We start from the raw sequence: 61,492 nt of genomic DNA, 5'->3' as shown, positions 1-61,492 counted from the left end.
AATTAATTGTGTGTACAGCTGACAACCAAGCAAGCAGTTCGTCTAGAATACCGTGACATTGTGAAATTTATAATGCGAATTTGATTGCTTGTATCACGGACCTATAATAGGTCCATGCTTGTATGCAGCTCGATTTACCAATGAAAACGAAGGACACGGAGAGCGGCAATCTTTTGATTGCCAGTGATGCAGAGTGCAGTGTTATGACAAAGTCCTATTGTTTATCTAAATAATAAAATTGCACCTAGTTTTAATATGATATGTTAGTAAACTTTGTTCAGTTCTTTGCATTTAATCCTTATCAGTGAGAACTTCGAACTTCTTACCATTGCAAATTTTATATGTTAAATGTTCATATATCTTGTATTAAAGATGGTAAGTTTATGAGTATGTCCTTGTATTTGCTGCCTCCCAAGGATACATGTATACTGATATGTAAAGAAGTAGGAAATCGCACAACTATGAAGACAAAAAGTGTGTTGAAATGACTTTATTTGCTGGAAAACTCGTCCATTGTAATCATCCTGACTTGTCTGAATCTGGCCCTGTATTGAACATTATTTTATATGAAGCGGGTCATATTTCAATCTTTTAAATTGTGACAACATAGTTGTCAAAAAATATGCTCGCGACGTCAACGAAATATGATGTCGAACACATAATTATGTTTGTTGTAAATGAACACTACTGAATGTAAATAATTAAAAGGATAAGACGTTTTACTATAATAATCGAAACATAATTTCATGAATGTTGCATAACTGTCTACGATTATGAAAGAATAACAATTGTTCTTTGAAGACAGTATATATATATATATATATATATATATATATATATATATATATATATATATATATATATATATATATATAAAACTTCATTGTCAACTACTGTACATAAAGTCCGCTGTAATAAAATAAAACCTCAATTATCGCCCTTGTTCAATCTTCCGCTGGTCCACATCATCTCAAAATGATTGCAGATGTTCATCCTTTGATACAAACTTTTCTGGGAACTTTATTTACATGGGGCCTTACTGCACTTGGCTCTTCACTCGTATTTGTTTTTAACAGCGGGCAGGTAAAATCAGACTCGAACCAATCTTTTCAATACCACACTGGTATAATTGAATTTCGGATAATCTATTTTCGGATAAAAAGTAAACATTACCTGGATCTTCCAGCGCTTTGTTCGGTTTAGGCAAACAGTGGCTCACATCAGCAAACGATTTCGTTTTGTTTAACTGTTATATGAAAGTGAATACTGTACATGGCAAGCGGGGTACCACCTTGCTCACGTTAGAATTTAAAAGTAACGTTAGCTACTGTGAGCGAAAACACAAACCCAAATTGTTTATGGATGTTTTATTTTAAGATTTATTTTATGGCAAATCCTTCACATTTATTTTTTGTCACCATTTAGGTCCATTCAATCCGATTGGGATTTGTAGATGATAATATTACGTCAATGAATTATCATAAAAACCAGCTATATTACCATTTTATGTTATTTCACAATTTTGTAACAATTATGTGTTTAAGCTTTATCTTACTATCAAAATACAACTGTATATATACAGGAAGTGCATGTGCTTTTTACTTATGCAAAAGATTTGTTAGCCTTAATTTGATATAACAGGTAAAGCCTGTTTTTTAATGCATTTAATTTTTGTTTGTGCTGTAACGGTCCACTTGTAGTCGGCGGATGTGCGTTATACATGGACGTACGTTCAAAACGGATGTTAACTTGGTTGGTAAGTGGAGTGGACCCCTTCAGGGTCGAGCATGCTTTTCCCTGAAGGGATCTGTTGGTGTTTGTTTCATTACACCAGAAAGCTTGGCTATCTGGTGTTTGTTTGTTTCATGGTCGCACGTTACAAATGGTGGCAGCAGTGGGATAATGACAACTGCCAGAACAGAGTTGCCTTACCTATAAGATTCCCAGTCTAAGACTCGGGACGAGTCTTCTCGGAGGGGAAAGTAATGTAACGGTCCGCTTGTAGGCGGCGGATGTGCGTTATAAACGGAAGTACGTTCAAAACGGATGTTAACTTGGTTGGTAATATGCAAATTAGCAAAGCCCGGGCTCTGTGTTAATAGAGAATTTGTGTATATAAATACGAGTGGACCCCTTCGGGGTTGAGCATGCATTTCCCTGAAGGGATCTGTTGGTGTTTGTTTCGTTACGCCAGAAAGCTCGGCTATCTGGTGTTTGTTTGTTTCACGGTCGCACGTTACAGTGCAAATTAAATACTTTTACAGTTTATGAGTTACATTGCAAATCATGAATATATAACATTTTATGATCTATTTCAAGCATCAGATATTTCTCTAAATACAATTACAATGTTTTTCAAAATACTCCCTATTTTTTCACCAACCCGTTTAGATGTTTAGGTATTAGAAGAATCTTGTTTTGAACATCTATTACTATCGGGAGCGACTGTTAAGTTTAACTGAAATTGGGGCTGGTTCTTGAGGGAAACAATTGGGACAAAGTGTTCCTTTAGATTTTCATTGCAATGTTCAATTATACAAGTTATTATTGTTTTTGCCTTCAAATTTATATTCCTGGTAAAATCTTGAAGGTCCATGCTGATCAGACTAACTGTCTGATTGAAATTTGGACAAAAACATGATTTGGTTTTCCATCAGTATTTTTAAAAAAACTTCCATAATTCCTAAATCTAATTTTGTACACTCTTGAGCCGAAAAGTACAATGTTTTTTTGGTTATCTTGCGTATATACATCATATTACACGGCATCCGGGCAGTGGGACATTGCATTGTATGATGCTCAACCGTAAAAAAGACATTGCAACTTGCCAATTTAACAGAAACTGAAGCGGAAATACACGACATTCAGATTGTTCCCATCTGTGTGGTCAAAATGAATGTTCGAATGCCGGGCCAAATATAATTGGACATCTCGAAGGTCATTTTCTGGTACATGGTTAAATAACAAAAACAACATGTTTATTATTATTCACTTATTCAATATTACATACATAGGAATACATATTGAACTTTTTAAATGCATTATTATGAATTATATACTGCGAAGAACAGTTAGAACATGGAGACTTGTTATTTTTTTAAATAGCAGCTCTATTAACCATATAATGATAGGTCTGACAACTCTGTCAGGTCTGACTGAAATTTTAGGTTTGAAGGTGTCTGCTTTCATTGTCATCACCAAAGAGGACGTTGCTTCAATCCCCACCAGGGTAACGTTCTCAGAATTGATACCAATCTCCAGTTTGTTATAAAATATATTTCAGTGTATTTCAAGTATGAAGTAGTCTGTTTACTAAGACACCAATTATGTGTTGCATTGTGGAAATCACTCATATGTTCAAAGGCTGTCGTTTACTATATGTATACTAGTCATAAAATGTAAAATAAATATCAATAAATCGATTTTTTTTTACAAAATGGCCATATTGCAAAGCAAAGTGACAAAAAGAAATTCTTTTCAGAGATTCCGATGTTGGATCTATATGGTAGTGTCTATTCATATTTTTATTACTCATTTACATTTCTCACAATTAACTTCTCGTCATTTACTTCTCATAGTTTTCTTCTAAAATGCCCATATCAACTAATATCGGTCATGTATTAACAATGTTAAACGGTTTTTCACACCTTATCAATTGCCTTTCAACTGTCACTGCAATTTTTACAACTTGAGAAAATTTTAATACCTAGCAATTGTTTGTTTATTTTGGAACACGCGTTAGGGAAAAAGTGTGAAATTATTACCTCGAGGGAGCCATAAGGTTTTGTGCATGATTTGTGTACTTGGGACCGAGAATATTGCTTGACTCTTCGACATAATTAGGTTTCGATGCAGCGTAGGTATATTTTATATGAAAATAGAAGCAAAAAAATTCGGGACCAAGCTCCGACCCCTTAGAACATTTTGCAACCTACACTTTTTTGTTTTCTTAAGTCTGCTCAATAAATGTGATGTTATTGTTTGAATTTTTCTTATTTACTTTATTTTCAGCGAAAAATTCTTGATGGCAGCTTGGGATTTGCAGCAGGGGTAAGTTACTTACTGTGGATACCAAATTTCTGAAATGAGAAATTGTGTGTGTGTGTTTGTCACAAAGTACATCGAATTAGAAAAGGAATGCTATTAAATCAAAGAAAATTCAATGCAAACTGATTTTCAATAGGACAACATGCTTGTAGATAGATACTATTTTCATCGTGGTAATTTTTTATCATGAATTCAGGTAAAGTTATCGGTAATTTGTAGTACTTATGTATATATATATATATATATTTTGCAGGTAATGATGGCAGCCTCCTATTGGTCACTGTTGGCCCCAGCTATAGAGATGGCAGAGAGATCAGGGAGTTATGGTGCCGAAGGTCAATGGGCGTTTATTCCTGTTGCCATTGGTTTCACCCTTGGGGCTGTGTTTGTGTATGGTGCTGATTTCTTCATGCCCTTACTGGTAATAGTTACTTTTGTGCTCCAAATTGTCTGTGTCATGTGAAAATTCTACTACTATAATGTATCTATAGGAAGAAAAGTGCCATACTCAAAACTGACAACTGACCTGAAAATTATTATGATGCAATTTGCCACAATGATCTAACAGAAGTTGGGAATGACATCCACACACTTGTACTTATTTTATGTTTTCTATTTGTGAACATGGAGTGGCAGTGTATTTCCAACAGGAAAACAAAGGTAAGAAAAGTCAAGATGTAATGACTTGTGAAAACATATATTTATAACCTCGACAAACAAAGGGGATGTATTTGAGTCACCCTGTGGATGGACGGTCAGTCAGTCCATAGCAATATACCGGAGGATAACTTGAAAATTAATGGATATAATTTAATTAAACTTCGTACGATGATAGAATGTTATGTGAGGAAGTGTAGTGAAAAGAACCATAACTCTATTTTAGATAATTACAGAGTTATTGCCCTTTGTTACTTTTTCTTGATAAGAGCAAACCTGTAAACTCAGAGATGGAACTTCATACAATGGTTATGCACATTGAGAGAAAGTGCAGTGTACAAGAAAAGACATATAAGGCATAATTTTATTTCAGCTAATTACATAGTTATTGCCCTATGTAACCTTTTCTTTTCAGCAGCATATCATTGAAATTACTCAATTTATTTTAATAATTCAACATACTTTGGTCAAGCATGATAAGTAGAAATGCAGTGTACAACAGCCTCTTTTCAAAAAAAAAAGTTTGCCATTCCTGTGCATTCAGGGGTATTCGTCATTCCTGTGACAAGAGTTATTTTGTTGTAAGGTGCTACACTTACAATATCGGGCAAACTTGAAGTTTGAAAATTAAATTCAAAATAATTAAACCATTCAATGCTAGTGTAAGAGGAATGCTATGGTGTAATTTATTTCCAAACAGCAATAAACATGCATTTGTGTTGTGTCACTTTCAGGGTGCTGACAGCACTACGAGCCTAGCTCTGTCCCTCGACTCGAACCAGAAACAGTACAAGGATGGACACACGCTAGACTCCACCATACAGATACCAGAACACCAGTATGAGGATGGTAGGAATGCTAACTTAACTTTCTCTGTTTAATTTCGGTATTTAATCTTCATTTTACAAAATAAATATTATTTTATCATAATTGTCTTGTCAACCAGCTTCCTTCAAAGAATATAACAGAATAATTAGACAGTGAGGCCCATAGCTTTACAAAAATATAGTTGTGCTTAGCTCCATGCTTTTATAAAAGACTTGAAATTGTTTAAAAAAATGGGGGGCTGTAGTAATATCAGTTCACTGATGTCATTACTTATAAAAGGAATGCAATTTGAGGCGATATATTAATGTTTGCACCAGATATTAAGGTTCTTGAATTTTATAAATTTTAGATTTACTTGTTCAACTTATAACTTGACCTGCCCCTCAGGTTACAAGTCATCAGGGGGTCTTCAGCGACGGCGGGGCGGTGACCAGCCTGTATCCCCATCCCTGGGCGACCAGTCCATGCCAGGCAATACACCTTCAGTGAGCTGGAGGAGAATACTCCTCCTCATCATCGCCATCACAATACATAACATCCCTGGTATTTCAGCACTTCCGGCATTTATATCTTGTTATCAATTTTAAAATTTTATGCTTTAACTGAAACTACTAAGTGTTATTATATAATAAACCAGGTTTTCAGAAAGTAAAACCTGGTTTTTAGAAAAAGGTACCACATTGTTTGGGTGAAAGGGCATCTTTAAGCTTACTTATGGCATTGGTAAATTTATTTAAGTTTGAAATATAGCGACCAAACTTGGTAAATAGAGAGAGTTTATGGAGATCTTTCATAGGGTTGCATTTTGGGCTACTAGAGTCAAGAGCAAGGTCACTGTTACTAAAATAGAAAAATGGTTGGTACTGAATAGGTTGACATATTGCGACCAAACTTGGTTTATAGAAAGAGTTTATGGCGACCTTTCATGGGATCGCATTTGGGGCCCCTAGGGTCAAAGTCAAGGTCACTGTTACTAAAAAAGGGAAAACAGCTTAAACTGAAAAACTTTCGTTAGATTTGACATATTGTGTCCAAACATGGTATGTAGGAAGAGTTAATGGAGGTGTTTTAATGGTCACTGTTATTAAAAAAAATAGAGCTGAAACTGAATCTCTCAACGAAGGCTGAAGTTCTTCAGTTTATTGAAAACCTATATATATAAAAACAATTATTTGCATTATTAACGTTTGTTGAATATTTCAAGGACAGTGCATAATTTCATATAACTTCAGAGGGCCTGGCAGTAGGGGTGGGGTTTGGTGCTATTGGGAAATCTCCCGCAGCCACTTTTGAAAATGCAAGGTAAGAAATGCACATTTCTTTGTGGGAGATAACCAGCCCAATTTCACACAGCGTTCTAAAAATTGCTTGTTGCTCTTTGCATACCACATGATGTATAAAAAATGTTTTATAGTCATTTATTGAAAATACTATGAGCTTAATGATATATGGCGAGAGGTTTTGACCGGGTAACTAAAATTTTTGCTGTCTATTCAAAACTTCTGTGCTTGACAGTACTTAGATTCAGTAAAATTATTATAGAATATGACCTTGATTTGAGAAAATCGAATAACAGAGTAATTAATTTTCTTATTTATAAAAAAGCATCAAAAACTAAACTTGAAGGAAATGTTATGTAAACAACTGACAAAAGATTTTTTGGTGACTTTTAGTGTTATTTATATGAAGCTATGTTGTAATGTACAGCAGTATAAAATCAGTGGATTGGTATTTTGTGGTATTTTCATGTTCAAATAAATTAGCCATATTTTTGGTCTTTTCATTGTTTGCTCGAAAGAAACATTTCCAGTCGAAAACATTGATCCATGAGGTTTTATTTCTGGTCATGCAAGCATTGTCAGTTATTGGTCATTGCATGTAACAAACCGTTCAACAAAATGGAACTGAATGCAAATAACATGGCCACAGAAAAATCACATATCAGAAAACAACAACAATGAATCTGATATGTGAACATTTTAGACAAAAGCATGACTTGAAAACATAACAAAATGATGAAACCATTGATGTCTGCAGAAAATGCAACACTGATGCAAAAATTGAAAAAAATAATGTGAAACCTCAGATCAATTTCAGCATTATAGTCATTTACATTCCTGTATTTGAGTGTTTTCATTGAGTCTTAAAACCCCTCTTCACAAAGCAGAATGAGGGCTATATAGGAATCACATGCATTGCCATTTACGTTCATCTGGGCAAAATGAGGGAGGGGGTGGGGGGGGGGGGTCCATTTGAGTTTGGACACCTTATTTGGTCATGTTTTTCTATTGAAAACATCACATAAAAATACACTTTTAAATTTATTCTTTAGCCACATGAACAAGAAATGTTGGTACATCAGTTCATTGGTCAGTCAGTCTGCCCTGTTTTTGTCAGGTCCACATATTTCTCATTCCTGGTTGGATTTTAAAATTATTTGGCAGAAGTGATCACCATAGCATTCGGATGTATCACACTCAAGACCCGTGTCCTTACCTTCCAGGTCAAGTTCACAGCAACCATCTGAACTTAGTATGTGTAAGTCGGTCGGTCCTGTTTTTGACTGGTCCATATCTTTTTCATTCATGGTTCGCTTTCAAAAGTATTTTGCAGAAGTGACCACCTTAGTATGAGGATGTGTTGCGCACCAGACCTGTGTCTCTACTTTCAAGGTGAAGGTCACAGCAACATTCTGAACTTAGTTTGTTTTACTATATAAGTCTTACTGATAATAGTTTGTGCCGGGTCCATATCTTTCTCATTCATGTTAGGTTTTTTTAAATGTATTTAGCAGAGTAATGACAATAGTATGACGATTTGTTGCCCTTATGGACCTTTGTCCCTACCTTCAAGGTCAAGTTCACTGTAGCCTTCTGGATTCAGTATGTTTTGCTATATAAGCTTTTTCTGATAACAGTCTGTGTCCTGTCCATATCTTTGATGTGTTGGATTTTAGAATTATTTGTCAGATGTGACCATCATAGTATGACACAAGAACCATGTCCCCACTTCGAGATCAAGGTCGAAGCAAACTTCTGAACTTAGAATGCTTTGCTTTGTAAGCATTTCAAATGATAGTTTGTGTCTGGTACATATCTTTGTCATACAAGGTCAGATTCTGGCATCCTAACACCTGTTTGTGTGGGGCTATAATTAATCACATTCTGTTAAAACTATAGTTTACATTCCTATATTTGAGTCATTTCTGTTACTTCATTTGAGTGTTTTCACTGTTTACTTTTTGTTGTTTCTAGTCCTGTTTTTAGTCAAAACTGATCTGTCTTATTTTGATATTTGTTCTGTTACAGCAGTTTGCATTTAAATAAAAGTGCCAAAAAATCATATTTCATTATATTACCGTACTTTTAAAGAAGCAATATACTGTGGTATGTATGGCGGTACCTGAGTTGCTCTGTATTGCAGTATACTGTGGTACACTCTTGGGGTATCGTGGGTCCTCCAATGACTAATATCATTTCAATACTGACTTTCATTGATGCGAATAACTCATTAGGTAATAGCAAATGTCCATTTTGTGTCTAATATGATTACAGTAGTTCAAAAGAACTTGATTGAACCTCATGTACATAACATTTCCTTTTTCTAGAGATGCAAACGAATGGCAAAATTGATATTCGGTAATTCTTTCAATCATATATTCGAATATTCGATAACAAAAACAAATCTTTTGGATGTTGCAGTAAACCATTTTATCCTCTTTAGTAATATCCAGGGCCTTTTTACCCGTCTTTGTTGTGCCCTGTTCCCGCGACGATCCCTGATTTCACCTTTGAAACCAAACGTTTGATCAAATATTCGAATATTCGTTTGCATCCCTACACTTTTCATACAATAAGTTATATTTGCTGTCTGATCATCAGCAGTAAATATACCGGTAGGTACATAATAAGGATTAAAGTTTTGCTTAAATATGGATTACTTAAGGATGAGTATTTGTGTCGATGCTCCAAACAATATGAAACCATATGACCATTGTTTGATAACTTGGTCATATTGTTAGTAAGATGTGTTAAAAGGGCCTAGCTGTCTTGTACACAGGCCACTGCATGAAGCCTTTAATCAATATTTTTCATTATTTTTCAAAGAAAAAAACCAAAAGTGACAATCTGTATTGATTTCATTTAAACATAAGTACATTAATAATGTTTAATAGTTTAAGTTTGTTCTAGATTAAGAAGAATGTACAGTTTGTTAATCAATGTAGGTGTCTAACATTGTCACAGTGTAGCCAGCATTATATCAATTTAGCTGCCTATCATTGTCAGAGTGAAGCCAGAATGTTTTTCAATGTTGGTGCCTATCATTTTTATAGTGTAGCCAGCATTTAATCAAAGTATATGCCTACCATTGTCAGAGTCTAGCCACCGTTATATCAAAGTAGGTGGCCATCAATGTCAGATGTACCCAGCATTATGTCAATGTAGTTGCCTATCATTGTCAGACTATATTCAGCATTTTGTAGGTGCCTCTCATTGTCAGAGTGTAGTCAGCATTATATAAAGTAGGTGCCTGTCATCGTCAGAGTGTAGCCAGCATCATATTAATGTAAGTGCATATCATTGTCAGACTATATGCAGCATTTTGTAGGTGCCTCTCATTGTCAAGAGTGTAGCCAGCATTATATCAATGTAGGTGCTTATCATTGTCAGAGTGTAGCCAGCATTATATCAACATTGGTGCCAATCATTGCCAGAGTCTAGCCAGCATGTGTATCAACGTTCTTGCCCATCATTGTCAGAGTCTAGCCAGCATGTGTATTAACGTTCTTGCCCATCATTGTCAGAGTCTAGCCAGCATGTGTATCAACGTTCTTGCCCATCATTGTCAGAGTCTAGCCAGCATGTGTATTAACGTTCTTGCCCATCGTTGTCAGAGTCTAGCCAGCATGTGTATTAACGTTCTTGCCCATCATTGTCAGAGTCTAGCCAGCATGTGTATTAACGTTCTTGCCCATCATTGTCAGAGTCTAGCCAGTATGTGTATCAACGTTCTTGCCCATCATTGTCAGAGTCTAGCCAGCATGTGTATCAACGTTCTTGCCCATCATTGTCAGAGTCTAGCCAGCATGTGTATCAACGTTCTTGCCCATCATTGTCAGAGTCTAGCCAGCATGTGTATCAACATTTCTTGCCCATCATTGTCAGAGTCTAGCCAGCATGTGTATCAACGTTCTTGCCCATCATTGTCAGAGTTTAGCCAGTATGTTTATCAACATAGGTGCCTATCATTGTCAAAGTGTTGCCAGCATTATATCAATGTAGGTTCTTATCATTGTCAATATGTAGCCGGCATTATATCAACATAGGTGCCCGTCCTTGTCAGAGTTTGTCAACATGGGCTTGTCAGTATGTAGCCAGCATTGAAAACAATGTAGGTGCCTATCATTGTCAGAGTGTAGCCAGCATTATATCAATGTAGGTGCCCATCCTTGACAGAGTTTGTCAACATGGGCTTGTCAGAATGTAGCCAGCATTGAAAACAATGTAGGTGCCTATCATTGTCAGAGTGTAGCCAGCATTATATCAATGTAGGTGCCCATCTTTGACAGAGTTTGTCAACATGGGCTTGTCAGAATGTAGCCAGCATTGAAAACAATGTAGGTGCCTATCATTGTCAGAGTGTAGCCAGCATTATATCAATGTAGGTGCCCATCCTTGACAGAGTTTGTCAACATGGGCTTGTCAGAATGTAGCCAGAATTATATCAATGTAGGTGCACATCATTGTCAGAGTGCAGCCAGCATTATATCAATGTAGGTGCACATCATTGTCAGAGTTTATCAATATAGGTGCCTATTATTGTCAGACTACCCAGCATGATATCAACATAGGTGCCGTAATTGTCAGAGTGAAGCTAGCATTATATCAATGTATGTGTTATCATTGTCAGAGTTTATCAATTAAGGTGCCTATTATTGTCAGACTACCCAGCATGATATCAACATTGGTGCCGTAATTGTCAGAGTGACGCTAGCATTATATCAATGTAGGTGTTATCATTGTCAGAGTGTAGCCAGCATTATATCAACATAGAAGCCCATCATTGTCAGAGTGAAGCTAGTATAATATCAATGTAGGTGTCTTATCATTGTCAGAATGTAGCCAGCATTATATCAAAAAAGGTGTTCATCATTGTCATAGTGTACCAATCATGTTTATCAATGTAGGTACCTATTATTGTCAAGAGTATATCAATGTTGGTGCCTATCATTGTCAAAGTGAAGCCAGCATTATATCAAAGTATGTGCCTATCATTGTCAAAGTGAAGCCAGCATTATTTTGTTTATGAAATGCTGAAAATTCAGTTCCATCAGAGGCATAGCAGTATCTGTAGTGAAAGCCATATTGATTATCTGATATTTCTTTGGCAAGTAGCCTTTTGCAGCGGCATGCAGTGCCGAGGACGTGGCTCTTCATATTTGGTAAATATTCAAATAGTGGTTGATAGACACTCTAATGCATATGGACAAGATACACTTTTGTAGGAACATTATTAATTGCTGTCTGAGAACTAATGTAGAAAACCTTTGTTTATTTCAGGAATTTGGCAATCGGCATCGGTATACAGAATTTCCCTGAAGGGCTTGCTGTGAGCTTACCACTAAAGGGATCGGGCATGTCAACATTTAAATGCTTCTGGTTAGTGTTGCAACCACGGCAGCACTCTGGAGAGAGTACCCTAATTCATTTTGTAACACTTTATGCTAAAACTCTCGTTTGAGTAATGAAGTGAGTTGTTGATTTGGCTTTTATATTCACCAGACGATATCAGTATTAGAAAGCGCTTTATCTGTTAGTAATTTTCTCAGTAATTTTGAAAGATTCTTAAAGACCTTATTAATAGAATATGAGTTGAAAAAATATTTCAGGTTAGATATTTGTATGTTTGATTGAAAGTCACATACAGTAAGGCATTTTAAAAGCAATATTCAAGATAAGTTATAAATTTACTAAAAAGCTAAAAAGATATGTTAAAGGGTAAAATTTAGTGAGGTAGATTGAGAAAAACAAAGACTGTGACATTTTTAGCGCATACTTTTATATGCTAGTATATAGGAGTGAGCTTGTTGGTCAGTCAGTAGATTGGTTTGTCCACATGATGACTTGCATTACTCATGAAAGGTTCAACAGATTTTAATTATATGTCACCTTAGTGCAAGAACTCAACATCTGCTATTTCTATATTCAGTTATTGAGTTATTGCACTAGGGTATCAAATTATATTTTATGCACATGACTGTTTAAATATGCAATAAAGGTCTAGTTTGACTTTGGTAACAAACTGTCAACTTTTAACAAAGTTATTGCCCTACGTATTTGTATACAAACTACTCATTTATGACAGAGTTATGGCCCTTTCTAACTTGTTATTTGCCAAATTTTGTGTCCAGATGATAACTTATGACAGGAACGATAGATTTAAATACTTTTTGGTACATGTGTTTGACACTATAAAATACAGTAACTACTAGTTTAACTTGACGGGAGTTATATTTTGACAAAGTTCTTGCTCCTTTTTATAGAAAATAGTTGACCATTTATGTGTCCAGGTGGCGTGTGTGTGTATGTGTCACTCCTGTGTCCAGGTGGCGTGTGTGTGTGTGTATGTGTCATTCCTGTGTCCAGGTGGCGTGTGTGTTTATGTGTCACTCCTGTCATTCCTTTGATAGCTCTACTACAGCTGTTGTATGTTTCATGGCAGGTATGGTCAGCTGAGTGGTATAGTGGAACCAATAGCTGGTCTGTTTGGAGCAGTTGCTGTGGTGATAGCGGAACCCATCCTGCCATATGCCCTCGCATTCGCTGCTGGGGCCATGATCTACGTAGTTGTTGATGACATCATACCCGAAGCTCAAACATGGTACGCTACACTAGATAGTTTTTGTGCAGAAGAGAACGCCATTAACAATATGCTAAAATGACATTATAATTAAATTATTTATGAACAAACTATTGTGATGACATATCGTATATAAAATCAAATATTCTGTATGGGTCATAATTTGTTGGCATGTTAAATTGTAGCAATTTAACTAAGCAATTCAACTTTATTTTGATACTTAGTATGTAGAAGGGTCGTTAAAATCAACAAAGAATGTATTGTAGGATGAATTGTGATAGAAAAGTTTGTTAATATTCTGATTTAGGTTCAGTCGATGTCGTCAGAACCGGAAATACTCAAAATAAAAAAAATATTACACCAAACCCAACACATTTACATCCAAAAACTTCTCCCTGATATTTACATCGGCCATTCACCATTCTTGTAATAGTTTTCTGTCGTGAAAACAGCAAACTTATTTTTGAAAATAAACATTGAATTTCTTTGATTCAATTTTATAACATTTACGTTTATTGATAACACTAAAACCAATATCAGACAAGCACATACATGATATAATGAAGATCGAATTAGCACATTAACGATTATGGTACATTAAAAAAATACATTCAAGCTATTTACGCGTACAATGGTTTAAAATGGGCTGTAATTTTGAATTTATACTGGGCCCTTCTCTGATAGACCAGAGCAGTGTGGTACTCACATCTATAAAATTTCCATATTCTAAAAATAAAAATGAAATCACTCTTTCCTGACTCGTCCCTGAGAAATAAATGTCTGTTCATTAATTGTATAAATAAATATAACTTTAATTATTGGCACTTACCAATTGTTCAGGAAGGAAGAAATTTTGGACTAGGAAAGAAGTTTGACATAACCAGAAAATCAAGGTAATCGAGTATGACGTAACAGCTTTTAAATTAGTTTGATTTTGTCTTTTTGAAATGTTTATATGTTAGTTTTCGGAATAAAACTCTGTTCCTAGTATTGTCAGATTGACAAACAAATCTTTTTAAAAATATATTTTTTTATTTCAATGAAAGATTTTCTTCTTTCACTTTGAACACAGGTAAATTTAGCACAGGAAAATTTATCGTTTGTTCATATCCCTAAGAATAATATCATGTTACTTTCAATAGCATTTATCTTTATAGGGGAAATACCTCTCTATCTCATCTATATCTATACTAACAGGTTTTCTGATTTTTCCTTCTTGTGGTTGTCTCCCTTGGGTATATTTCACTGGAACACTGTGTCACCAGTGCACAAAATCTTAACATTAGTGTTGTATAGCCGTGAAAGTGGGTCACATTCCAGCTGAATTCCTTATTCAGGTATCCCCAGGTGAAGTGTTTTATCTGCTTACTGAATGTAGAGTGCATGTATGGCTGGCTCAGCCTGGCACTTCAAAGTCACTTTGAAATCTGACAGTCATTTGAAACACTAGGCTATTTACATGATGAATGTATACTATATCAGTGTATGCCCTGTTTTGAATTTTAATCATTGTTACTACTACATTATCTTGCATATAAATTTTGTGATACATGATAAATGCTTTAAACTAAAATTTACAGGAATAATTTTTCACCTTATATTTTTCATAAGTCAGGGCTTTTCCTGCCCAATTTAGTAAAAAGAATAGACATTTTGGGAAGATTTGCGTCGTGAAATATGACGAAATAGGGAAATTTTACAGTTGAAAGCATAACCCTTTTTAGTGTTCTTCAAAGGAGGGAAGATATAATGTGTCTGCATTAGAAATGTTAAACATTTTTTTATCATACACAATATTAAAATCTATATGGCATCAGTTTATTATGTGGTCAGCAGTTCTCTGAAGTAAGCCATATATGAAACCCAAAATTTTAGGGAAATAAACAAATTTAAATGATGTTGTTATAGGTGGGATATTTTAAAACAGGAGTCAATTTAGCTTACTTTAAATCACTTTTTTTTTGTTTTAATATGTATACCTTTTTTTTTTTTTTAAAGACACTACTAGGCGTTGTCTGTGTCAGAGCCTTTCATCTTCACTTAAAATTTGTCAACATATTCAAATGATACTTGGCTCACTTTTTGCCAGAAATGATATGCATATGTATACCAAAGGCAGTAACTCAGGGTTAAAAAAAAATGTCAAGTTATTCCCCTTGATATTCTTAAAAAGTCATGCAAAATTTTTGAGCTTGGCCATAACTCAACAAAGTTTCTAGATATTTGAATGAAACTTGGTATACAAATTACTTGTAAATATACGGTATGCATTATTTGTATTAGAGCCAGAGATGCAAACGAGTGGCAAAATTGATATTCAAATATTAAGTAATTCTTTTGATCGAAGATTCAAATATTTGATTACCAAAATACATCTTTTAGTAATTGTAGTAAACTATTATTATAATTAGCTAAAGCAATAGCCTGGGCATTTTAACCATTCTTTGTCGTAGCCAATATGCGTGGCGGGCCCTGATTTCCCCTCTGAAATTCCCCATTTTCAGGAAGACAATAGCAATCCATTATGAACAAACAAAAAACAAAATCAAATAATTTCAATTTCACTGCCATTGTATTTGTAAACAATGTGAAAATAGATTGATTCCTGGTCAAATGGCGTTATGCACAATTGGAGGGTCTTTCCATAGGATGAGCAGCCTAGTTCTTGGATTGACCTCTACTAAATATAACTATGGAAAAACCAAACCAACTTGGGAACTAGTAAATTAATACAAACGAAAACATATAATATGATGTGGATTTTGCCTCATCTATTGTACATCAATAGAGGAAATATATCCTAGTGCACACATTGTAGCAAAACATGGAAAAAAGTTTAAAGCACATACAAGTAATGACATTATTGTGGCACATGTCATTCATATCATGACGATTCGAGCTATGTTGCACAGCTGTATTTGCAGCCAAGACAACACATTGGTGTGAAGGCCGATTCCTTAAATCCTTAATTGGCAAAGGCATTTAAATTTACCAAAATTAATTGAATTTTTTTATGTCACTTTTCTAATAGCCAGTTATTGTAAAATTACGGATACTTTTGTAGTACCAGACGATATGTCCCTAAATGACATATGACACGTGTAAAGTGTGTTGTCATCACATTCATACCTCTGGAATTATGGGCCAATTCTTGTAAAAACAAGACAAACAAACTTTATATACAACGACAGAGTTGTAGGAAAAATATTAATTATCCCTTTTTATTCAAAAACAGAAAATCGAATATTCGAATACTGATTTTGACATTCGAATACCAAAGGTTTTAGAGAATATTTGAATATTCGTCTGCATCCCTTATTAAAGCCTATCACTCTGTCTTAAAGAACTGCAGAGTTATGCCACTTCGTGAAAAGATCTTTCAAAAGCTTTATCTTTGCGATTCAAGTTATCTACATGAAACTTTGTACACATGGCACTAGGTATACCGTAGTATGCAGGAACCCAATCCTCTGGCTTCAAAATTTGTTAAGTTTTGCCCCTTGATAGTTTAGAAGTCATGAAAAATTATGCTTGGTCATAACTCAATTAATAATGGTTTAAGGATATCACATGAAAATTGTACACATTATTAGTGACAAAATGTACATGTTAAGAGCATGGCTAAATATAGTCATGTTTTCCCCCTTTTTCCAGTAAAAACTATGATAAGCGCTGGAGTTCTTGTTTTTTTCATTCTGGTTGGAATGTTTTCTGGTTTACTACTGCCTATCATGTGATGTGATTTGCATGTTACATGCCATCAAAGTGCAGTATTTTACTTAGGATGATAACTGAAGCATGAGCCTGTATCTTGTGCCAGGATTATAACTGCAAAAAAACTGGGTCTCGTTGCATGTCAGCAGATCATATAGATCTCGTACAGCTACATAGTGCTGATGATTATAATTATACTACCAACATCCTATATGGCTATAGGGAATATAACATTTTTGTAGAAGTCTAGAGTTCTAGCTAGGCTATAAGGAATATTAAGTTACATTGCAGTAACATCATTTTATACCTTATTGCATAACATGTATTTGTCTGTGGATGTTATCAAGACTTAGGTCCATGTTTTGGCTTAGCTCATAGAATTAAGATGAATTTGGCAAAGTATCGGTGATTTCATGGCCATTTGCATGTTCGCTGGCATCTCTGTTATTGGTAATACAGTTAATTTTGGCCATAAATCAGGCACTGGTGAAGATATTCAATATAATGCATATACATTTAGCAAGGGCCGGTGGTCTGATTCCGATATTTGTTGACTTATGATTATTGGAAAACAGACTGTTGTTTGCTGGTACCTGGATGCACTGCTGTGCTTAACTGTTTTGTATGACTTATTGTTGGAAAGGATTGGTGTGTAATGTTATACTATTCGCTTGTAAATACACAATGACACATGTTATGTTATCAATGACTAACAATGTGAACATGTCACTTGTAAATGAATGCTGGTATTTATAAGTGCAAATAATTTCTGTAGAATAAAATCAATAAACATCATTATATCGATTACCAATACTGTATGCATTTAATCTGTTTGAACATAGCAACATGGCTATAGGTCTATAAAATGGCATTTAAGATTTCATAGCTTGCATTCTTTTATGTGACTGCTGCTTATTTATGGGAGAAGCTGGCACAGTAGTTAGTCTCTAGTGGTCATTAAAATAATAATCAACTAGGTGATAAGTTTTATATAGCCTTTTTCAGACATAAGGGCCTCTTGAAACAGGTAACTTTTTTTTATTCCTTCATACGCCAGTAGGAAGTACAGGACGTATGTTGTGATCATCTATGGCTGAATTATTTTCCAATCTTCACCATACTTGGTTAAAATGTCTTTGACATGTTTTATAACCATTTGAAGGCTTCATTCAGTCCTAATGTGTAGCCCTTGCTTTATAACTTTACTCTCCATGTACAAAAATGTATCACTGTATGTGGCTTTTGATGGGATTTCTAATGTTTTGGATTTATTATGGTTGTTTGAGACTTCAAAATAACCACAAATCCGGTTGTTGGAGACTTCCAAAATATTCAGTAGTCCATTTGTCCAGCATTCCTGTTGGCAGAGACTACCAAAATGATCAGCAGCCCAGTTGTCAAGACTACCAGTATGGTTGTCTTTAACTACCAAAATAACAAGCAGCCTAGTTCAGTTGTTTGTGACTTCCAAAATATCTAGTAGTCTGAATGACTAAGACTTCCAAAATAACTAGTAGGAGGTTGTCTGAAACTTCCAAAATAAACAGTCGACTGTGACTTCCAAAACTCTAGTTGTTCAAGACAGCCAAAAGTTGATAAGGACTTGTACAAGTTTATCAGGACTTTTTGTCAAGTACAGTAGTACTGTGATTCCCCGAGCAGGCAATTTCTTGAGAACGCCTGATTGGTCGAGGTCAAGGCTGAGTCCCGACCTTTATTCCATTTTCATTAAAATGTACTGATGATCCCGACATTAGATCACAGCAAAAATAAGTCAAGGACTCGAGCAGCATTGCTTGTCCCAAATACACTAATCATACACAAAAAGCTTATGATTACCTCGAGGTCATAATTTCACACATTTTCCTGAAAGCATTTTCCAAAATAAACAAACAATTGACAGTTGTTTAAAATTTTGCAGTTGTAAAAATTGCAATAACAGATGAAAAGAAAATTAATTAAGTGTAAAAACCGATAATCACCATCTACACATGACCAATATGAATTGATAAGGGAATTTGAGAAAATGATGGTCAGTAGGTTATGATGAGAATTTAACTGTGAGAAAAGTAAATGAGTAACTCACATATGAATAAAACCCTACCATAACAGTTGAACATCAGAATCACTGAAAAGAATTCCTTCTTGTCACTTTGCTTTGCAAATATGGCAAATAAGTTCTGCAAGACATTCATGATGTACCTATCATCAATCTTTGATTTTGCGAAACTTAAATCTGACCAATACCATAATATGCCATGTCATATTTCAATGGTGCATGTTTACAAAATATGCCTTTTGTAAAAAAATCAACATTGCTATACATTGACTGTTCTGTTTAACTTTCACATTTTCACATGAAGTGTACAACAGGCTTTGAATGAATGAGTGTTTTCCACAAAGCATTACATAAATGGTGCCAATGTGTAGTAGACTACGTTTGGAAAATTTATAATGTAATTATATGAAATATTACTAGATATTTGAAGTGATTTTGCTTTTGAACAATGAATGAAGCAGTAAAATTAAAGAACTTTAAAAGAAATATAAAAGCATTATTACAGACAACGCGAAAACTTTTTTCTTCAAAGGACATTGTGACAGTTAAACACTGAAAGTTTACCTGTCGCACCAAATTTTTACCTGTTTTTTTACCTGTCGCAATGTTACAAACAGTATTCAGTAACATCAGCCTAAACCTTGATTTTAAGCCTCTTATTTAAATAAGTTTTGTTATTCCCCATTATAACAGGTTTAGATCATCTTGGTTAGATGTGTCCTACTATTATAAATTACAAAAAAGAAGCTAAACATCATGTAAAAAAAATCAATATTTCGGATCTTAAGTCATTATTTTTTTCCTCCCTTGCCTCCCCCAAAAAACTCATATCCGGTTCGTCTACCCATGGAGCAGCTAGATCTGCCTCTTTTAATTCATCTTTAAATTAAAGATACAGTACGGTTATAAAATATAACGAATTGTACTACAAGTCAAACTCAGACACAACATTTATGCAAAAACGAAAGTAGAGTTCTTGTTATTGGCAATGTTAAACAGAGCGAAAAGAGTGTCAGCTCGGTATATTTATCATCATATTTAAATTAACAAGATTGCCGGGAACCACTTCGCCGAAAAAAATACATACAGAATTTTGTAAGGTCCGAACCTTTCCGTAAAATTCCGTCTATTAAAAAGTATTAGAGTACGAACTGAAATCGGAACTTTACGGGGTTTTTTTTGGCTTTTATGGAAACATGTGCAAAACGGGGTTTACAAATAGTGATACACGGATTAACACGCTGAATAATCATGATATAATAGTTAAAAATACCTCTGAACATTTATTTAGAAACTGTAAGTAAATTTTCCAAAAATTAAACGGTGCTGACTGTAATTTTTCACCGGACATTTTGACCGACCAAAACAAAATATTCGTCGGTCAAAATGGAAATATACCGGACATGTCCTACTGTCCGATGGACATTCGCATTGTCTGTTATTATACTACTAGATGACTTTAAACTTTGAAAATCAGGCATTTCATAACAGACTCAAATGGCCTGAGTTATCGCAGTTTTACTGGGGCCAGGAGACTTGTGTTTTTATCATGTGGGAAAACATTCAAACTAAAAAGACCTGTTTGGTTGTGTTTTTTGTTGTTGTTGTTTTTTTAAAAATAACAAAATAGAACAATACTGATATCAGGCACCAGGAAACAGTACTTTTTGACTCTGGACTGCCCCCCAAAAGTAAAGCAAGCATCATGCACCAGTAAACGGTGCTATTAAGCTAAGACTGTTCCAAAATAGTAAAGCCAGCATCGGGCACCAGTTAACAGTGGTTTTGACTCGAGGCTGCCCAAAAAAGTAAAACCTGGATTTGGCCCCAGTAAATCAAGCTCTTTAAGTACAATCGAACCGCTTTGGCTCGAATTCCTCGTTGGCTGGAACTGGATGTAAAGGACTGCTTTCTTTATACTAAAGCTAAGCATTTCTGCTTGACTCTGAAATTTCGAAGGCTCAAGGTATTTTTGCTGGTCCCTTGGAGTCAAGCCAACTGGGTTGGACTGTTCTTATACATTGGACACAAATCTTGTACTGAAGAATTTAAGTTTAACCTGACAGTAAAATCATTATGGTACATGAATATTTCAGTGGTAACGGGAAGCTGGCCTCCTGGATGTCCATAGTTGGCTTTGTGGTCATGATGACATTAGATGTAGGGCTGGGCTGATACGGGTGAGATACTATACAATATACTAGTCAGCTTTATATTACAGTTATGTTCAACTAAATTAGGAACCTAGCTTTAAGGTTGTATTCAGGGGAGGATCTTGGATTTGGCATTAGAGGTGGCACTAATAAAAAGTTGGTAGTTATAGTCAAAAATAGTGGATTTTGGTGCAGTTTATGCATAATTTCTCTACCATATAAAAATGAGGTGTTAACTTTGAAAAAGTAAGGGTGGGAAGTGGGTAAGGTGATGCTTTTGTTTGACTAAAAGCCATACCAATCACAGTGAATCCTGTAGTGTACTATGTTGTAGTCTAGCTCTTCCTAGCATAATGCCATCCTGTAGTGTATTATGTTGTGGTCTAGCTCTTCCTAGCATAAGGCCATCCTGTAGTGTATTATGTTGTGGTCTAGCTCTTCCTAGCATAAGGCCATCCTGTAGTGTATTATGTTGTGGTCTAGCTCTACCTAGCATAATGCTATCCTGTAGTGTATTATGTTGTGGTCTAGCTCTTCCTAGCATAAGGCCATCCTGTAGTGTATTATGTTGTGGTCTAGCTCTACCTAACATAATGCTATCCTGTAGTGTATTATGTTGTGGTCTAGCTCTTCCTAGCATAAGGCCGTCCTGTAGTGTATTATGTTGTGGTCTATCTCTACCTAGCATAATGCTATCCTGTAGTGTATTATGTTGTGGTCTAGCTCTTCCTAGCATAAGGCCATCCTGTAGTGTATTATGTTGTGGTCTAGCTCTACCTAGCATAAGGCCATTCTGTAGTGTATTATGTTGTGGTCTAGCTCTACCTAGCATAAGGCCATTCTGTAGTGTATTATGTTGTGGTCTAGCTCTACCTATCATAAGGCTATACTGTAGTGAATTATGATGTAGTCTAGTTTTACCTTGCATATTGCCATCCTGTCGTGTATAATGTTGTAGTCTAGCTCTACTTAGCATAAGGCCATCCTGTAGTGTATTATGTTGTAGTCTAGCTGCACCTTGTATAAGGCCATCCTTCAGTGTATGATGTTGTAGTCTAACTGCACTTAGCACAATGCCATCATGTAGTGTATTCTGTTGCAGTCTAGCTCTACCTTGCATAATTCCATCCTGTAGTGTATTATGTTGCAGTCTAGCTCTACCTTGCATAATGCCATCCTGTAGTGTACAATGTTTTAGTCTAGCTGCACCTAGTATAAGGCCATCCTGTAGTGTATGATGTTGTAGTCTAGCTGCACCTAGCATAAGGCCATCCTGTAGTGTATGATGTTGTAGTCTAATTCTACCTTGCATAAGGCCATCCTGTAGTGTATGATGTTGTAGCGCCATCCTGTAGTGTATGATGTTGTAGTCCAGCTGCACCAAGCATAATGCCATCATGTAGTGTATGATGTTGTAGTATAGCTGCACCAAGCATAAGGCCATCCTGTAATGTATGATGTTGTAGTCTAGCTGCACCTAGCATAAGGCCATCCTGTAGGGTATGATGTTGTAGTATAGCTGCACCAAGCATAAGGCCATCTTGTAGTGTATGATGTTGCAGTCTAGCTGCACCTAGCATAAAGCCATCCTGTAGTGTATGATGTTGCAGTCTAACTCTACCATGCATAAGGCCATCCAGTAGTGTATGATGTTGTAGTATAGCTGCATCTAGCATAAGGCCATCCCGTAGTGTATGATGTTGTAGTCTAGCTGCACCAAGCATAAGGCCATCCTGTAGTGTATTATGTTGTGGTCTAGCTCTACCTAGCATAATGCTATCCTGTAATTATGTTGTGGTCTAGCTCTTCCTAGCATAAGGCCATCCTGTAGTGTATTATGTTGTGGTCTAGCTCTACCTAGCATAATGCTATCCTGTAGTGTATTATGTTGTGGTCTAGCTCTTCCTAGCATTAGGCCATCCTGTAGTGTATTATGTTGTGGTCTAGCTCTACCTAGCATAATGCCATCCTGTAGTGTATTATGTTGTGGTCTAGCTCTTCCTAGCATAAGGCCATCCTGTAGTGTATTATGTTGTGGTCTAGCTCTTCCTAGCATAAGGCCATCCTGTAGTGTATTATGTTGTGGTCTAGCTCTACCTATCATAAGGCTATACTGTAGTATATTATGTTGTAGTATAGCTGCACCTAGCGTAAGACCACCCTGTAGTGAATTATGATGTAGTCTAGTTTTACCTTGCATATTGCCATCCTGTCGTGTATAATGTTTTAGTCTAGCTCTACTTAGCATAAGGCCATCCTGTAGTGTATTATGTTGTATTCTAGCTGCACCTTGTATAAGGCCATCCTTCAGTGTATGATGTTGTAGTCTAACTGCACTTAGCACAATGCCATCATGTAGTGTATTCTGTTGCAGTCTAGCTCTACTTGCATAATTCCATCCTGTAGTGTATTATGTTGCAGTCTAGCTCTACCTTGCATAATGCCATCCTGTAGTGTACAATGTTTTAGTCTAGCTGCACCTAGCATAAGGCCATCCTGTTGTGTATGATGTTGTAGTATAGCTGCACCAAGCATAAGGCCATTCTGTAGTGTATGATGTTGCAGTCTAACTCTACCATGCATAAGACCATCCTGTAGTGTATAATTTTGTAGTATAGCTGCTCCTAGCATAAGGCCATCCTGTAGTGTATGATGTTGTAGTCTAGCTGCACCAAGCATAAGGCCATCCTGTAGTGTATGATGTTGTAGTCTAGCTGCACCAAGCATAGGGCCATCCTGTAGTGTATGATGTTGTAGTCTAGCTGCACCAAGCATAGGACCATCCTGTAGTGTATGATGTTGTAGTCTAGCTGCACCAAGCATAAGGCCATCCTGTAGTGTATGATGTTGTAGTCTAACTCTACCATGCATAAGGCCATCCTGTAGTGTATGATGTTGTAGTCTAACTCTACCATGCATAAGGCCATCCTGTAGTGTATGATGTTGTATTCTAACTCTACCTAGCATAAAGCCATCATGTAGTGTATGCTAGCATAAGGCCATCATGTAATGTATGATGTTGTAGTTTAATTCTACCTAGCATAAGGCCATCATGTAATGTATGATATTGTAGTCTAATTCTAACTAGCATAAGGCCATCATGTAATGTATGATGTTGTAGTCTAACTCTACCTTTCATAAGGCCATCATGTAATGTATGATGTTGTAGTCTAATTCTACCTAGCATAAGGCCATCATGTAATGTATGATGCTGTAGTCTAATTCTACCTAGCATAAGGCCATCATGTAATGTATGATGTTGTAGTCTAATTCTACCTAGCATAAGGCCATCATGTAATTTATGCTGTTGTAGTCTTAACTCTACCTAGCATAAGGCCATAATGTAATGTATGATGTTGTAGTCTAACTTTACCTAGCATAAGGCCATCATGTAATGTATGCTGTTGTAGTCATAATTCTACCTAGCATAAGGCCATCCTGTAATTTATGCTGTTGTAGTCTTAACTCTACCTAGCATAAGGCCATAATGTAATGTATGATGTTGTAGTCTAACTTTACCTAGCATAAGACCATCATGTAAAGTACTATGTTGTAGTCTAACTCTACCTTTCATAAGGCCATCCTGTAGTGTACCATGTTGTAGTCTAATTCTACCTTGCATAAGGCCATCATGTAATGTATGATGTTGTGGTCTAACTCTACCTAGCATAAGGCCATCCTGTAATGTATGATGTTGTAGTCTAGCTGCACTCAGCAAAGGGCATCCAGTAATGTATGATGTTGTAGTCTAGCTGCACTCAGCAAAGGGCATCCAGTAATGTATGATGTTGTAGTCTAGCTGCACTCAGCAAAGGGCATCCAGTTATGTGTGATGTTGTAGTCTAGTGGAACCCAGCAAAGGGCATCCAGTAATGTATGATGTTGTAGTCTAGTGGAACCCAGCAAAGGGCATCCAGTAATGTATGATGTTGTAGTCTAGTGGAACCCAGCAAAGGGCATCCAGTAATGTATGATGTTGTAGTATAGCTGCACTCAGCAAAGGGCATCCAGTAATGTATGATGTTGTTGTCTAGTGGAACCCAGCAAAGGGCATCCAGTTATGTATGATGTTTATGTCTAGTGGAACCCAGCAAAGGGCATCCAGTTATGTATGATGTTTATGTCTAGTGGAACCCAGCAAAGGGCATCCAGTTATGTATGATGTTGTTGTCTAGTGGAACCCAGCAAAGGGCATCCAGTTATGTATGATGGTGTTGTCTAGTGGAACCCAGCAAAGGGCATCCAGTTATGTATGATGGTGTTGTCTAGTGGAACCCAGCAAAGGGCATCCAGTTATGTATGATGGTGTTGTCTAGTGGAACCCAGCAAAGGGCATCCAGTAATGTATGATGGTGTAGATTAGCATATTACTACCCTGCACAAGGATTTCAAGCCCCCCCCCCCTCTTTAAAATTCCTTTTAATGTTTAAAGTATCTAACACACTATGGTTGTTTAACAACACTACAGGGGATATAACAAATGCCTCTCTTCTCTTGGATTGGTTTAAAGTGGGACGTGACTGCCTTCCATTCATAAACATGGTTTCATTGATAGATAGCATGTATACTTTGGAGTCATATGATGTAGTTGTTCAGTAGGTCAGTGTGTTAATTGGATGGTAGCGGTACCAATATGTATGAAGGATATCCGCTCCTATCTAGTACAAGATGGTGCTTGGACCAGAATCATATGGCCAGTAGAAATAAGTAGCTTCCATAATAGGAATGCCAGATATGGGGCAGTAGACAGTTTAAATATGTGCTTGCGGTTGACCACAGTAGACTTCAATATACATCCAGTATACTTCAATGAGTTGACTTATTGTCATTTTGTTATTGCTATCCATCATGGACCACTTCATATTAGGAAATTGATTCTTCAATGCTCTTGAGAGATTTTAATAAAACAAAGACAGTTTTTTGCTGTTAATGCTTTAATACATCATTGACTAATTGACGTAAATACTGTCTTATCTCAGATGGCCATACAAGCTATTATATCCATTTCTTCATAATCTGTTAGTGTTTAAAGTATGGATTATGTTGATTTCTTTATTCTCACTAATTGGCCATTAATGCAGCTTTTTAATTGGTTAGTTAGGGTACAAGTCAGAACCAATAATGTCACAGTTATATGTGGCATACTGATCAATGTATCAGTTGCCATATAGAGATAGTAATTCCAAACGTCCCATGTAAGATCTGAACTTTTTGTCAAGCTTATCCGGCAGTTACATAAAAGAAATACAAGTATTTTCCGGGATTGAGAAATCTGTCCTGATTCGAGGTGAAGTACACCCAAGTCAACGGAAATCTGATCCTTGCCATGTAGTCAATCTGGAAGTTGATACTTTGAATAACTCCCTCAGTCATTGGCATATCTTTAGTCGGAAAAGGGTGACCAGTATAATAAATAAGTTTTGTTTAGCATATTATTGGCTAGCTGTCATTGTACAAGGTATTAAATTAAAGGAAATGCATACTTATTGGAGTGTGGAACCAAGAATTCTACGCAAAGCGAGCGAAAAGGTTTACAAATGTCAATCTGTTTGTTTTTACTTCCGTGTTCCGGTTACAAACGACAACTGCATATACGAATGTTGTGCCCTAATATAGTTGAAAAGGCTACAGAACAGTAAAAAAAATGTAAGAAATTAAAATACCTTGGAACACACATAAACGTGCTTAGCTGTCCTGTGATTTTTCAATTTTTCCAAATTCAGCTGATCATTGGGACGCCCACATAATCAAAGCCATCCAATACACTTTTCCAGGTTCCTGCCCGGTTTTGGAAATGGATAGAACTTAATATTGTTCTCAAGTCTTTCGAGGTATCTGCTGTCTGTGTTGCAGGTACCATAACTGCACCTTTTCACCATTTTTACAGCGAAAAAAACATTGAAGGCTATTGACGTATATAACTTGTTTGTCGGACAAAATGGCGGAACGTAACAAAGCCGATGCGGGCTTATCAGGGCGGCTATCTGATTGGTCAATTGACCTGTCAATTAAAGTCCTGGCGTAAGGTCAATTACCCATTACCTAGACAATAGACAGAGTTGAAAGGCCCTCAATGACCAATCAGTGATCAGTATGCACTGCATGGTAGCTGTATACACCCTTGTGTGTATACCAGGGTGTGTATAAATTAGATTTGTTCCATAATCATGTGGCGTCCAAATACTCAATACACAACTTTCAGGGGATCATCAACTTCGAATAGTTATCACATTTATTCTGCCTGACAAGGCATTACATGACCTATTCATTATCACATCACTTTCACCGTCTGCACCTGTCACTCTATATGATATAGGGTATAGGTTTACCATATATGCAAGGCGCAATCATTCTGAGCAGCTGTTCCTAAATGGCACTTTTGGAGCGCTTTTCATCGGAACATGTTGCATTTCTTTTAAATATAAAGTTAAGGTATGCATTGTTCATGTCGCAGAATCAGATAATGGACCCACACAAAGATCCCCAGGGCATATATAAGGGTATGCATGTTTTATAGGACATTTACAGTTACTCTGTTCAGCTTTTCTATTGTAACATTGATACCAAGTGTATGTTATGTTTAAATGTGTTTAGCGAGATTTATTTTTTGTTTCTTTGACTTTTTAAAAAATGTTGTCCACAGGAGAAGGAATTAAGAACTTTCCTTTTGTCTCAGTTCACTTTTCAATTCATTGAAGTTAAAATTAAAATTATTTTCTTTTTACATTATCAATGGGAAAGCATTTGTCAGTCTGTAATTTGATTACGTTAGATCAATGTCCAGTTCCATAATGTTAAAAAAATAAACCAATTAGCCAATATAGACAACCAAAATGAAAAATATCGTCATCAGACTGATGTGGAGGTCTGTCAAGAACAGATTGAAAAGAATGAAAAAAAATTCGAGAATAATTTTCCGATTTTCTTTTTGTTTTCAAAAATAGCCAAAAAAAGGTCGGCAGGTCTGGGTAACGAAAAATAAAACAAAAAAACCCTGGCCTTTGTGATGTTTATTGTATGCTTTTAGTCACCCAGTAAAGCAAAATATTATTATGAACTTATTTAGTGGGCACTTGTATGTCAGGGAGTACTTCCCAAAGAGATCTTCATTTATGTGATATAGTTAGATTAACTTAAGATTAAAATCATATTTTGGTAATGTACATTTCACTTTTTGACTGAGACTTGATGATGCTCTGTATAGTATCTTTGTCAGCCTCTAGGAGTATTTATAATTGAGACTTGACCTGTCTAGATCTAGATTGTCACGTTATAATTTGTTATCATTATTTTATGTGAGTAATGAGAATCGTACTATCAGACGACTTTATATTTCTGTTGGAAATATTATAGAGTTGTAAGAAGTAAACGGAGGATTTTTTTAAGAGGATAATCATTTCATAAACCAGTAAAATGCATTTGGAAAAATACTTAATGTACAAATATGTACATTCATGATGTGTCATTTGCCGTGTCTTACATTTTGGTTTAGGGTAGAGGCAAAAGATAAAATGCATAAAAGTTGACAATGTGGGGTTTGTCAGTTACAAAAATTGTTTCAACCATGACATACATTATCATTTATTTGGAAGTCTATATGGTTGCATCAGACTTGAATGATTCATTTTCATATAAATCTCAAAACAATCGATAGGCTATACAAAATGGAATACATATTAACTGAATAATTTTTGAATTACTTAACTATCATCAACGTAAACCAGTTCATTGTTTTAAACAACATTGTCCTTTTTTAGAACATGCAATTTTCAGGCATAATTTATACTCCTTCATAAATTTCACAATTTACTAAGTCATGTATGTTGACTCCTACATATTAAAATGTTGTGGTCTTGTTATTAATATTGAACAACCACCAGTCCTGTAGATCATTTTATATTGACATATTTCAAATCTTCTGCACACACATCAATACTACTGTTCTTTCTTTTAATACTTGAGTTCTGATTGCATTTCTTTGATAGAGTTTCTGAGATAGGAGTGTCTGTAATACTGGTATGGACTCATCTGAATACATGACATGTATGAACATTTTTATCTTTTGATGTATTCATCTTTTTGGTTTTATTGCTTTGATGTGTGAATGTTCATCTTGAATATTGATTCAATATCCAGAAATACTTGTCTGAAATTAATATCTTTTCTAGAAATGATATATATAGAAAATAAGTAATAGGAGGAATTCTGATGGTTCATCTACTTCTAGTTTCTCATGAACCCCCTTATAAGCCATTGTTGCTGTAGGTACAACGATGTGTCAGGAAGTGACTTAATATTTTACCTCTGTATAACTACATGGGATTTAATCATGATTTATTTAATAAGAAGATATTTTGGCAACTCTGGTAACCATTATTTTGCATACTGAGCTGTTACATGTGGTGTCGGCACACGCTGTCTGCTGTAGGGCCGATGTACAACTCCCTGAGGACGGACTGCTCTTTTGGTACCCCTCATCTCATGTTGCCGCCTCCAGCCAGTTATCTTCCACCTAATGAATGGCCATTTCTCAGTCTGCAGTGCTCTTATCAATATTGATCAATTGTTTTGATGAGTATAAAACTTGCAAATGTGCGTCTCTATATCTTAATTAATGTCCTTTCTTGTTAGACAGTGTTATATAATTTTTTGCAGCACTTACAACTTGTATGAATTTTGTCTTGAGCAGTGTAAGTGTGTCTGCTGTTTTTTGTAGCTCGTGTGTACATGGTTGTATCAATATGTACTAAGCTTGTCAGTTCATGTCAAAAATTGTAATGTCCATGAAATAAAACATTATTTTTTATGCTAAAAGTTAAGAAAAAGAGAGAAATGGCATCATGCAGTAACATTGACCTTGAAATGACATACAGAGAGAAGAATGCCTGTTGCTTTGTGGTATATTGCTTTTGTTCAACCCAGTCTTGTATGTTTCAGATGAGATTGGAGGGGCTGTGCAGACTCAGGGTCCTCATTACATTCCTCCTAGCTTTGGGTACAGTCCAAGTCACACACTGCAGTCTTTCAACCATATATACCATGTTGTTTTGTATAGACCTTATTATAATATTATGGAATTTATGGATGTTTGCTGTGACATTGTTTTATACAAAATTTATGAGGTATTAGGTTTTAAAATATTATTTTTTTTGCTGAAACAATATTGATATAACACTTCTGTTTGCAATGAAATTTGCCATTACAAGGTTTTGAAGCATTGAATAAGTGTGGCTTTAACTCTGACCAAGTCCACCAAGTGAACTTAAAAACAAGGCAACATAAAGCCAGTCAATCAACTTGACACATCAACGAAACCAAGTGCCACAATTCAGTAATCTTGGGAGTAACCGTATCACGAGGAACTGACTACTGAACAGGCAGTCCCATACCTCTGCAAGTCATCCATACATACTCAGTTTGCATTGGCTCACTTTAAAGGACCAATGAAAATGTAGCTTTATATAACACTTGCAAGAATGGTGTGGTAACAAGAGACACTTTTTAAATACTTAAAACTGTTTATTACTTTTCGAAGCTCGGCACAAATTGACCATCTCTACGGTGCCAAGTGGCATTGCAATCGAGCGATGTTTTAACAAGTATGACAAGTATGTTTTGCCAAGTTTGTTTGCAAACAGGGGAACAAGTATATGCTAATTAAGTTTCAAATAATAAAGAAATTTTGAGTGATTGTAAACTAATTCTAACATTCTACTAACATTTATAAATACATGTAGTTGTTTATAAAAAGAAGCAAAATTGTGTTATTGTTGTGTGACCATATGCACCTACTCTTTCACAATCTTGTATTATTATAATAAAGAGCAGGTGTCTGTGTTCAATTTAAATTTCGGCTAACTGGAAAAACATGAGGAATAAGTGGACATAGTTATTATGTTCAAGGACCCAGACTTACTTGTTACTGTGCATTCTAGATAAGACATTGTTAGTACTTGTTTCTATTTCAGATTCCTTTTTTGTTTTTATTAGCTCACCTGTCACTTTGTGACATGGTGAGCTTTTGTGATCGCCTTTTGTCCGGCGTCCGTCGTGTGGCGTGCGGCGTGCATCGTCCGTCAACAATTTACTTAAAAGACATCTCCTCCTTAACCGCTGGGCCAATATTAATAAAAATTCATAGGGATGTTCCTTGGGTGGTCTTCTATCAAAGTTGTTCAAAGAATTCAATTCCATGCAGAACTCTGGTTGCCATGGCAAACAAAAGGAAAAACTTTAAAAATCTTCTTCTCCCAAACCACAAGGCTTAGGCCGTTGATATATGGTAGGTAGGATCACCAAATGATCCTCTACCAAGATTGTTCAAATTATGGCCCTGGGGTCAAAATTGGCCCCGCCCCGGGGGGTCATGGGTTTTCTCTATATGTTTATAGTGAAAACTTCAAAAATCTTCTCCTCTGAACTTACTTGGCCTAGAGCTTAGATATTTGGCATGATTCATCGTCTAGTGGACTTCTACAAATTTTGTTCAAATTATGGCCCTGGGGTCAAAATTGGCCCCGCCCCGGGGGGTCATGGGTTTTCTCTATATGTTTATAGTGAAAACCTTAAAAAATCTTCTCCTCTGAACTTACTCGGCCTAGAGCTTAGATATTTGGCATGATTCATCGTCTAGTGGCCTTCTACAAAGTTTGTTCAAATTATGGCCGTGGGGTCAAAATTGGCCCCGCCCCGGGGGGTCATGGGTTTTCTCTATATGTTTATAGTGAAAACTTAAAAAATCTTTTCCTCTGAACTTACTTGGCCTAGAGCTTAGATATTTGGCATGATTCATCGTCTAGTGGACCTCTACAAAGTTTGTTCAAATTATGGCCCTGGGGTCAAAATTGGCCCCGCCCCGGGGGGTCATGGGTATTCTCTATATGTTTAGAGTTAAAACTTCAAAAATCTTCTCCTCTGAACTTACTTGGACTAGAGCTTAGATATTTGGCATGATTCATTGTCTAGTGGACCTTTACAAAGATTGTTCAAATTATGGCCTTGGGGTCAAAATTGGCCCTGCCCCGGGGGTCATGGGTTTTCTCTATATGTTTATAGTGAAAACTTCAAAAATCTTCTCCTCTGAACTTACTTGGCCTAGAGCTTAGATATTTGGCATGATTCATCGTCTAGTGGACCTCTACAAAGTTTGTTCAAATTATGGCACTGGGGTCAAAATTGGCCCCACCCCGGGGGGTCATGGGTTTTCTCAATATGTTTATAGTGAAAACCTTAAAAAATCTTCTCCTCTGAACTTACTTGGCCTAGAGCTTAGATATTTGGCATGATTCATCGTCTAGTGGACCTCTACAAATTTTGTTCAAATTATGGCCCTTGGGTCAAAATTGGCCCCGCCCCGGGGGGTCATGGGTTTTCTCTATATGTTTATAGTGAAAACTTCAAAAATCTTCTCCTCTGAACTTACTTGGCCTAGAGCTTAGATATTTGGCATGATTCATCGTCTAGTGGACCTTTACAAAGATTGTTCAAATTATGGCCTTGGGGTCAAAATTGGTCCGGCCCCTGGGGGGTCATGGGTTTTCTCTATATGTTTATAGTAAAAAAAATCAAAAATCTCCTCTGAACTTACGCTGCTTAGAGCTTAGATATTTGGCATGAATTATCGTCTTGTGGACCTCTACAAAGATTGTTCAAATTATGGCCTTGGGGTCAAAATTGGCCCCACCCCCTTGGGGGGTCATGGGTTTTCTCTATATGTTTATAGTGAAAACTTCAAAAATCATCTCCTCTGAACTTACGTTGCTTAGAGCTTAGATATTTGGCATGATTCATCGTCTAGTGGACCTCTACAAAGTTTGTTCAAATTATGACCCTGGGGTCCAAATTGGCCACACCCCTGGGCTGATGGGTTTTCTCTATATGTGTTATAGTGAAAACTTAAAAAATCTTCTCCGAACTCACAAAGACAAGTAACGTCTTAATTTAAACTGGATAACATATTTAGTACACATACCAATTTTCAATATGGGCCACATACAACAATTAATAACAAATATACATATATAGATATACACGTAAAATCAAGTAGTGACAAGAGCTTAGATATTTGGCATGATATATCATCTAGTTGACTTGTACCAATATTGTTCAATCTTTGGCCCTGGGGTCAAAAAATGGCCCCACCCGGGCGGTCATGGGTTTCCTTATATATGTATATGATGAAAACTTAAAAAATCTTCTTCTCCGAAACCAAAAGGCGAAGGCCTTAGATATTTGGTATGAAGCATCGTTTATCGGACCACTATTAAGATTGTTCAAACTTTAGCCCTGGGGTCAAAATTGGCCACGCCTCGTGTTCATAGGCTTAGGTTTTCAATATTTGTATATAATGGAAGAATGTGCAATATATGACAGGTGAGCGATTCAGGGCCATTTGGCCCTCTTGTTATTCAATTTTTACCCATGTTCATACTTTTTTGGTAAGGGGTTTGTTAAACTTTGATATCTGTTACTTTGAGAATTTGTAATGTTAAAAATACTTACTATTGTCCAAGTGGCATCCTGTTCTATTTTTGTTGTTTTGCTGTGTCTAAACTGAGCAAGATATGTATGCAGTATGTTTTCTGGATGATTTTTTGTTCAAATATGAATGTATAAGTGATGTTAATATAGAAATCAACGAAAAATGTGTATTATATTTAGACTTGATGGAGTCAAGTGTATAATGATTAAACAGCATATACATATCTATATTTATGTTTACTTAAAATGATTGGATCATAGAAATAGCTGTTTGATATTTAAATGGTGATTGTACAACATTGAAAGTTTATTTATAAAGAGGTATAAGTTTTAAGTGGTTTGCTTCAATATTTTAAAACGGCTGTTGTTGCTTTTAAAGAATAATCTTTGAGGTATTGTCATAGCCTTCATGTCACTGTTGGCGGCGACATTGTCAGCTTGCAGAAACTAAGTTTGGCCATTACTTAAAGACAATGCAGAATATTCAAATGAATGTGGGTACACAAGCTGCCAGACACAATACACACATACTGAAAGATCTATAACTGTTGTTGTAATAGTTGTCTAGTAATGCCCATGTTTTCTACTAAAAGACAACAACAGATGAGCCTTACCATTCTCTCCATGGCACTCTTATTATACTTCCCCTTTTTGTCAGCTTGTTTGATTGAATTTTACAATGATTCTCTTTTATACTGTCAGTTGTGCAAAAAACATTTTTGACATAATTCAGTAAGCGCAGATAAATGTTAAAACACATCACATTCTCAAAGCTGTCTTAATTTGCATGAAGATGTTCATGTAAAGAATAATTTAAAGAAATGATAGAGCAATAGTCAATCAAGCCTTGATCTCATTGTTAGCAGCTGCGTCATTGCCATGGGGACAAATCTTTATTGTCAGCTTTAACTTGAAAACCATTAACAATATATACATTAAATAAGGTATTTATATTTACTATGACATTGAGCACATATGTAGATAGTGCCATACCAGATACACTGTGGAGTTATGCCCCTTGAAAGGCCTTGGCTAACTGGAAAATTGACAAGGGTTGGCATCTTTTGTTTCTTTTTGTATCATGAAGCTCAAAAGCTTTTATTATTATCCACGAAAAAAAACTATGCATTGAGGTTTTACATGTTTAAAGTGTTAATGTGTTATCAGCTGATATCTATAGTAGTTATAGTAAATGAATTAATTTACCTTGCAAATAAAAAAGTAAAAATTACTTGTGTCATTGTAAATTTGTCTTGTATTTCTTACTTTTTACTGCTGTAAATGGAAAGAAAGAAATATGATATTGAATTTAAACATCATGGTAACCATTAAATGTGATCTTATTTTATTGATATACCCTTCCTACTTCCTACTGTATCACATAATGTCACCATGTACCAAGGTAGTGATTGGTTGTACCTGCACACAGAATTTCTCAGGAAAGACCAGTAAACTCTTTGTTTAAATCACGTAAGTGATGATGACACCAATTGAAATGTATTCAAATGAAAAGAAGGAAGTAACAACAGATGAGTATTTGCGTTTATTTTCCCAGGATTCGTTTTTCTGTTGAAAAAAGCGTGGTATGCAACCGCCTTTCTATTTGTGTTATTAAATTAAATGTTCCTTATAATGTCATGTGACTCTTGGAGTAAATACTTTGTTGACAGGACAATCTGACAAATAACGAAAAACATCCTTAATTACAACTTACATTTGCCATTAAAGAGATAGATATTCAATTCTGTGGATAAATGAATATGGAACTATTTTCATTTATTAATTCAGCGGTTTTTTTCTGAAGAAATTAAAATTTATGGGTAACATGAAGCTATTACTGTAGTAATTTTCTCTTGAATATTTCAAGAGACTATTGGAGAGTCACTAGAGATTTAATGAAAATCAAAAGAGTGTCGCAATGTCATCACCCACTGCATTGTAAATGGCCGTTATTGAATCAAATATATCTTGAATATCTTATAAAACTCCCACGTAAAAGACCGCTTTACTGGCTAAGCAAAGTTTATGCCAATATTGCACAGGCTTTTGAATTATAAAGAGAGTTATTTGAAAACAAGGACTGAGATTATTGGAATAGTGCTTTGACTGTATTCGAAAAAGCTCATGAAGATGGCACTTAAAGAAATTGTTCTTTCAACTTTAACCCAGTAACACCCCAAGACAACACATGACCTCCCACGGACTAAACAAGGACACAGTTGGTCAACTTTAACCCAATAACACCCCAAGACAACACATGACCTCCCCAGGACAAAACAAGGACACCGTTGGTCAACTTTAACCCAATAACACCCCAAGACAACACATGACCTCCCCAGGACTAAACAAGGACACCGTTGGTCAACTTTAACCCAATAACACCCCAAGACAACACATGACCTCCCCAGGACAAAACAAGGACACCGTTGGTCAACTTTAACCCAATAACACCCCAAGACAACACATGACCTCCCCAGGACTAAACAAGGACACCGTTGGTCAACTTTAACCCAATAACACCCCAAGACAACACATGACCTCCCCAAGACTAAACAAGGACACCGTTGGTCAACTTTAACCCAATAACACCCCAAGACAACACATGACCTCCCCAGGACAAAACAAGGACACGGTTGGTCAACTTTAACCCAATAACACCCCAAAACAACACATGACCTCCCACGGACTAAACAAGGACACCGTTGGTCAACTTTAACCCAAATAACACCCCAAGACAACACATGACCTCCCCAGGACAAAACAAGGACACCGTTGGTCAACTTTAACCCAATAACACCCCAAGACAACACATGACCTCCCCAGGACTAAACAAGGACACCGTTGGTCAACTTTAACCCAAATAACACCCTAAGACAACACATGACCTCCCCAGGACTAAACAAGGACACTGTTGGTCACCTTTAACCCTAATACAACCAAGAACAATTGCTTTTTGATCACCATAGACTGATTACACATGTATATCAAAATATTCCGGAAACTATTACAAAAAAATGGTAATTCAGGGTACAAAAAGTAGGCAATTAATATGTGAAAATTAATTCAGACCAATCATTCATTTGTTCCTTCAATCAATCAATTAATAAAAAACATAAATGGTTGCATGTTGATGTAGTCTAGGGTTACCTGGTGTGAAATTTACGTGTTCTAGGGTACAAGTGGAGTGTCTTGGGGAAATGCTGGGGTGTCTTGTCATGACTTATGGGTTTATTAAGGTGTCCTGTAGGATTGAGACCAACTGATGCACTAATGGATCCAGGGGAGGGGGTGCACTTGGCACCCCCCCCCCCCCCCCAGTATCCCCAAATACCCTACCAGCACTTTAAACCAAATTAATTTTGGTTCTGATGGAGGGGTTCATTCAGAAGGTTACGCCCCTAAGTTATGCCCCCTGTAATGTGGAATCCTGGAGCTGCCCCAGCAAAGGCACTCTACACCCCATTCAGTTGGTATTAGATGTTTGCAATAATTCAGTTTAAAAACATTTTTGTCACAGGAAAGAAGAATTAAGCCTTAAATCATATACTTAGTGATATAATTATGTTAAGTGTTGGTCTTACTTATGGGCACTGACCTTGTGTATAGGACTTTGGTTTGATGTCATTAAGAGCATTAGCAAATGTAACCCTTTTGTTTCAAGTAAGTTTTCTAAAATATATTGAACAGAAGGAATTCAATATGTTGCTAGAATAACTAATTCTGCCATTCTTACCACATCCCCTCAAAATCACAAACATTTGGAGTGATTCTTGAACCTCCTGGACGGTAACAGTGTATGTGAACTGTGTGTATACTGCAGACATGAGTCTGTACACAAAACAGCATAACATCAACACACAATAATGTCAAGGCTCAATTTCTGAAATTGCTATTCTTTATATACCGAAAAAATAACACGAACATTCCTAGTGATACTTGAACCATGCACTCTTTCGATTATAACAAATATGGAATGGTTGCAGTGGATGATTACGTGAACTAGTCATATATTGCACAAAAATCGGTTAACAGCAAAACACAAGATATGTCAAGGCTCATTGACAGGATTTTCAAATATCACAAGATATCCCATTCACAAAATGCAAGCTTATCATTCTTGTTATCAGTTTTCACAAAATAAATTGGGATTTAAGCCGGAAGAGAACACCTATCAAATTACCATTTTTAACATCACCTTTGTATTGTAAAGTAGACAACTATTTAAAGTCATTGAGCATTACAAGTAATTGAAATGCTTGACCCATTTCACCATTGGTAAAGTCCTGATAGCTCACAAGCGATGCCTCTTGGGTGATATAGTGCACCTTGCCTCTAATGTTTAACAGGTATCTCAATGTCGGGTAATTATGGGTTCCGGTCCCCCTCCTTTTTCATATTCAGATTCCACATTCTTCGTAAAATGTAAACAAGGTTGTCTAGCCTTGGAGCCCATTGACTCCGTATCCCTGAATTGGGTCAACAAGCTGCCTCCACCTGCTCAATGACAGGGCGGTTCTTATATTTTTTCTTGTGTACAGTCACAAATAATGTTGCTCTATATTTGTCTGAAAGGCTACAAAGCCCCCACTGATCAGGAGTAAGTAGCATAGCTTTTTCTGGTGAACCCTTTTTACAACATTTAAAGCTTTGTTTATATCCTACATTTATGAATTACCACCTGTTCAAAAGGTTGAAGGGGTAGAGATGCTGCATGGGGTTTGTGCAACAAATTGAAAGGAAATGCTTAATGCTCCATATCCACAAATTCCTCACAAGAGGCATGAGTTCATAAAGAAGGTTAACTCACATGTATATTATTTTAGTCTTTTCAGCAATAATAACTCAAAATGTTTGAAATAAAATTGGTATGAAGTCTTCCTACAGTAGTTTTAAAAGATTTCAGTTATGAAACAATAATAATTCCAGAACTAGTGAAATGTAACCTTTTAAAACATGCTTTTCTTTAATTACATCCCTTAGTTCCGGAGTTGCCATAAGGTATTTGAAATAATATATATATATTATTTTTTTTTAAAGAGTTTCCTCTTTGGACTCAAAATCTAAATGGTTTATCCATGGTACTACAAGCATTTATATATGATGTAGTCAACATTTTCTGTACTCTTGAATATTAAGCTTGAAGAATTGCTATTGGCTTTGTTTTGTTATTGTCAGCAGCGGTGTCATTGAGAAACAATTTTAATTTTAACATTAAAGTAAATCATATTTAATTTTAAGATATTCAATTGAAACTTGGCACACATGTTGCGAGACAATTTAGTTGACCCTGATTTGACTAAAAATTAACATACAAGCTTACTCAGTCGTTTTCCTGTATATATTAAGGCCCCACTGTAGTTTTCTAAGATTTTTTTTCTTTTTGACGTTTTTATGTTTCCCTGTAATGGCACAACTCTGAGCTGAAACATATAAAATATGATTTACAAATACTGGTAAGCATATCAACTCAGCCAGAAATACTGTTTGGTATAAAAAAATGTCATATTTTATACCAGTGTCATGTCTTCTTGGTTTACACCAGGTAGGTAAACCACATCAAGGAATGCACTGACTTGCACATCTTTTCATGCATGACATCATATTTCTCTTTTCATAAAAAAACATTTAGCCAAAGGGTCAGAACATCTGATAGCAATATTTCAACTTTGGATAGCTTCAGATATGGTTCATGTTGAAATCATGCATGGGCATAGAAATGTTGGAGTGTTTCACATTTTAGTCAACAACAAGAAGTATGGTTGTCACATGTCAACAAATACCAAAAATAGTATAAAGACTCCTGACATATTTATAGCGACTAGGTTCCACTAATCTGTCACCTGATTCTCATTTCCTTTCATTATGTATAAAAAATGTAGGCGGAAACTAAAACATGTCGCCTTACAACAATTATCATTGTCAAAAAAGTTACAAAAGTAAATTTGAGCCAACTGTTCGGAAAATAACATAAAATCCATGTTCACTTATGTATGATGTTGTCTTGCTTCGATTTATTTCATGCTTATTTGGTGACAAAACATTTTTTTACTGGATAATCATAATGCCGCCATTACATCAAACTCATTCTCATTATGTTCTAAAAAATGAAGCCAATCTGTTGCTCTAATCAGAAGTTGTAGCAAGTTTTTAAAGTCAGTTTACAAACTTAATGGATGGGCATAAGTAAGATTTATTTGGGAATGTTGCTCAAGAACCTGGAGCCCATTCAAAATTATTGGGCAACCATCCCATCCTGCAATAAGACAGACTTACAACAAACTTAAAATGAGATAGACATACTAAGAACAGACATGCTGTACCTTGATCCTTATAGGGACGTATTTTGTCATGGTGCAGTAGGGTGTCAATTGGCAGAGCATGTGCACACTGACTAGTGTTTTTGTAGCTTGTACAACCTGTTCACAGACAAACCTAACTTAACTGTATAACATGCGTTATGCGTCGTTTTAGTGCGTCTTTTTTCCGTCTTAATATGAGCAAAACAAAATAACAAGTTTGCAACACTCTTCACGTTTTGAGTATGTTTATTGCGTTATTACACAGTTTTTACAACATTCCCAGATCTCAAGTACAATGTATGTATGTATGTATTTCTTTAGACCTTGCGATCAAGGATAACCCGTGAAAGTGCAAGCACTTTTTTCCAACGTGGTCCTTTGTTTTTGCTGAAGGGACAGCACGCTGAAGAGACAGTGGTGGGATACAAGGAAGTCCGGGTGCGAGACCCTAGCTCTTTTTCGAAGAGACCCCTTGGTTCTTTTACGTGCTCGGTGTAAAGCACCGATACACGGGGTACAACTTTCTTGGCTTAAACCAGTACTGAGTACACCACTTTTCCAAGCACTACCCTTTAAATGCCAAGCGCCAGGCAAGGGAGCTACTTGTACCAACTTTTAACGTCTTTTGGTATGACGCGGCCAGGGATCGAACCAACGACCTCCCGCTCCGTAGGCGGACGCTTATCCACTAGGCCACGGAGACGGTTGGATATAAAAACAGGCCATTTCCTCACTGGTTCATCATTTGGTCACAAGATTATAAGCCTGTTGCTGACTTTAAGGTTTCAGTATCAATTGCCCAGAACGATGGATAACCTTGAAGGTCTTTCTTAACTTGGTGATTGTAGGTTTCATGCATTCTTTGTTGGATGCAGAGCATGAAAACAATGACATGGTATGGAGCATGAATTAAGGAAGAAGGACAAGACCAAGAACCTGTTGGGGTTAATACAGAAGAGAAGAAGCCATAGGACATTAACATCAGCTGATAGAGGAGCTCTGCCTGAATGATCTAGATTTCTTCCTCATTTTGAAAACAACCTACCCATATTAAACACACCCTGTCTGTCTGGCTCTCCTCTTCTTTGAAGGCATGATGATCACAGTTTGAAGCAGCGAACAAGAAAGAGGACTGACAGAAATGTGGCGGGTTTTTATAGCCATGATTGCAATTTAATTCTGAACGTACAAGGGATGAGATGAGAACGTGGTCAGAACAAGTCATTTTGTCTTTGAACGTGGTGGTGGAGGACAGGTTAAAGCTGACTACTGATGGATTTGGACAGCTTGGAAATTTTGTCCCTATAAGGTGTACAGCTAATTTTACCTCAGCTGGTATTCAATTTACCATAAGTTTATCTTATGGTAATACATCATTGACTTCATTCACTGTATTGGTCAGTAAATAATAAAAAGTAATCCAATGAGCTACATCATTCTTTGATCCAATCAAGACCAATATTGAATACCAGCCCTGATCTGAACTTGATATAAAACGACTACAGACAGGATACAGAGGATAATTATTTGTTACACAGAAAAATCGCAATATATTTCACCTAGTAAGCACCCAAAGCTTTATTTCATGAGTGGCATAGCCTGAAGTGAAATATATTATTTTGGCGTTCCGAGATCTTACACTGAAACAAGCTTTTTCTTTTTTAAAATGCTTAAAAAGGATATATAATGGCAGTTAATCATATTTGTTTGGAAAAGCGTGCCATTCTTTTGTATGAGAACACAAAACCATCTTTGGGAAAAGATGTCGTTGAAAAATGTGTCCCAGTCCTGTGCGCGCTGACTTTGATCTAGAGGTGAGAGCAAGTTAAAATTTCAAAAACAGTGAAAAAATAATAGATACTTTCAATGTTTGAAACGGTAATATACTTTTTTCACTGATAAACCACAGGAAAGCATATTATAAATACATTTAAGGCATTTTTTCAGAAATTTATCAATCTTTGCTTGTTTTTCCTTATTGTGTTTGTTATAAATTGATAAAACAGAAAACATGTTTTTGTATTGCATGCTATGATTTCGAGAGCAGGCAGAACCTATTAGTAATGAGCTTTAGATGCATAATGCCCAAGCTAAGAAGCTTACAATAGGTAATCTGAATCCTATGAATGCTTCCATGGGGAATTTGTGAATATAAGCCATTTCTTGTAATTGTTAAAACATGTTTTTGCTGTTGCATGTTCCAGATATGTTAAGTGTAGGAGCAAGTATGAGCACATGCAGCGGGATATTTTGGGTGCATACCCCTTGCCATTATGGGTTTATTATTTCTGGAAAAAGTTAAACGTTATTGTTTCCAGTACAATGACTTGAATTGTTCTGGGATTCAAAATGATCAGCTACCAAAACTTTCTCAGGTTTTCTTTTGAAGAAGAGGAGGCGTGTAATCAGAGATTTATCCTATTTCTTATTATTAAAGTGTCCGTGATGAAAATACGGCAGATCTGCTCCCCATCTCTCAGCTCAGCTACATCTAAAATGGTTAAAAATAAAAAAATAATATTGGCTAGGGTTAGGGTTAGTCTAAATTTTACACATCTGGTAATTGCCCATGCTAAATTATTTATGAACATGAATACCTTCAATTTCTATCAAACGTGTATAATCTGTCTTATAATAAGTCTTGTTGAATACATATTACAAACCAGATGAACTTAAAACCATTAATATAAATCATTCAAGTCACATTTTCTTAATGGAGAAATCATTTCCAATACAACATGTTGCATTCTTAACAGGATAAGATTTACGACATAAAATCAACATAAAAAAACATAAAATTTCCTTGTTTTAGATTAAGGTTTAAGATTATGTTGCCACATTTGGGAACAACTCTAAGTCCCAGATGTCTTAGCAGCTGACGTCAAACATGATTACCCTTGGTTAAGATATTCACAAAAAGATTGGTGACTGCTAAAGAGGGGGAGGAAACTACAATAGGAAAATATACTTGGGCGCAGTTTTCTGCCATGTGCTTCTTAAAATCAATACCCAACTATTCACTTTTTTCTGCTACAGCATTTCTACTTGCTGTCATCTATTTGTGGTGGGCTGGAAGGAATGAATGTTATTGATAATGTGTACAGTTTTTCCTTCACATTAATTCATCCCGTTATGGGATGGACTGTAAGTGCTGATGCTTGAGTTGTACTATTCTTCCTGTAGCTGTAAGCTTCAATATTGCACTTGCTTTGGAAATACATTCAGCATTTTAGGATCTGGAAGTAAGTTTTCTACTCTATAATATTATCTATTTAGAACTTCACCAAAATGAAAGTAGGTATACTCATTTTCTGGCTGTCACACATGTCTGCTTCCATTCTGAATAAAAATGAGTCAGTGGAGTTTCATTTTATAGTAATTGATTTTAGCTTGATTGTGACGAAAGCTTACAGCTAATTCAATAATGCTGGAGTCTGTTTCCTGGGAAACGAGTATTGGTATCCATTTTGAGAGGCCATGAGGAGGACCCTGGTCGAACCCACAACGTCTTGGGCTGACCCTTATGCTAATAGACCACTCACACCCTTAAGAAGTGGAGTTTTAATTGTTTCAATAACAATATTTGAAGTGTATGTAGGAGTTGCTTACTTGGCATGGTATGCATTAACGCACATTTTTGCACCGCATCTTTAAATCTAATGTGAAGCAGCATCCATTATTTCCATCTGCGGATTTTGTCAGGCATTGTTTGATATCATTCTTGAAATTCACAGGTTATTGGTTATAGAATGTTACTTTTTTCGGAAAATATTTTGAATGAACATGAGACTGGGTCATGCATTTCCGGGTCCATTTCCAGGTCCAGCATTAGGGCAAGACTGCTTTTTATGCGTTAGCATTAAGCTTGGAATCGCTCACATTTCATTATTTTGCTTACTAATATGTTGGAATGCAGAACAATTAAAACAAAGTCAAACAAACAATTTGCTAAATAATTGTACCTGTCAAACTGTTAAATGTTATGTCTTCAAAGCTGATGTGAAATGGGATTCCGGCTGAGGTAACACATAGACACAAGACCTCTTTAATATTATACTGCTTGCATGCTCCAAGTCAGGACTGTGTAATATGTTTGCATGGTCACTGATTCAAATGTTGCGATAAGGATAATGTGATCCCTGACAGGGAACACTAGTGTCTAGCAGGGCTGATACGTCTACCTTTTGAGTCATGACTTAAAAAAGAAATTCTTATTTGGAGGAAGTTAAAATAACTTCAAGAAGGCTCAAATGTTTACACATGAGCCTTTTCACAATGATTTGTTGATAACTAGATTATGCATTGGATACATGAACAAGCTATCAACATGTGACTTTGACAAATCTTTATTCTATTAAGAAGAACATCTTTCTGCTTTATGATCCAGTCAAATATCCACCAGACCCTATACGTACATGTATTTTCTACCTGGATTTCTATGATTTGGGCAAATTGAGGGATCTGCAGCATCCCATCTGCTAGCACAGTGTTTTCCTGACTAATCACAAGGGGTCCAAGCTGTAGAATATTGCTGCAAACACTCCAGTGTGTCACTACAACGCCCTGCACCCCCATGCATGTTTTGCAGATTGTTTTACATTGTAAGATGCTCATGACAGACATGCATGGACAATGTAAGATACTTGACAGATGGTATTAAAAATCCTACAGGTGCCAAATGATTTGAAGGGCCTGAAATTATGTACCAAATCATACTGACTCCATACAAATGTTGTGGGGGCACTGAGATGCCATCTACAATGTTTCTCAATGCTTGCTGGGAGTAAAAAGGACCCTTACAACATATTGAAAACTTTTTTATCTCTACGCTGATTTACTCTATGGTGATACAAAAACGCCATAGCACCAGTAGGATAGCCACAGTTAACCTGAACCTAAACTGATGAAACTTATAATAATGAACATATTTATTTGCATATTCAGTAAAATAAAGTAAGAATATAGTTTACATTGGTGAAATATGCTCTTTGGCATTCTCCTGGAAGTTGCATCAGTGGGGTATTAGAAGTATAACTTAATTTCACTTGTTTTAAGTCACAAGATTGCACATTCTATAGCATTATTCCATGTTCTTCCAATTTTATAGAAACTCTTAAGAAAGTTAGGTGCCCCTCCTCTTTACCAGAAGCAAAATCCTCCTTCCTGGTTTGTGTTCCTGTTTCCTCTGTGGCTGTAATAAATAGTTTAATCTAAATGTTTAGGAAACACAATTGTGATATTTGCATTAATAATTATTAATCTGATACAGGTGTTCCAGTATCTTGAAGAGAATTTCAGTGTTTTTGTTTGTTCATGTCTGGGCTAGTTCAGCCATAGAACAGGTCCAAAAATATATCATCAATAGCTGCTTATTTTTATAGCTCTGGAGGGTGATTTTAGGATGTACCTCTTGGAAAAACAAATAGGCAATCAACCCACCTATACTTCAAACCTGCCTGTCAAATTAACCATGAAAAACACAGGTAAATCATTGCTAAATCTATAACAATTTATTACCCTCTGGTTTCATTTCAGGAATGAAATGTACCAAATACATAAATACCCTCTTGAAATTGTGTTTTGTATCAAAAGATAAAAGTTTCAGACCGTGAGTCACATCCGGAACCACCTGATTCTGGAAAAATGGGCTGCTTTCCTTTGGAATAGATATCAACTGTATTAAAAAAAGTTGAAGATGGTATTAAGATTATACCAATATAAAAACTGGGGTTTTCTATGCTAAAAGTGGTCTTCACCCTTCATCTTGTTCACCTAACACAAACTACCAAGCAGTTGCCTGCTGGCATCAGGATTTGATGGTTTTCCAGTACTACCAAAGCAATGAAGAACACTTGACATAAAGAACTTCAATCATCAGTGATCTATACTCCATCATCCATCCTCGTTATCACATGGTATATCTGATATTTTGATTGATTTTTTTATTGTTTATAAACAAAAATTAAAACATTTTGGAAGTGGATCTAAGACTGAATATACATTATCTAAGACTGTACACTTACTGAGAGATCAAAGAAAAAAAATCAAAATCATAGCCAAGTAACTATTAGTTTCTAAAACAGAGTAATTGTCTTTTATTTCACAGTTAAAGTGTATTAAATGCATGTTCTAATATTTTAAAGCCATGTTACTAATGCTTGAACAATGCTTTTATTATGTCAGCTTACCTACACATTTTTGTCATCCTGAACATACTAGTTTATTATGATGCATAATTAGATAATTTTGGCTCTCTTGTATGCCTTTATGCACTTAAATGAATGACATACCCTATTCGGGAGTATTTGTTTCTTCCTGTGACAGCTCTGTTTTTCAAGACATGTATGGACAGTAGAGGAGAGGTAAATGATCTAACAGACAGACAGTGTCCAATATTGTTTCCACAATTCAATTGCTACTATTACGTCTGTCTGTAATGGATGGTCATACGTCTGTCCAGTCAGGAGGGGGATAGACAATAATGGCTATATTGATTGTAACGTACATAGCTTGAATTGTGGCCGAGACTTCCAGCTAAATTGTACAGCAAATACTCTCTGTAGAGGCAGACTGATTGACCCATTGTCTGCAGAGCATCTCTAAATGATGCAAAAAGTCAAAATAATACATCGTTTCTTTCCCGTTATAGACATTATTTGTTATACTGGTCAATATTTCTTGTGTCTGATTACTGTTACTACCTGGTAATTACAGCTATGCGGCCCTGTGTTTGTTCTATGACTTTGATTTGCAAAATGGAGTCTGCCTCAGCTCAAGGGAATTTATTTTTTTAATTCGAAAGCAACTTCTAAAAGATGTTTTCAGTTCATTTTGAACTTTGAACTTTTATTAAAATACTCATGGCCTATTACAGGCACACAGATTTAATAAACAAAATGCAATAATAAAATGGTATGACGAACAATGGATACACATTATGACATAACATACAAAGAATGACATGAAAATTAATCTCTACAACACTACAACAAGATATATGTACAATGTACAGTATATTTGTTGTATATATGACAGTCTCCGTAATTTTACGATTATTCCTGGCTGATCTTTGCAGTATTAATACCACTTGTGATTTGGTTTGGAGGGTATCTCAAGTTCATGAAGACACCAAATCAGTTGATATTTCAAGTCTATTTATTTCGCATTACATTAAGTGAATACATATGAAGACAATAATGAATAAATTGGCAGTTGTTGGTAAATGAATATTGATAAATTTTACTTATAAAATCAATACTATGTTGTATCACATGCTTTATTATACCTTGTTACCAGTAAAATATAACCATCACATAATTTTTTGGTATTAAACATTAATATGACAATATCACTCTGCATTTTTGTCAACAATATGATTTGAAACAATACTTGATTAATTGGTAATACTCCTGAAAGTCACACATTCGTTTCAATTTCTTGTTTATATGACAAAGATTTATTTAAATTAACTAGTTCATTTTCGATAAAATCATTACAGGAAAACAAGAGATTTCCTCTTGACTTCATGAAAATTATTCTTAAAACATTCATTTTTTTCTGTTTCTAAAAAGGAAATGACTTCATCAACTGATCGGGTTTGATATCACCATTTAAAAGAAAGCAAATCTTGTTAAAACCCTGTTGAAAATAACATGAACTGAGTTCATGAACTATTAATGATCTTGGTTCATGAACTATTCATGATCTTAGTTCATGAACTATTCATGATCTTAGTTCATGAACTATTCATGATCTTAGTTCATGAATGACAAATTGGACAAATCAAGTTCATGAACTAAGTGGGAGTTCATGAACTTTCATGAACTACCACTTAGTTCATGAACTGTCAAGTTCATGCACGCCTATTTAGTTCATGAACTCGATTTGTCCAATTTGTCATTCATGAATAGTTCATGTTATTCTCAACAGGGTAAGTATAGCGTTAAAGTTTTGAGTCGTACTGGATATCATTTCTGTATTCTAGTTAGGTGTAAAACTTATTTCTTACTTTTCACTCACCCGACAGACATTATTTTTTCCTCCTGACCCTTAACTCCTTTTTGCATTTTGAACAATATGTGGATTATTTTTAGTAAATTTTTAATTAAAGGATTTATTGGAGTGTCTGCAACATGTTAAAATTTAACCATTTTATACTTAAACTTTACTACAAAAGAGATATTCCCTGAGGTCCAGGGGCTGACATATTCATAACACTTCTTAAGCCATTTCCTTACTTAAGCCATTTCCTTACTTAAGCCACTTTCCTAATTTAAGTATCTTTTCAATCATATGAACTATAAACTTAAGAATAAGCAAAATACATTATTTTCTGTGATCTAAAAACACTTAAACATTTATTTTAAATTTGACTGTGAAAATTTTAAGAAATTGACTTAAGTTAAGAATTGACTTAAGATGTTTTATGAATGACCCCTGAGGTTTGGTACAGAATCTTAGTTCTCAAAAAAATGTTATGCATACCTACCTACCATAGTCTTTTTTCAGATGTTACTGGATGTTTAGTGGAAACATGATGTTATGTTTTTTTTATCTTATAAACGGAATCAAAACGATTGGAATCATTTTTTTTTCTTGCAATGCATGTTGCATGTAGTAGAAATGGCATTGCTTTGTCAGTTTGTTGTGTTTGGCTCATCATCAGCGCGGTGAAACAGGTAGGTATTTTTGTTATTTTTATACCGGAAAAAGCATGTGATAAAATGAGTCTGACACTCGTCATCATAAAATGTACAATTTTATTCAATTAGTCCCGGAAACATGTTAGTAAGCTAGCCAAAGGATGTCAAATTTCCTGAATTTGTTGAGTAAAATTGTGTATGATTGCTCAAACAGATCCTAGATATAATAATTTTGTGTATTTTTGTGTCCCCTAAATTCATGTGCAAATTGGTTTAATGATCTGGCTGGGATATTACCCTGCTTCTTCATTTACTAGTGATTTAGAATAAACTATTATAATTATCCTTCTGGAATTTCTTAAGTGAAACATACTTGTTAATCTTTAATTGCAATGCCTGTTGGCTTGAATGCATTTAGCAGTCAGATTTAATACTTCAATGTCTGTAGCAACTTTTCTGCTTTTTTTGCAATTGCAGACCTTTTTTTAACAAAAGAACTGTTATTCGTATTATCGACACACTCAAAGGATTATAAGTTCAGCCAACTCTTGCTAACTTAGATTGAAGGGCATGCCTCTGTTACATTATATTGGCGGATCTGTGGTCTAGTGGTAACACACTTGACCGTCAATCCAGGGGTCGCAGGTTCGATTCCCCACCACACCACTAAACGAATACTAATCGGCTTCTGGGAGGGACATTAAATGGGGGTCCTGTGTGACTGTGCTATACGCTGGTGCATGTTAAAGGGTAGCTCAAACCAGGGTTACATTCTGTCTTCGCACTATATATATGCTTCAAAAAATATCAAATGACTAACAATCTTATCAGAGCACTCCACGACTGGGCAAGGCCCAGTGTTGAGTATAGATAAGCTTACAAACCACCACCACCACCACATTTATTGTTGCTTGATATGTATTGGTCAATTGCTGACACTGTGTCATTATTACCTTTAGGCTACACCAAATTGATGCATTGCTTGGAGGATTTGCAGAGACTGCTATTTTTGTCAGATGCAAAAAAGAAGCCCAAACATGTTATTACGATGATATGTCCCTGACAACTAAAGTAAGATTGGAACAGTTGTAAAAAATTGAACACTATTTGCTATTACTTAAAATTACACATAGAAGGTAGTCTAAGGCCAGACTGTTCCATATGAACCTTGTCCTCTTATCTGATGACCACATCTGCTTCTCTAATAGAATCAATATTCCATTTTTAGCTCTACTGGCCAAAGGCCAGCAGAGCTTATGCGATGGTAATGTGTACGTAGTATGTGCGTTCGTGCGTCTGTAAACAATTTCTTGTTAACACGATACAGTCTTCAGTTTTGATTGTTTCTTGATGAAACTTGTACAGTATTTAGTTATCCATTAGAGCTTGGTTCCTTTCGAAAACCAGCCAGATCCGCCCATGCATGCCTAGATTATGGGCCTTGAAAGTATAAAAAAGTATGTGCGTCTGTAAACAATTGCTTGTAAACATGATACAGTGTTCAGTTTTGATTGTATCTCGATGAAACTTGTACAGTATTTAGATATCCATTAAAGCTTGGTTCCTTTGAAAACCAGCCAGATCCGCCCATGCATGCCTAGATTATGGGACTTGAAAGTATAAAAAAATGCTTTTTTTTAGCTAAGTCTATTTTAAGACAAGTCTGCATGAGCGAAGTCTATTTTTAGCCAAGTTTACATGTAAAGTCACAATTGCTTGTCAATGTTTGTTTAAATTATGCCCCTGGGGTCATAACTGGCCACGCCCAGGGTTCACAGGTTTGGATTACTTAAATTGGGAAATGTTAAAAATCTTTTTGTCTGAAACAGCTTTGCAGATCCTTGCTATTTTGAACAAGGCTTTATTTAGTGGTCCACTACCATGGTTGTTCAAATTATGCCCCTTGGGTCAAAACTGGCATTGCCCCAGGGGTCACAAGTTTCCAAGAGACTTATTGACAAATATTTTCAAAATCTTCTTGTTTCAAACCACAAGGCCCATACCTTTGATATTTGTTGTGGAGCATCATATGATGACCGTCTAGCAAAACACTTGATATTTTTGACTTACTTTTTCATTTTTAAAGCTACAGCAATGAAATTTTGACCATGTGCACAGTTTTGCAAACAAGCATCAATGTTGTCCTCGCATTTCCTTATCTTTGACCTTTTGACCAACTTTTTTATTTTTAAACCTACCGTATTTTCTCGACTATAAGGCGATTCGCTTATAAGACGGCCCCCTAACTTTGCCCATGAAATCTGGTGCTTTTTGTTTCGACTCGCTTATAAGACGGGGTCAATTTTTAAGCAAATCTAAAATGCTAAAATTCTTCCTAATGTGTGAAAATGTTCAAGCTCAACGGACAATTATCGACTTTCGCGGTAACTGTTTTTGTTTTACTCAAAGAAAATGGCGGTCAACTGTGAGCTCTCTATTTGGAGGTAGGTTAAAAATGAGTACATAAGTTTGCAGGACAGGTCGTTACTTATCGGAATTGTAATAATTAATCAATAACAACATATGTTTGTTTTAGTTTTTTTTATTGAAGACACCAATGAAGTTCTTCGGCAAAATAAATGGCTTCAATAACATAACTGCGAAAAGCCGAGGCATGAATAGGTGTTTGTTTAGCAATAATGCTTTAGGCAATATTGTCCCTTGATTGGCGACGAACATAAAGGATTCATATTTGCATTGTCATTTGTTTGCTTAATCAAATTGACAGTAAGGTACCTACATCATAATTATTAAGATTCCAATTTATTGATTTGATATATCTGTCAAACTAATTATACTGACACGCGCCATGAAAAAATGCAGATATAACGGAACACTGTGTGACGTCAGAGCACGCGCGGTGAAGAGATTTCGTGTTGTTGTTTACTTAATTGCCCCATACTTGTATCAGCAGACGATATACTGGATAGACGAATACCCTATGTAAAATTTTACTGATTTTGACTTGAATCTTTTTTTAATATTTTATCGACTCGCTTATAAGACGGGTCCCCTACTTTGGGGGTAAAAATCGGGACCCAATTTCCCCGTCTTATAGTCGAGAAAATACGGTACAGAAATGAAATTTTGACCATGAGTACAGTTTTAAAAGCAAATATTTTTTACCCTCAGATTACCTTTACTTGGCACATATTAAGATGTTCAGATTGTGAACATGCAGCAATTTTTAGCTAACCCAAGCACAAAAAGTGAACTATATATTTGTTGCCTATTACTTATACGTACATACTCTGGCTTACAAATGACCACAAAAGCCATGCCAGTACTAAGAGCATAGGCTCTCTTGGGCCTCTTGTTTTTATCTACAAAATGAATTCAAAAAATTGTTTGTTTTAGTGGAGTTCATAATTTATCTTATTTTTATTTTCAATAGCTGCAGATGTTTTTCACATTTACAGATACAAAAAATTTTACAGGATAAAAAGCTTGAGTATTCATCCGCTTTTGGTTTATATTTTTTTATTTCGCTGTCTACCTCCAATATTATTATTAAAACTCTCTGGGATTAAAAAAAATAAATAAGCATGGCCATATATGATATTAAGTGGGGCGGTATTTCTAAAAGTCATTTCCTTACATTAGTCACTTTCCTAATTTTAGTATCTCTTTAGTCATATGAATTAAATAAATAATATAATTTCCAAAGTACATCATGAACCTTATTGAAAAAACATACTTTAATGTTAAAAACACATATACGTTTCATTTAATTTGACTATGAAAAATTTAAGAAATTGACTTAAGTTAAGAAATGACTTAAGATTAAGAAGTTTTTTGATACAAATGGTATCAAATATTCAACTTTATGTTACTGGATTATTATAGAGATACAAAATAAATCAAATAAAAACAATGACCTTGCATTTTCGAGAATAAAAATAAAAGTTGTGATGCTTTTTTTCTAAAGGGTGAGCAGCATGTTAATGGAATATCTGCCCTTGGTTGAAGTAATGACTGTCAGCAGAGCCACAGTTCCAACTGGATATGTGACAGTAGGAATCCAGAAACTGCGAGGAACGTGTGCAAGTCTTCTGTTTTTCTGGAGCAACATGGAATGTCAGGGATGTGCACAATATCATACAGGTAAACCTTGGAGCTCATAATTTGACATTGCATCTTATGAAAGTGTTTTAGGACCTCACAAAATTGTGCCTTAAATGTTAACTAGGATTAGAAATTCAGCCATTATTTAGTATTTTTGAGGGCATAAAACGTGTATTGTTTCTCATTTTGCTCCATTATAAGTCAGCATCTACAAAAATCACATTAAATATACACATTTACTGTGGGATAATTGATTTAAAGTGACACTCTTATTCAAAATCAATACAAACACATGTATAACAAACATAAATTTTGACTGATTAACCTTTAACTACTTACTAAATAATGCATTTATGGAAAATATTAATAACTGATAACAAGATTTTTGCCTTGTATGTAATATCAGAAAGCGCAAAAAATATTAAATGATTGGTGAATGCTAAAAGATTTACTGTGGTCTGCTATAGTCTCATAAGGTAGAAATACTGTGCTTTATGCACATTTCTTTCCAATTCAATTCGGTATCCTTCATTAGAACTATTGTTTTTGACATTTATTCATCCTTTTTGGAATATTAAAACAATATTATTAATTGTGGTAAATCTTATCTGGGAGTAAGAGTGCATCTTTAAATGAATCTTTGAAGTACATGGAATTAACATGAGTCTCTAGTTTTAATGAGACTTGAACCTTCAATACTTCATCTGCCTCACAGTTATTCAGAATTACAAATTGCGAACTAAACAGTTACTGAAATGAGAATTTGCCAAAACATAGTGCTATTGTTGATCTTTATTTACGAAGATTTTTATTATCTGTTTATGGTATGGATGCAAAAATATAAACTATAGACTTTTATGTTACACAGACACTGACGCAAATAAGGAGATGTACTGAAAAGTTTTATATAAAAAGGATGTCATTGTTTACCTATGATATGAGAGTAAGTAAATTGAAATCACATGGACTGATGTTATAGATTAAAAATACGCCAAAATACATAATAGTAATAATTTTCAAAAATAATTGGAAGGGCCCTTTGGATCAATCATTGAATTTTAATTAAGTTTGGTTCATGTTAAATTCAAAAAAAATTGTATCAAAGTTGAGAGCAACAGTTACGAATGTCATTCCCAACATAAAGGGAAAACAGTTTTGACGGTTACCAGAATAAGCGTTTTTACAGGCGTTTTATTACCTGATCAAAGTTTTATTTGGACAAAATGTTTAAACATTAAAATATGTTAATGATATCATGGACATGATGTCATAGCATGAGAGGGAAACAGGTCTACTGTTGAATGTTGAAGAATTCAATACAAGACAAATAAATAGCTTTCATGTTAAACAACAGAAAATAACACATTTGTATTTATATAACGAATCAGGTAATACCAAATCATCCTTTAATCCCTAGATTTTGTCAAATAGATTTTAAGAACATCACATTTTTTTTTAGAGTTTGAAAGTTGTTTTTTTTCAATACCGTACTTTTCAAATACTTTTATACTTTTTTGTTTTTTTCAAAGGTCAAAAATTAAATTGCATGAAATGAAACTGAGAATTTTCAATAGGCAAGATTTTCCATGGGACTGTCTCCTTCAATGGAGGATAGATGATTAACTTCTCCAGTACTGTTCACATGAGCACAAACACTTATACTGTACCAAGAAATTTAAGTTGAAAATGTGAAGCATTTTCTTCCAGATATCTCAGACAAAGGTCTATAATTCTGCAATTATTCACTGATGGAGGTTCCGTGCCAAGGTTAATTCCCCTGATAGGAAACTTTCCAACTAGGTGTTTGCTAATTTACACATTTTGTCAATAAATGATGAATTGGGCTGTAAATTGTCTGTATTTAAAGATTAATTTGGGTGTCTGGGGATTTGTGAATGTTTGTTTTGTGAACAGACAGGTGCATTATCTCCCTTTGATATAGTGCAAAATGGTTTGACAGCTAGAAATCCTGATTGAATGACTACTGACTACAGGGTTTACAGGATTAATTTAGATCTTTATACAATTAATCTGCTGGTTCCAGACCTGTCTCGTATTACAACAACTTGGGTTTAAACTTACAGACCTTACAATGTTTGTGAAACAAGTTATCTCCATTTGGGCCCCTCTGAGATTTTGTATTTGTTATAATAATTTTTATTGAAAAAAAGAAAAATAGAAGAGGAACCAATGTTATCACAAACTTACCTTATGATGTCAACTATCAATATTCATGCTCATCACCAACTTATGCACCAGTCACTTGTAACCACTTTCCGTCTAGCCAGTCCCAGGTAAAATATCTACCTTGCAGGGACAAACTGCTGGTAAAATCCCTACCAAATGCCCCAGCACTCCAGGGACATCCCAGGTAAGGCCCATCCCCCCCCCCCCCCATTTTCAGTGTGAAAACCAAACCACCACTTTCACTCGGCATTGTTGGACCACCTGGAAGATGAAAAACGGCCCATTTTCCCCTGCTATCCCCGGTATACCCCTGGACCTAGAGGGAGGTTGGGGGGCAGGACTGGTGCATTACCTTATGATATCAATGTTCACAAAAAAAATTATAAACAACTTGTTTTTTTGCTGATCAAGCAAACATTATAAATGACATCATAAAAGGTCGCAACTCCACCCAGATTTAATTGATAATTATATAGAGAAAGTACATTGTATGTAGCTAACATATCAAACTCTAGGGGAGCATACGTTTATGGTTTTTGAGAAGCACTGTTCCAGTGAATTAAATTTCAATGCAAAAAGTGTGCATTTTCTGACACAAACCTCGTACTTGCACTTACAGGCACTGAACCTGTGATGCCTTCAATGGTAAAAGGCACTAACAACTGTCATATGTATTGTGTGCTTCAACCTCCTAGTGTTTGATAGGGGACAAGTTCATCATAATGCAATATTTCAGCCCTTCAGTCTGGCTAATATCTTACTTGATTGCGTGTCTGGTTTTCTGCAATGCAATGATACTTCCATTTCCAGACCTGTGAGTTTCTGGACACATTGCTTATGACAAATTTGGAATTTTGGAGATTTCAGTTTTAGCTCAATAATTTTATCTTCCTGCATCTCCGATTTTTAACCTCCTACATGCAGGCCTGGCACAAGAGAAAAGTATATATTCACAGTACAGTCATATAAATGGCAAAATGTACATTATATAAAGGTTGAGAGCAATGTCCAGTGATGTTGTGATACCAGAGGAAAGGGGGACCCTTGCTTGAAGAAACCAGGGGCAAGTCTAGGATTTGACATTAAGTAACTAAGGAGGGGTGTAAACATTTGACTTGCACCCCTTCCTCCAAACTGAAATTTATTTGGTTTAAAGTGTTGGTAGGGGGTTTGGGGGCACTGCCCCAATTTTTTTTACAATTTATAGTTTTAAATGGTGCATTTTTGGTGTATTTTATCACTTTTTTTCTTTATTGAAATAAATAGTTAAATTGGAGTCTTGGACAATTTAAGGGGTATGTGTCCACTTGTGGAAACTTGACTATTTATGGAAATAATTCAGATTAATGATATCAGCTATCTTCAATTTATACGTGTACTTTAAAGGCAAAACAGCCCTTGTCATATTCTGAAGATATCACTAGATTCTATTTGTAGTACAATCGTGCCTGTGGAGATTAGCGCAGTTATTATGAATTTAAGATTTTTTAAAGGAAGTTGCTTTGAAGTATTACAGGATAAACAGGTATATAGTATTTATATTCTGGACACTATAAACACAGCTTCACTGTTGCTTGGCCTTTGATCTGGCCTCTGTGAGCCTGTTTGTGTGCTCGCCATGGGGGAGAGGAAGTGGTGTTGTTATCACATGTAGCATCAGGCCTAGGTCTGCTCCCGTCTGCTTCCCGCCAGCCCTCCATTCATGATTTCATGCTTGACATGAGCCCTGGAATTTCTGTGGTTTGCTCATTGACTTAAAACTTGGCTGGAGAAAATATACTGGAAATAGTAAACTTGTGAACACTTTGCTTGTGTCCTGATTGAATGTGTGTTTGATTATTACATGGGGCTTTTGTTCACAAGTGAACAAGCTAAATCTGTATTTTAAACATACTTGACATGATTTTACCAATCTTGAAATGTAAAAGATTTACATCCATGATATATTACATCCTGTTGCAAAAAGTGTCAGAAAACATGCGCCCAGGCCATGTATTTTTATTGCATTTCACATTCTATCTATGCACTGCAATCACTTTATAGGTTAAGCATGCAAATATGTGTGTGCTTCAAAGGTTTGTGTTGGATTATAGAAAACCTTCATTTATATCTGGAAACCTCTAAACCTCTTTAAGTACAAGATGACAGTGTTCAGGCATCTCAGTCCTTTTAGATACTCTTAAAATGCAATCCAAAGTTGTACATCCATTAAAACAAAATTAATGCTATTTATCAGCTGTATATAATTGTAAAGATTATTATTTGCTGAAATGCTAGCCATGACATGTTCTCCCATGACACACAGGGGGCATATGAAGGTATGCAAATCAGTTTTGGTTCCCCTCCAAGTGCTTAAATCTCAAACTATATATGATAATAAAATTAGAAGGCTAATCGGTGCATACGTACATTTGGTTGTGGTGCAGTTTCATGGAAGTTTGGTCTTCAAAATGCTTAAAAATGGTTCTTTCATGTTACTGTAATCTACAAACATCCCTCCCCTTCCACCCCATATAGCATGTAGAGGCAAACTGATGAAACACTGTCATATGTGGACGGATCACTCAAGAATATGGGCGTGCAATTCAAAATGCTTTATGTAAGCCACGTGACATATGGTCAAGAGAAACATTTTCTTTTATATCCTATGACTTGCTGGCAAGTGACATTGACATTTTGTACCAAACCATTCTGTCCATTGACAAGTTGTACCAGGACATGTTCAAGATGACATTGACATGTTGTTTGATGACATGTTGTCAGATGACATAAAGATGTTGTCCCATGACATTCTGTCCAATGACATTGACATTTTATCCCATCACATGCTGTCAGAAGACATTGACATGCTGTTTTTCGACATGTTGTCAAATGACACATTGTTGAGTGTTTTTGTTGTGCAGCTTTTGTTGGACAGCTGTACAGGTTTCTATATTTAGCTTTTGTTGGACAGCTGTACAAGTTTCTATGTTTAGCTTTTGTTGGATAGCTGTACAAGTTTCTATATTTAGCTTTTGTACAACAGCTGTACAAGTTTCTATGTTTAGCTTTTGTTGGAAAGCGGTACAAGTTTCTATGGTTAGCTTTCGATTGACAGCTGTACAAGTTTCTATATTGAGCTTTTGTTGGACAGCTGTACAAGTTTCTATATTTAGCTTTTGTTGGACAGCTGTACAGGTTTCTATATTTAGCTTTTGTTGGAAAGCTGTACAAGTTTCTATATTTAGCATTCATTGGACAGCTGTACAAGTTTCTATATTTAGCTTTTGTTGGAAAGCTGTTCAAGTTTCTATGTTTAGCTTTTGTTGGATAGCTGTACAGGTTTTCTATTTAGCTTTTGTTGAAAAGCTGTACAAGTTTCTATCTTTAGCTTTTGTTGGACAGCTTGTACAGCTATTTAGAATATTAAATATAGGTTTTTATTTTTAGCTTTTGTTGGAAAGCTGTACTAGTTTCTATGTTTAGCTTTTGTTGGACAGCTGTACAAGTTTCTATGTTTAGCTTTTGTTGGACAGCTGTACAAGTTTCTATGTTTAGCTTTTGTTGGATAGCTGTACAAGTTTCTATGTTTAGCTTTTGTTGGACAGCTGTACAAGTTTCTATGTTTAGCTTTTGTTGGACAGCTGTACAAGTTTCTATGTTTAGCTTTTGTTGGACAGCTGTACAAGTTTCTATGTTTAGCTTTTGTTGGACAGCTGTACAAGTTTCTATGTTTAGCTTTTGTTGGACAGCTGTACAGGTTTCTATATTTAGCTTTTGTTGGACAGCTGTACAAGTTTCTATGTTTAGCTTTTGTTGGATAGCTGTACAAGTTTCTATATTTAGCTTTTGTACAACAGCTGTACAAGTTTCTATGTTAAGCTTTTGTTGGAAAGCTGTACAAGTTTCTATGTTTAGCTTTTGTTGGATAACTGTACAGGTTTCTATATTTAGCTTTTGTTGGAAAGCTGTACTAGACTATGTTTAGCTTTTGTTTGAAAGCTGTACAAGTTTCTATGTTTAGCTTTTGTTGGACAGCTGTACAAGTAACTATATTTAGCTTTTGTTGGAAAGCTGTACATGTTTCTTTATTTAGCTTTTGTTGGACATCTGTACAGGTTTCTATGTTTAGCTTTTGTTGGATAGCTGTACAAGTTTTTATGTTTAGCTTTTGTTGGACAGCTGTACAAGTTTCTATATTAAGCTTTTGTACAAGTTGTGTATGTTTAGCTATTGTTTCTCATGTATAACTTTGTTGCATAGTTGGGCAAATTTAGTCACAGGTTTTAACTTCTTTATTACCACCTTTCTGTAACAGACTTCTAACACAACACAGATACCTAAAGTGCTTTCCAAAATGTTCAAAAGTTTCAAGTTCTCAGAATTACTTTGAACCCTCAGAGTCTTGTTTATTTTGAAAAAAAAATGACTAAAAAGTATGCTAAGCATTTAATAAACTTTGAACATGATTGTCTCATCCACGTATGGAACTTTTGTAAATTGCATGTTATTTTTTTATTTTCTACTAATCTTACCCCAGCCACTAGGAACAAGGACGAGGGGGTGAAAATGATTTACCTGGAGGCACAGCATCGTTCTATTGTGTTCCAGTACTCCGCCAGGTAAGAGGGCTGGTACACGTGGTGGTACTGCTGGGGAAACGGACGACTTTAGTAAATAGGTTAGTGTGTTAGTGCTGCCAGCTACATTCTTCAGGAATCAGTTTCTGGATGTTCTACTAATCTAAGGTAAGCATAATATCATGGTGATTCTCTGTCATTTGAGATGGGCTAATCGTTAAAAAATGCCCAGTTTGTTTCTCAATACATCGATTATGTGGATTTGCATGCAGATCTAAAGGAGTATTTGAGTGTTAAAAGCGATTAATTAAGGGTGGTGCTCTAACAGTTCCAGGAATGGATGGATATTTATAGATATTTATTAGTTCTTAGCAATTACATTTCAAGAGAACTTTGTTGGAGTTAAAAATAGATCTAAATACTTGACTGGCATGTTGTACTCTCCTTTTCAAATAGGCTATAATAAAGGGGAGTTTGCAGTGAAATATTCTTGTGATTAAATGTTCTTAATATGCAAAAGTCTGCATTGGAATCTATCAAGTATTCATATAAGACAGACAATACGAATATTTATGTGGATGAAGTTTCCATTTTGAGATAAATATTCTAAATAATGTCAGGAAATTGACCTTAGATTCTAGGTTGGTAGTTGTTGATATAGTTTGAATGACTGACCTTAGGTTGACCCATAAGCCTAGCCAGGGCAAAATCCACCCACTCCCAACACCACCTAGCAGTAATTAAACAATGTACATTACTTTTGAAAACAGAAAGATAAGTTAAATATAATTTTGTTAGTCCGGGCTGTATGGGTCCATTCTGGCTCGCTTGGTGGGGCCGGGTGTGTTATGTAGGAGTGAGTGACCCTTGCATTTTAGTTATGGTTGATTTAATAAAAATGTATATATGAGTGACAAGATGAGAGCTGTTGAATATGATACTTCAATATATAAACCAAATTAGGCAAATATATATTTTAATGCGATTTGGGCGATGATATTAATTTCATTTTCCGCAATTGGTGAATGTACGATTTCTTGTTTCTGTGCATTATTAATTTAGTGAATATGGATTCAGGGCAAGTATTGACTGGAGACTCAGAATCAGAAAAGCAAAATCTTCATTGTTTCGTAAAAATGTCATAATGGGAGCAAATATGTTATAAACGGTTGTACTTGTAACAAATAATCTGTTTTATATTCAAACAGGCTTTTTGTAAAAAGTTGTTGTATTATATAGTATTATAAACAATAAAGAAATCAGTTTTCTGAGCATGAGTCTAAAACTCAGACTCGCTGTGCTAATAAATAGGACCCAGGTGTTAATTTTAAATTTAATTATTGAAAATATTGAAAGCCTGCTTTAGAATTGTAAATGTCAGCAGATTTATATATAGACTGAAAAAACTTCATTTCAATTAATATTGTGCTTTATTGTCAGTTAAAGAATAATGCTATTGATGCTTAAGAATTTTATATGGTATCAGTAATATAAATCTATTTCAAGAGATAAGGAAAAATTGAGAAACTATTCCTATATATACATTTTGATAATAAAAAGGCTTTTGATTTGAATATGATGTTTCTCATTGCTGATTATGATAAAGTTATGGCCTTTTCTGAACTGGTGGCTCTAGGTTACAGTGCTGACTGTCAGTTATGAGGAGAAGGAAGACAGAACATATGAATCATTGTGATAAATGTCCTGGTGGTAAAACAGTGCATTCCTGACATACACATTTCAAAGTTTGGGGAAAATAGATAAAGCCCAAAACCAAAGTCACACCAAATCATGTGTTTATTTACCGGTACTGTATGACATTAGGGCCAAATTTTGTGAAACAAATTTGTATTTTACATCCTTGCTAAATGTACCACAACCTAGACTACAACTGTGAAGTTATTTTCTGTCAATAATTATTAAAGGGTTGGGGCTTAAATGC

The 61,492-nt window shown here is 35.5% G+C and overlaps 1 protein-coding gene across 1 annotated transcript; it reads left to right on the top strand.

The window, feature by feature from the left end:
• Positions 1-949: 949 nt before the first annotated feature.
• On the top strand, positions 950-35,029 carry LOC128217105 (zinc transporter ZIP11-like). Its single transcript, XM_052923989.1, has 10 exons — positions 950-1,083; positions 4,012-4,050; positions 4,301-4,468; positions 5,439-5,553; positions 5,920-6,075; positions 6,765-6,834; positions 12,093-12,191; positions 13,255-13,413; positions 21,262-21,345; positions 30,256-35,029. The coding sequence occupies exons 1-9, from the start codon at positions 976-978 to the stop codon at positions 21,338-21,340; spliced, it is 993 nt and encodes a 330-aa protein (XP_052779949.1). The 5' UTR covers positions 950-975; the 3' UTR covers positions 21,341-21,345; positions 30,256-35,029.
• The last annotated feature ends 26,463 nt before the right edge of the window (positions 35,030-61,492 follow it).

The sequence above is a fragment of the Mya arenaria genome, chromosome 2 (genome assembly GCF_026914265.1).
Source record: "Mya arenaria isolate MELC-2E11 chromosome 2, ASM2691426v1".
NCBI lineage: Eukaryota > Metazoa > Mollusca > Bivalvia > Myida > Myidae > Mya > Mya arenaria.
Note: the sequence above shows the minus strand (reverse complement) of the source record. Positions and strands in the feature narration are given on the sequence as shown.

Excerpts from the sequence above, each read along its gene's own strand:
- LOC128217105 (XM_052923989.1), top strand. The coding sequence starts at position 976 with ATGATTGCAGATGTTCATCCTTTGATACAAACTTTTCTGGGAACTTTA. Across the intron at positions 1,084-4,011 it reads TTGTTTTTAACAGCGGGCAG|CGAAAAATTCTTGATGGCAG; the intron begins GTAAAATCAGAC and ends CTTTATTTTCAG. Across the intron at positions 13,414-21,261 it reads ATACCCGAAGCTCAAACATG|TGGTAACGGGAAGCTGGCCT; the intron begins GTACGCTACACT and ends TGAATATTTCAG.